The following is a 72089-nucleotide window of genomic DNA, read 5'->3' as shown; positions in this document are numbered from 1 at the left end:
ATGGCAAAATGTGGAGAGACAGACACAATAAATTGCATTAAGATGAAGAGAACTGTTGCTATTATTAATCTTAACATCAACCAGAAAGTCGCTAAATGTCACCAGCCAGGTATGGCCAAAAGTCGCTTAATTGGCCACACACAGTAACAGAGAAACTAACAAAAAAAAGATCATAAAGATAATAGTTGTACAACTGTGTGTACTTTTGTCTTCTTTCTAAATATTTTCCCAAAGGACACCAAAATGTTGCTATCTGCAGGCGGGAGCGTGCCTATGTTCCCCGGGTCCTATGTTCCCCGGGTCCTATGTTCCCCTGTTGTTCCTGGGTCTTTGTATGCGACCGGGGAACTTAGGACCCTTTTTCTAAAAAAGGGTCCTATGTTCCCTGCATTGTATCTGGCGAAATTGCGAAATTGTGCCCTGACCAAAACCATCCCTAAACCTAACCTGTCACAGGGCGTTGTGGAGCACTTTTTTTTGGCGAAATTGTGCCCTGACCAAAACTATCCCTAAACCTAACCTGTCACAGGGCGTTGTGGAGCACTTTTTTGGCGAAATTGTGCCCTGACCAAAACCATCCCTAAACCTAACCTGTCACAGGGCGTGCGGCAGCAGATAGAGCAACTCAAACGCGAACTTCCTTCCTTCGACAACTTAAACGCGTCTCTGTCATGCGTGTCTGCGTGCGTCTTACTTAGTCGCGCATTGGAAGCAGCGGGGAACATAGAACCCTTTTCTGGAAAAAGTGTTGTACGTTCCCCGCAGCGGGGAACATAGAACCCTTTTTTTTAAAAAGGGTCCTTAGTTCCCCGGTAGAGGGGAACATAGGACCCGGGTAACATAGGGACGGGGAACATAGGGATGACCCGCTGCAGGCAGCTTGCTAGCTATGATGGCAGCAACGATGTCTGCCAGACAGGAGAGAGTGGTCAGTGACGATCGAATCGAGAAAATGACAAAATGGGTCAAAGACCAAAAAGTTATTAACTGACAGCAGTGACAAATGTCAGACTGTAAACTTTCTCGAAAGAAAAGGACAAAATGGGAAGATGCTGATAATAACAGCAAAATGGAAAATATAAGAATTTCCAAGTAATGCTCAACTCAAGTGTGTGTGTGTGTGTGTGTGCGCGCGTTAAACTTCTTGTTGAATGATTTCAAATTATCTCTGAGTCTGAACTGAGGGAAAGGAAACCAAATTTTGAGCAGTCTCTCACGAGTTCAAAATACCAAATGAGGAGATTCTAAAAGAACAGACCGGTTTATGAAAGACTTGATGGGGGAGGGGCACAGCTAAGAATACTTGAGTGAGATTCTGTGATCCAAATTCGAGATAGAGCTTTTTGATAATGATAATTTGTCAGAGTAAGGTTGTGTAATCAAAATTTGAGAATGAGCTTTGTCAATCAATCAAGAATATTTGCATTAAGTTCTGTGATCAAAATTCAGAAACAACCTTTAATAATTGATAAAGAATATGTGAGTGAGGTTGTGTGATCCATCCAATTTGAGAATTAGCTTTGATAATAATGATTGAGAGCCTCTGGCCCTCTGTGGATCATGGCCGCGGGGCCAATTTTGCCTGGCCCCTTGGGGCCTCTGTGGGTCGTGGCCGCGGGGCCAAGTTGGCCTGGCCCCTTGGGGCCTCTGACCCTCTATGGATCGGGGCCAAGTTGGCCTGACCCCTCGGGGCCTCTGGCCCTCTATGGATCATGGCCGCGGGGCCAAGTTGGCCTGACCCCTTAGGACCTCAGGCCCTCTGTGGGTCGCGGCCGCGGGGCCAAGTTGACCTGGCCCCTTGGGGCCTCTTACCCTCTATGGATCGTGGCCGCGGGGCCAAGTTGACCTGGCCCCTTGGGGCCTCTGGCCTTCTGTGGCTCGCGGCCGCGGGGCCAAGTTGGCCTGGCCCTTTGGGGCCTCTGGCCTTCTGTGGGTCGTGGCCGCGGGGCCAAGTTGGCCTGGCCCCTTGGGGCCTCTGACCGTCTATGGATCGTGGCCGCGGGGCCAAGTTGACCTGGCCCCCTGGGGCCTCTGACCCTCTATGGATCGTGGCCGCGGGGCCATGTTGGCCTGGCCCCTTGGGGCCTCTGGCCCTCTGTGGGTCGCGGCCGCGGGGCCAAGTTGACCTGGCCCCTTGGGGCCTCTTACCCTCTATGGATCATGGCCGCGGGGCCAAGTTGGCCTGGCCCCTTGGGGCTTAAGATTATTATTTTTGCAAAAGTAGTTTTGCTTGGGTCGCGGCCGCGGGGCCAAGTTGGCCTGGCCCCTTGGGGCCTCTGGCCCCCTGGGCCTGGGCCCGGTAGGCCCGGTCATTAATCCACCTATGATGATTGGGTATAAAAGCAGCTTCCATGAAATGCTCAGTCATTCACAAACAAGGATGGGGCGAGGGTCACCACTTTGTGAACAAATGCATGAGCAAATTGTCAAACAGTTTAAGAACTACATTTCTCAACGAGCTATTGCAAGGAATTTAGGAGTTTCACCATCTACGGTCTGTAATGTCATCAAAAGGTTGAGAGAATCAGGATAAATCACTGCACATAAGCGATGATATTACGGATCTTTGATCCCTCAGGTGGTACTGCATCACAAAGCGACATCAGTTTGTAAAGGATATCACCACATGGGCACAGGAACACTTCAGAAAACCACTGTCAGTAACTACAGTTCGTCACTACATCTGTAAGTGCAAGTTAAAACTCTACTATGCAAGGCGAGAGCCATTTATCAACAACACCCAGAAACGCTGCTGGCTTCGCTGGGCCATCTAAGATGGACTGATGCAAAGTGGAAAAGGGTTCTGTGGTCTGACGAGTCCCCATTTCAAATTGTTTTTGGAAACTGTGACAATCTTCAGTGACAATCTACAATGTAAATAGTCATTAAAATAAAGAAAACGCATTGAATGAGAAAGTGTGTCCAAACTTTTGGCCTGTACTGTATATATATATATATACATATATATATATTCACATATATACATTCATATAGATATACATTTATATATATATTTATTTATTTATAACGGCTGTCAAAGTTAACGCGATAATATTGCTTTAACTATAAGTTCCTTTAACGCCGATCATTTTTTCAACGCGCCATTAACGCGCATGCGCCCTGACTCCTTTTTGAACCTCGACCATTCCGTAGTGTGGGGAAACGAGATGGCGTCAGTTGCTGTTGATACGTAAGCTTGAAAATAGCAAGCAGAAATGCACAAAGAAAAGGGGACACTATGGAAATATACGATCCATGGCGAGTCGTTTTCCCGATAAGAAAAGACCATTTAATCTTCCAACGCCATGAGACGACATCATTGGAACGAACGCCTGCTGACCCGCATTGTCGCTTCAGAGAGGATGAGCTTTACTTCCATGTTTTGATTACGGTTATGGTGCAGTGATAACATAAAAAGTAGATTGTTACTGTGACTGCTTTAGTAAGATGGCATAAAAGGTCAACATAAATGAAAGACGGTAAGCAGGAAGTCGAAAGTGGACCTTTTTATTGCAAAAAGTCTGTCTTCAACACATGTCAAGACACTTTCTCGAACCAATCACATTACAATTTATTAATAAATAGAGAAAGTTAGGACATTGTCATGCAGCAATATGAAGACTATTAACCTGTACAACATGTAATGTACGGAATATGAGAAGCATTATTTCGTTACAAATATCACAGATGACCAAACAGATTACCATCCATCTTGACGATCAAACCATAATCCTTACAATCCCTATTTTGTGTTATTAGTGCATAAATCTGAATGTAAGTGCTTCTGCAGCAGGAATACAAATTCTGTATTACGACAAGATACAAAATCTGGCAAGATACCAACGCACTGCAAGTATTTTTTGTATCCTCTTTAACAGCATGATCACTGTCAGGCTTGGGTGAATGAAGGGACTCAGATGCAGAGATGGGAGGTTCTAAATAAAGCTTTTATTTTGAAAAAACTCTTAACCTCCAGAGCAGAAAATATACAATCACTATGAGGTACTAAAACAGATAGCAAAAACGTTTCCAAAAAGGGAAAAACCGAAAATCACTCCAACGGAGGAAATGACAAAAATAAGACAAATTATAACTAGCAACAGATCTGCTATAAAAAACTTTAACAAAAAGCGCTCCAACAGGAGGAAGAAAATAAGGACTATCAAACTTACTACACTAAATCTTATTCTAATAAATATAAACAAAATTCACTCAAAAACTTTGAGGAAGGATAATCGTTAAGGAAAAAATTATAACTCACCACTGCGGTTCAAAAAGGCTAAATAACAAAAGTCGCTCTGAGGGAGGAAAAAGTTAACTCAAAATTACAGCTTGAAAAATGCTGGATAAACAGACGTAGTCGTGGGACGAGGTAAGGCAAGAACATGAACGTGAACGTGGACGTGGATGCAAGACAGGCACGAAAGCTCGAGACAATCTGGCACAGAACAAGGGGAGGGATGGGCTTATATGGAACATGAGGGTAATGGGAAACAGGTGGAAACAATCAAGGGTCAGGGATGACGTCAGACTGGTGACACAAGAGGAAGGGCCCGTGATCTGAAACAAGAGGAGTTGCTTTTCAAAATAAAACATGCAAATCACAAGACAGAAAAAACCAAGACAAGACTCTCCTCACCGCGGTGTGACAATCACATTCTTTTTGTGTTGATCTGTTTAAAAAAGCATAATGTTTAAATCACATTTCATTAAAGCAAACAGTCTTATCAAGGTGTTAAAAACTTGAAAAATATCTGTCTAGGATACACTTATTAATGATGATAAATTATACCTATCTGCTATTAATTTTGAGATAACTATGAACAATGCTATTAACCGGGGAATTAAATATTTTAATCGTTTGACAGCAATAATATATATATATGAATGTATATACATATATGTATATATTATTGCTACACACACATACATATATATACACACATATATATATGTATATATGTATACACACACACACATATATATATACACACATTACACACACATACATATACACATATATACACATACATACATATATATATATATATACAGTATATATATAGTTAGCATGGCGAATGTCACAGTGGACCCCGCGTAAGATCCGACCAGAACAGTCAGTTTTACTTGCTAGCATTAGCTTATAGGTAGAGATGGACATAACTTTGTTATTTTCAAGCATGGGTAGGACGGAAGTAAGTGTGAAGGACAGTGCTGAGATAAAGGAGTGGATGATGTTTATTAAATTAAAGCAAAAAATTATCAAAAACATGACCTAGCTAAGTTGGTGAAGCAGTTGGATACATATACATAGTTTGCACCATAGTGAAGCGGAATGAGTCAATAACGCCAGCCTCGAACGTTAAAATAATATCTAAAGGGCGGACATTTATCCATGAAAACACGGAGAAGCTGCTGATGGTGTGTTTGACAGAGAAGCAGCTGGAAGGCAAATATGTGGAAGGCAATATGTGTTCCAGAAGTGTTGTTTTTCTTTTTAAAAGGCGTGTTGCATGTTAAAATTGGGCAGTTTTGGGGTGCAAAGCACAAATTAAACTCATTTAGATTAATTTTAATGGGCGACACTGTTTCTGCAATAAGAAGTACCAACCTAGTTGAATTATCATCAAATGATTTGACAGTTATTTTAACTTTTACAGCCACACAAAAAACAAAATGAGACCAAAAAAGCGACTGGAAATCTCCCGGCAATTAAAGTTGTGGTTAAAAGTCAGTAGAGGAGGAAAATGGGAGGAGAAGATGGGCGGCCTGAGTTCGCAGACAAGTAACGGCGGCGCCACTGCTGTTTAACAATCAAAGATTGGAGGCGGGGGCTGGTGAGGAAGTCTCTCTGGGAAAATACAGGTGTTTGCTTCAATCAAAGTGCAAGAAATGAGTGGGTTTGAAGTTGAAAGAGGAGGCAGGATGACACAGGGGCCTTTGTGATGAGTGAGTGCCTGTCTGGAAGAAAAACCAAACACCTTAAGACAACTGTAGGCATGGCTGTCTTACCTCTAAATCATTAACAAGGATAAGAAAATGGATTACTTTACCTTTGATTTTAATGACGCTTAAGGCTTTAGCCTCGCTCTCTAAACGCTGACGTATTGTAAGGCGACATTAGGGGTGGTTCCCGTGTGACTTCAGTGTGTAAATCATCCAAACATTTGCATATATAAAGAAGAATGCAGGGGAGCACTTTGATACATTTTCGACAATAAAACTGCTAAAAGCAATCCAACGTAGGTCAATATACTGTATGCCAAGCTATCTGAACAAAACATCTTAGCTTTGTGTGTGCCGACAAGGAAAATTAATGTAATATTCATAACGCAGAACACGATCCATTTTTTGTGATGAAGTGAGTGTAAAATGTCACCTAATGAATAAATAAATGTCTTTTTATATAACACCCAAAACCAGTGAAGTTGGCAGCTTGTGTAAATCGTAAATGAAAACAGAATACAATGATTTGCAAATCCTTTTCAACTTATATTTCTTTTGAATAGACTGCAAAGACAAGATATTTAATGTTCGAACTGAGAGACTTCATTTATTTTTGCAAATAATCATTAACTTAGAATTTAATGGCAGCAACACATGGCAAAAAAGTGGGCACAGAGCCATTTTTACCACTGTGTTACATGGCCTTTCCTTTTAACAACACTCAGTAAACGTTTGGGAACTGAGGAGACCAATTTTTGAAGCTTTTCAGGTGGAATTATTTCCCATTCTTGCTTGATGTACAGCTTAAGTTGTTCGGGGTCTCCGTTGTCGTATTTTGCGCTTCATAATGCGCCACACATTTTCAATGCGAGACAGGTGTGGACTACAGGCAGGCCAGTCTAGTACCCGCACTCTTTTACTACAAAGCCACGCTGTTGTAACACGTGCAGAATGTGGCTTGGCATTGTCTTGCTGAAATAAGCAGGGGCGTCCATGATAAAGACGTTGCTTGGATGGCAACATATGTTGCTCCAAAACCTGTATGTACCTTTCAGCATTAATGGTGCCTTCACAGATGTGTAAGTTACCCATGCCTTGGGCAATAATACACCCCCATACCATCACAGATGCTGGCTTTTGAACTTTGCGCCTATAACAATCCGGATGGTTTTTTTCCTTTTTGTTCCGGAGGACACAACATCCACATGTTCCAAAAACAATTGGAAATGTGGACTCGTCAGACCACAGAACACTTTTCCACTTTGCATCAGTCCATCTTTGATGAGCTCGGGCCCAGCGAAGCCGGCGGCGTTTCTGGGTGTTGTTGATAAAATGACTTTCACTTTGCATAGTAGAGTTTTAACTTGCACTTACAGATGTAGCGACAAACTTTAGTTTTCTGAAGTGTTCCTGAGCCCATGTGGTGATATCCTTTACACACTGATGTCGGTTTTTGATGCAGTACCGCCTGAGGGATCAAAGGTCACGGGCACTGCCGTTACGTGCAGTGATTTCTCCAGATTCTCTGAACCTTTTGATGGTATTACGGACCGTAGATGGTGAAATCCCTAAATTCCTTGCAATAGCTCGTTGAGAAATGTTATTAAACTGTTCGACAATTTAGTCATTTGTCCTCGCCCCATCCTTGTTTGTGGAAGCTTTTATCATGACACCCACCTGTTCCCAATTAGCCTGTTCACCTGTGGGATGTTCCAAATAAGTGTTTGATGAGCATTCCTCAACTTTCTCAGTCTTTTTTTGCCACTTGTAGCAGCGTTTTTGAAACATGTTGCAGGCATCAAATTCCAAATGAGCTAACATTTGCAAAAAATACAGTTTTTCCAGTTCGAATGTTAAGTATCTTGTTTTTGCAGTGTATTCAATTGAATATAGGTTGAAAAGGATTTGCAAATCATTGTATTCTGTTTTTATTTACAATATACCCAACGTGCCTACTTCACTGGTTTTGGGTTTTGTAAGACGTTTTAAGGAACAAGTCATTACATTTTGGGAGATCCAGATCACTGTCGGGAGTCAGGATGTTTAAAAAGAATGATCTATAATTAGCTGTGCTTTTTTAGTTCTGTATACAATATGTTTTGTCAACAGTTTTGAGTGCCTGGAGTAGATTAATTGGATTTACAATATTTATTATGGGAAAAATTGCTTTGATTCTCATATGATTCGGTTTCCGTCAGAACCAACCGGGATACTAGTGTAAAACATGAACACAGTAGTCAGGAGAGTACCATGGTAGAAATTAACAGGACCAGCCCCAAAATGTTATCAGTTGTTCCTTATCCTGTTTCAGACAGTTCCTGAAAGTTTCACGAACATCCCCCCATTATGTTGCCTGCTAACTAACTAACCTACTAACTCGCTAATGAACCAACGTCAATTATTACGTAAACCCCTGGCAGAGGGAACAAACGAAAGAAAAGTGGAAAGGGCAACAAAACAGGAACTTTACAAACCTTACAAACTTTGCCTTAGGACCAAAGATCCTTTCTTTTTTTGCGGTCGACTTCTCAGCAGTTTTTTCATTCCCCCGTCAGTAAATAACAAAATGCATCTGTTTGCATTTTGAAAACCGTGTCAACAAAATAGAGTAGGTTAAAATCGTATTTATTATCACCCATATTTCTGATATGGCTATTGTATTAATAATAATAAATAATGTGGCGATAAATCCCCATAACACATAAGCGTAAGAAATTTAGTATGGAAATAGACCAAGGGACACAATGACTGGATCGACAGCAATTTTGAGGAACATTTAACATGTACTGAAGTAACATTATATTGTTGAGTTTGTTGCTCTAAAACCGAGACTAGCAAAAAGAAAAGTATGGTCTGGAGTGTCATGTGTCGGTGTAACGATAAAAGAAGGGATCCCGTTGTTTTCTCAATGAGTTGTTATATTCACGACCTTGCAGCTACTCCAAGTGCTAACTGCTAGCCTCAGGCGCGTACCCAGAATGTTGTAACATGAAGACGTGCATCAGCTTGCACATATCACAACACGAAGGGCACAGAACAGCTCCATTTCAAAAAGAGAGGTAAAACAAAAGTAGCGAACAGAAGGAAAACTTGAATAAATAACGTGACAACATCGGACACACAGTAAATGCACAGAGCCATGTTTGTTTACAGCGGAAATCACTGCTTCTTCATCTTCTACTTCCGTTTCCGGTATATGCTACACATGACAAAATAAAGTATTCCGATATATGTATGAAAATGCAATTCTTAATCGGATCAAAGTAACAATCTAATCCAAATTATGATCAGATTAAATGAATTCGGCCTTGTACACGAGGCTACTGTTGACTAATGGCCAACTGTTAATGGAACTTGTAAAAGGGTTAAGAAAATCCATGCATAGGTTTTAATCATTATCATACAAATCGCCTGGAGGTATATACCTGCACCCTTCACAATCTTCATCCACATACATTTGACAAATCATGACTATCATCAGGGTTCTTGAACTCTTATTTCAGATGTCAAAACACCATATCTGAGTCGTCGATCAGCATCTTGGTCAATGAAGCGTCCTTGTGTGGGAGACCCTTGGGGGCAGTGTCTTGCCCAAGGACACAACAAGAATGGAGTAATGGGATTTCGGGAATTTGAATACTGGACGGTCTGCTCTAACTCCTTAGCCAGAGTCACACCAACCCTAATAATAATCATAGAATTATTACTTACTATTATTGATTTCAATTATATAGATAATAGTACTAATATTACAAAAAGATTTGTTCAAGTACAAACTCCTGATTTTTTTTCATTCATTCATCCATTTTCTTCCGCGTATCGTGAGGGTAGCACGTAGCACTCTCATTTGTGAAGCCCAGACTTCATCGTCCCACTGGTTTACCTGTTCCAGGCGTTCCCAGGTCAGCTACGAGACATAATCCCACCAACATGTCCGAGGTCTACCTTGGGGCCTCCTTCCAGCTGGGCGTGTTTGGAAAACCTGACAAACAAGCAGGCATCTGGACAAGATATTAGAGCCACCTCAACTGCAAGCTCCCCTCTATGTGAAGCAGCAGCAGCTCTACTCTGAGCTTCTTCCGGATGACTGAGCACCTGACCCTGTTTTTTAGGGTGAGTCCAGCCACCCTACGGGGGAAACCAATTTTGGCAGCTTTTTTTCTGCAATCAAGCTCTTTGAAATCTTGTGACTGTAGATGAGAGTAGGACCTTAGTAGAACGTGAAGCGCTTCACCAGTATTACTGAAAACTCGCAATCCCTCACTCATGAACACAATCCCACCATACTTGAACTCTTCCACTTGGGGCAAAACCTCACTCTCAACCCAAAAGGTGCAATCTACCCTTATCCAGCTGCAGAACCATGATCTTAGATTTGAATGTGCTGGGCTTAATCCTAGAGTCTTCACACTCAGCTGTGAACCGTCCAAGTAAGACTACATCATCTACAAATGAGGTCCTAAGGCCCCGAAAATGGACACCCTTGATGCTTTGGTTGCTGCTAGGAATTCTGTCCATAAGAATTAGCAGCATAGCCTTGGCGGAAATGTTCAAAGCCTCGACTGGTAATGTAAACCAGGCACCATGTCCTGGTTTGCATTGCGTGCCAAAATCCTTGTAGTCTACTACAGAACACCTTCTACAGGATCGCAAGGATGAAATCGGCTCTCTTGGTTGCTTTGTTGGGTCTGCTCCTGTCTCTGGCCATGCTCACCCCACCCCAGTAGACGATGGCGTGAAACACCGCAGAGGCACCACAGTGAATATGTAGTGGAATTTCTGACCTTTCAACTATATTTCGTGTCTGTCAAGAATGTCTGCTCGTTTCATTCTTTTCTATTCTAAACCATTGAAGGACCAGATGTAGGTAAAGGATGAATATGGAGTCGCTCTGACCATTCTACAAAATGTTTTGATATTCTATTATGACTAAGGGACTCAAGGATGTTGCGGAACAAACAGGTCGAAAACAACAGGACCTTGAGGCATGGGGAAACAGATAAAATGGCCAAGTGACAAAGGCTATGGGGTTTTGCTTTCTTCTTGTGTCCTCCGGAGGACGTTTGTCTGTCTGCACGGGCAACTCAATCCAACTTTGTACTTTTTGACAATGGGTAAATAAATCTTTTGTACTAAACTCACTTTTGTTGCTGTTTAAGCTTCGGACAATCCACTACACAAAATTGGCGTCACGAACAGGATGGTCCAGAACGCTGCAGGTCGACATCCGCTCCCGGTCGACATCCGCTCCCGGTCTCTCTCTCTCAGGCAGACAAAGGTTGCACGCGCGCATCTAAAAGGTAAGCAATTTTGCTTAATGTGTAAAAGTTGTCTGTCTGGAGAGAACGGGATCGGTAAGACTAATTGCTGAACCTGTTTTTGATAAAAGATAGGTCTAGCCAGGTTCTCCAAAAACAACCTGGAATGGGTTAAATTATGGTTGGATTGAGTTGTTTATATGTGGTTATTTGTCTGTGTGTTTGTTTGAAAACTTGCGATTTCTTGTTTTAACAATAAGGGGATTGTTAATATAATTTTAGTGGTTTGGAGTGTTTGAAGCACAAACGATTCGAGGCAAATACTTTTTCTTAACCTCTCCCTCCTCTGTCGTTGTCGGCAGAGGGGGTTTCTTCTGCAAGTACATCAGATTAGCAAAAGTTGGATACAGCTAAATTTAAGGCAGGTTTAACTAAACTGGTGGTACATTTGACTATAAAAAATTGTTACGTTTGTGAATGTGCGGCACATCTGTCTGTGGAAACTGCAGCGGTCCCAAATCTTTGTGACTTAGCGGTGGAAAAAGCTTCATATTAGGTGACCGTTCAGTGACTCCGGTAAAGGAGATCAACTGAGCTGATATTTGTCACAACGTTCTGTTTAATTTGCTGCAGTATAGACAGGTGGGGATCGGGCTCCATGTGGTAGAGCTTTAGTGAAACTGTATGGAACTGACCAGACACGATGTCTGTAGGATTGTTGGGTGATTACCAGTGATTCTATGGGGCGCCAAGTCGGTTATCCGTGTTGGTCAGGGAGGGAACGTAGGGATAACTGGGCTGAACGGGTTGATCGCCGTTTAAGGGTAAGGGACCTACGTTCGTATTATAAGACGGCCGATTCCACAAAAAGCATGCATGCATAGTTGTTTATATTGGTCCGGACCTAGGGGTGGTTTTTGTGATTTGTAAATGTGTGTGTACAATGATGAATGTTGAGAAGTGTGTGTGTGTGGAGTGATTCAGTTGTTTTGGTACATTTATATATATGCGTATTTTAATAACATTTGTGTAGCACCTGCAGGTCTTATCTGTTTTATTTCTCTCCCTTGAAAGGCAAGCACTACTCCCACCCTCACGCAACCTCCCTTCACGCTTTTTTCACACCCCCGCTAATCTATAAAAAAGTGGAAAATTGTCCAAAATGTGTGTGTTTATGAGAAGATAGACAAAGTTTATGTACAGAAATCATACGAGTGAATGATCCATCCATCTAATTATCTTCTTCCGCTTATCGGAGGTCGGATCGTGGAGGCAGCAGCCTAAGCAGGGAAGTCCAGAATTCCCTCTCCCGAGCCATTTTGTTTAGCTCAAAGTGAATGATAAATGTTGTTTATTACTATTAAGGTTCTGATATAATACAGCTGTGCTTCTGGATGAGAAAAATAGTTGATTGTTGAGGTTGTTTTTTAACTGTGCTGGTGATTGTGACTGTGCGATATTATAGTTTGTAAGAAGGCTCTGAGATTTTGAGTACGGAAAAAGGCTCTCGCTCTTTGGTGATTTCTTTATTTTTTTTGTGCGTGTGTGACGCGGAGAAAAAAAAAGAGGCTCTGCTGGAAGACATTTTGAGTTAAGAGATGTGTCGGTGTGACGAGGGTGTGTGACGTGCTGCACGTTGGACGTGGGCCGGAGAGGTGTGTCACTGTCAGCATAGCATTGAGCTAGGTTAGCATTGAGCTAAGTTAGCAAGAATTAGCTTACTGAGGTCTAGTAAGGCTAGGTTAGCATTTAGCTTGGCATTAAAAAATATGAGTGGACAGCTGTACTCAATCTGAAGAGAGTGCTGATAGGTTGGTCTTGATAATAAGTAAAATAAAAGATATATGAATAAATAAACAATTAAATATCAATAAATACATTTGGATTGTGGGACATTGAAGCATTGTTTGATTCATTATTCATTATTTTTTATGTGTTAAGTATACTGTTTTGTACAGCCTTGATGCTCTGCAGTTCCATACAGTTCCTGTGTGGGAGTTAAGCAAACACACACATGCACACACATCATAGATTAGAAAACATTGTAGCTTTGAATTAATATTTATATAGCAAATATATTAAATAAAGTTAAATAAGTAAATTCAATATAATTGAATTAAATTTGATAAAGGTAAATTGATTATTTAAATATATTGACATTTTAATTATTCAAGAATAATCACGATAAAATAAAATTTAAACGTATATTCTAAAACATTTTTAGCTTTTATCTGTGCAACTGGTATTACTCGTAAATTGTAAACGTTAGAGTCACCCCTGTGTGAATCATGGAATCTGAAGAAGTACAGACAAAAGTCGCCACACTCAGCACTCCAGTCATAACAAAACGTAGAGCAGCGATAAAACTAATTCTAATCAGAGGACATACTAAGTTATGAGAACTTAAGTAAACAGACAGCAAGTAAACCAGAAATAATAATTGAAATAAATAACAAAGAAAGCACATTTCTATGTGACACTGAAGCATGTAGAATTACATGTAGAGGATAAAACTAAATGGAAATAAATGTCTGCAAGATAAGAAGTCTGTCCAGTGTTTACAAAGACGAGACGTCATGAACTGTGAACAATAGATAGCTAGATAGATAGAGTTGTACAGTCTAATGGCGTGTGGGACAAAGGAGTTTTGATAAATCATATCTAAAGTTCAAAATTCTAAAATGCAACTTATGAAGGAGGAATAATTGTTAAGAGATAAATAAAGACGCATGACATTAAATGGTTCTGGATTGCTGTTGACCCTGTTGTATTTTATAAGACTGATTTATTTTGGATTGTTGTGTTTTTATTGTGAAAGAGAGGGAGAGAGAGAGAGAGAGAGAGAGAGAGACAGCAGGTGAAGGAAGATTGAGGGTGAAGAGGATGGATTGAGAAAATATGGAAAATGGATGTTTATAACCTTACTTGAATGGTTTCTAGGAGAGGAGAACAGAAATTAGAAACATTGTGTGAAGTGTAAGGAAGAGATGGATACAGGATGTTGTTTGTAAAGGAAAACGAAAGTGAAGAAAAGATGAGAAAGTGACAAATGAAGGTATTCGTAAATGGTAGTCTGTTGGTTGTGGTTCGCTGCAAGTTTGTTTATTTGTTTGTTTGGTTGTTTGAGTGAAATAGGAAGAAATCAATAGGAATAATTAGATGCAAAATGGAATAAAACTATGAATGTGCGATAGATAATGAATGAATAAATGAAATAAGTCTATTTCGGTCATATAATCAACCATCAACCATTTTGTGTGACCAGTTTAACAGTACAGATTAGACATTTTAACAATCATACACATTTACACACAGAAAGAAAAGAAAAGAAAAAGAATGACCGATAAAGGAATAGGCTGAAGGCAAAGCTTATATTGGCCTATCCTATACATTCACTGAACATTAGATTGCCTGGAACATCAACGTTAAAAGATGAAAGTAATTGTTACTATATTTTATAATGTTCAATCATTTCACCTTTCAAGGTTTTCTTAAACCATAACAAAAAACTACATGTGTTCAGCTCATCACTGAGTTTGTTCCACCATTTAACTCCTAAAACTGAAATACATTTGTATTTTTTATTTTACTTGACCTATTTCAAAAATCAATATCCCCTGTAAATTATAGTTTTTTCCTCATAATATAAATAAGCTAAGAATACAATCTGGGAGGCTGTTGTTCTTTACTCAAAACATGATTGCCATTGTTTTAAAAATAGATTATCTGAACATTTTAACACATTATAACTTATAAATAATGGATTGGTATGTTCATAGTAGCACGCTTTGTGTATTATTCTAATGAGCCTTTTAAGTTTAAGTATTGGGTCTATATTTGTTCTATAAGCATTTCCCCAAACTTCAAAACAATATGTTAAATATGGAAAAATAAAGGAATAATATAACATATGCAGACATTTCTTATTCAGCATGTGTCTTACTCTATACAGAGTAGCAATGGATTTGGATATTTTTCCTTAATATATTCAATATGCGGCTTCCAACATATTTATGATCAATTATTATTCCCAAGAATTTAGTTCATATACTCTGTCAATTTCCACTTGATCCAATTTTAATTTTGTTTCACAATTTGTCTTTGCACCACTAATCACCACACATTTAGTTTTGTTATCATTTAATGATAACTTATTAATATCAAACCATTTTTTAGCTGAACCAACTCAACCTCGATTTTCCTCAACGCTTTCTTCGAGTCTTCTCCTGAACAATATACATTTGTATCATCTGCAAACATAATACATTTTAATTTATTAGATACTGAACAAATATCATTTAAATAAAGTATAGATAACTTAGGTCCCAATAACGAGGCTTGTGGAACCCCACAAGTTACTCTTTCTGGCTGTGATTTAGTCTTATTAATTTCCACATATTGAAATCTATTACTTAAATAACTACTTAACCACTGTTGTGAAACACCTATCCAATTTATGGGGGTATTGGAATAGGATTGAGGAAGATGTCTGCTGTGTTGGAGGTGAGTTTGGAAATTAATATAATAAAAGTAAGTTTTAAGTCGTTTAACTTTAAAGTGTAGTCTAACATTTTAGTTTGGAGTATTTTATTTTTATTTAGACATAGCATTGCACCATGCATCTGGGAGGTTAGCTAAGATAGGATAATGGCATAACATAGAATAAATAAAGGAGGCACACCAAAAATCAACAGCTTTCAGTTAGCTATAGACTTTTGATAGTATAATGCGAATAACTATAACCTTTACAACCGTTTGCTGTGAATAGTGGTGAATAAAAATTACAAATAAAAGCCTAGATTAATGACTATAATAAGAGATGATATGTGGAGTGTTCAAAGGAGGAGAAGTGTGGTTCGGCTTTTCGCTTAGCACACGGCCTTGTGGGTGTGTTTGTGCCGCACTATCAAAATAAATGATTTGGGTTGACAATCACAGTGGTTGGCGGAAGCAACCCCAACCTCAAAGGAGCATGCCAATTCGGTAATTAAATGTTTTGTGAATGATCTAATACCCCGACATGGTTTCCCCGAAAAGATTAGGTCAAACAACGGCACCCATTTTAAGAAAACAGGCTATTGTCTTCAGTCACAAGGTAAGGTTGAAAGGATGAACCAGAAAATCAAAACAAATTGGCTAAAATCTGCGCACAGACCAAATTGAATTTGATTGACATGTTGCCATTAGCGTTAATGATCATTCGAATGTTCCTGAATAAAACTGATTTTACGGCCTTTGAATTTTTCACCCTATGAACTGCATACAGATCAGTCCTTCCCAGGACCAGCAGCTTCCTAGGAAGGCGGAAAGACCATGAGACCAAAATGGTATGTTTACAAAATGCAGAATTTGTGTGCCAGTTCCTCTGTGCAGATTCGAGGATGACAGCCGCCACTCCAGATTCCCTTCCACCCGCCGAGAGGGGCACGGTCAAAGTCGGATCCCAGACCAACACCCGATACCTGACTGGAAGGAACCGAGAGGAGAGACAACACTTTGCCAGCAATGACGCGAACGACCAAGGTTGCCAGCCACGATGTGTCCGTCGGACCTCCATTAGCTGTGGAAGGAGGGGTCGGGAGTGCCGAAGTGGCGAGGAGGCCTTGAAGCAAGCAGAGGGCGTGGACCAAAGCCCCAACAGCCCCAACTCTACCTCAGCTTTCCCCAAAGCCCCAGCAGCTCCAACTCTACCTCAGCTTTCCCCATAGCGGCCAGCGCGCACATGCCACTGCACAGTCTGCCCAATGGACTGAGCCACACCCCAAAGAGAGACAGAGCCAGACTGTTTGAGTGGATCTCCTTCTTCACCAAGGCAGCCAAAAGCTCAACGAGGTGTCGGCAGGCCACCAGCCTGAGGCATCTACACGAGCACTAATCGAGCATGGACTCATACGAAATTCAGTTTTGTGTTCAAAATCAATTGGTAATCAACAATATTGGTAACTACATTCATTGCAAATGCCGGAAAAATAATTCTGCAAATGCCTTACATTCATAAATCTATATACATTTTAAAACAGATTTGTTTGTCTGATCATTTATGTGAAATACATCTGAATAAGCATATATATATATATATATATATATATATATATATATATATATATATATATATATATATATATATATATATATATATATATTCATCTAATTATGTTCAATGATGTTCATGATCAAAGTATTCTGTTATTCCTTTACTAAATCAAAGGGTAGGTCACTAATTGTGTTCTGTGATATGGTTTTACTGCAGGCTGGTATCAGCGATCGCTCCGTAGAAGGGTCATAGAGGAATTTCGCCTCGTATAAAAACATTGAGGTTTTTGCCTCTATCTGAGATTTTAAGTAAGTGGCCTACGTCAGAAATCGGTATGAGCCAGGGTTCTAGAACCCTGGAAGAGGGGTATGTAGTGGAATTTCTGTCCTTTGAACTATATTTCGTGTCTGTCAAGAATGTCTGCTTGTTTCATTCTTTTCTATTCTAAACCATTGAAGGACCAGATGTAGGTAAAGGATGAATATGGAGTCGCTCTGACCATTCTACAAAATGTTTTGATTGTCTATTATGACTAAGGGACTCAAGCATGTTGCGGAACAAACAGGCCGAAAACAAAGGACCTTGAGGCATGGGGAAGCAGATAAAATGGCCAAGTGACAAGGGCTATGGGGTTTTGCTTTCTTCTTGTGTCCTCCGGAGGACGTTTGTCTGTCTGCACGGGCAACTCAACTTTGTACTTTTAGACTATGGGTAAATAAACCTTTTGTACTAAACTCACTTTTGTTGCTGTTTAAGCTTCGGACAATCCACTACAATATGTTTTGGGTTTTTTGTTGTTTTACTTTTGTAGCTGTATGTAGAAATGGCTGGTAGCATCAGCTCTGCTCTTTTAATGTCTTTATTGTCCTTTGTCTTCATGGATGTTTGATGTTTCCCTCTTACACACATGCCTATGTGTGCTATGGCTATGAGTTTTGTTTCCATGGCCTCAGTCTGGACCCCCTCTCCAGGGGCCCAGGTTTAAACTGATTTTTTTTTCATCATCCCCATCGTTTACCTGTTTCTCACCTGTTTTGTAAGTGGCGGCGGAAGTTGGCAGACCCGTCAGCGATCCTGTTCTGTCTTCCTGTAATGTTTGTCTGCTTTTGAATGGAATTGTGCTGAAAATCTTAATTTCCCCTCTGGGATTATTAAAGTATTTCTGATTCTGATTCTCTGATGTTTGTTTGCTGCACTATATTATAAATAAAAGGACTCTGGCCTGCATGTCAACTCCTGTCTCCTGCATCTTGGGGCCACAATTACCGCAGCGATGCGTGTTCATGACTGTGATGCTGCTTATGCTTCAACGACGTCAGAAAACACTTTTTAAAAAAGTACATCTGTATACATGTTTTAAAATTCAATTTAATCATTAGCGTTTGTATTGGTTCCTATTTAAATATCTTGCTGTCATTTTTTGCTTAATAATGATCATTTTCACAATGGATACCCTTTTTTTCTGGATTGAGCACGTGAATTTAGCTTGATCGTGATTCATCACAGTAAATTATTTGTTTCCATAATTTAAATTAACCTAAACAAGACCAATATTTTGAAACAAATGCAATTTGCATACACAAATGTTATTAAATGTTTTACTTGAATGCACGTCATTTATTTGCTCAAATCTTGGTAACCGTTTTATCCAAAGTCCTGTCAGGGTTTATTTTGAAGTGACATTTTCCAGTGAGCACACAACACTCGGAGTCTCCTCACTCATCTTTGTACTGACCTGATCACTAACAACCAACATTTCAGGTGAACATCTGCGGTTAAGGTAAAGGACCATGTGGGCCCTATAATCAAAATAAATTGTGTGGTTAATTTACCACTGTATATGGTGATTATTTTGTGATTAACGCGTTAACTCTGTATTGTTGACACCCATAATTGATATATATTTATTTGTTTTTAATAATAAACAGCACAGACTGAAATAATTTGTTTTTAAATTAAAAAATGCATAACACTACAATATTTTTGTGTTTTCTAGATGCATATAAAGCTTTTGAATGAATCAATTATAGTAATTAATTACTACAAGAGCAAGGGGTCCATCCATATACAAAACCCAAAACCAGTGAAGTTGGCATGTTGTGTAGTTCGTAAATAAAAACAGAATATAATGATTTGCAAATCCTTTTCAACTTATATTCAATTCAATAGACTGCTAAGACAAGATATTTAATGTTCTAACAGGAAAACTTTATTTTTTGCAAAGATTAGTTTATTTGGAATTTGATGCAACGTGTTTCAAAAAAGACTGAGCAAGTTGAAGAATGCTCATCAAACACCACAGCTGAACAGGCTAATTGGGAACAGGTGGGTGCCATGATTGGGTATAAAAGCAGCTAACATGAAATGCTCAGTCATTCACAAACAAGGATGGGGCGAGGGTCACCACTTTGTGAACAAATGCGTGAGCAAATTGTCGAACAGTTTAAGAACAACATTTCTCGACGAGCTATTGCAAGGAATTTAGGGATTTCACCATCTACGGTACGTAATATCATTAAAAGGTTCAGAGAATCCCAAGAAATCATTGCACGTAAGCGACGATATTACAGACCTTCGATCCCTTAGGCGTTACTGCTTCAAAAAGCGACATCAGTGTGTAAAGGATATCACCACATGGGCTCAGGAACACTTCAGAAAACCACTGTCAGTAACTACAGTTGGTCGCTACATCTGTAAGTGCAAGTTAAAACTCTACTATGCAAAGCGAAAGCCATCTATCAACAACACCCAGAAACTCCGCCGGCTTCGCTGGGCCCGAGCTCATCTAAGATGGACTGATACAAAGTGGAAAACTGTTCTGTGGTCTGACGAGTCCACATTTCAAATTGATTTTGGAAACTGTGGACGTCGTGTCCTATGGACCAAAGAGGGAAAGAACCATCCGGATTGTTATAGGCGCAAAGTTCAAAAGCCAGCATCTGTGATGGTATGGGGGTGCATTAGTGCCCAATGCATGGGTAACTTACACATCTGTGAAGGCACCATTAATGCTCAAAGATACAGGTACATACAGGTTTTGGAGCAACATATCATGGACGCCCCTGCTTATTTCAGCAAGACAATGCCAAGCCACGTGTTACAACAGCGTGGCTTCATAGTAAAAGAGTGTGGGTACTAGATTGGCCTGCCTGTAGTCCAGACCCATTGAAAATGTAAAAAAAAACACCTCAACTATTCAGATAACAAAATAACATCAATCTAATCATGATTAAATGAAATAAATGAATTCAGAATAATTTAATTCAAGCACTAAATATAACAAAATGAGTTAACTGCATCCGCATTGTCTTCGTATCCTGACTTTTCAGTGGAAAAAGTAAGGTCACCCCTGACGTAAACATACACAATGTGACTTAAAGGCCTACTGAAATGAATTTTTTTTATTTAAACGGGGATAGCAGATCCATTCTATGTGTCATACTTGATCATTTCGCGATTTTGCCATATTTTTGCTGAAAGGATTTAGTAGAGAACAACGACAATAAAGATCGCAACTTTTGGTATCTGATAAAAAAAAAGCCTTGCCCCTACCGAAAGTAGCGTGACATAGTCAGTTGACAGGCTCCTCACATTTTCCTATTGTTTTCAATGCAGCTAGAGCGATTCGGACCAAGAAAGCGACGATTACCCCATTAATTTGAGCGAGGATGAAAGATTCGTGGATGAGGAACGTTAGAATGAAGGACTAGAATGCAGTGCAAGACATATCTTTTTTCGCTCTGACCGTAACTTAGGTACAAGCTGGCTCATTGGATTCCACACTCTCTCCTTTTTCTATTGTGGATCACGGATTTGTATTTTAAACCACCTCGGATACCAGTGACGTGCAGTCAGTAGAGGCAGGGGAGGCGGGGCCTCACCTGCCATCATGGAAAGAAAAAAAATGTAAAAAAGAAAAAAAAATGTATTAAATTGTTATATGTATCCAGTGATTATACTAAAGTTATTTTCCATTTAACTTCACCAGTTTTAGATTATTTTTATTTTTATTTTCACATTTGCTGTTCAAATACTGAGAAGAGACGGTGCGGTGATCAGCAGCCAGTTGAGGAACGTCACTCAATTGTGCCTCAACATGGATTGTGCGCAATGACTTGGCTAACTGCTGGCCTGCTGTGCAGTGAGACCGTATTGCTATATGAATTATATAATAAATGTCCATAGTTTAGTTAGCTGAGGTATATAATGTACAGTGTATTTTGTCAACAACTGTATGTGTGTCACGTATTTTTTGTGCTGAGCATTCATAAAACTGCTGCAAAAGACGTACTGGCTGAGGCTCGCAGTAATCCGGCCTCCTGGTGGTAGAGGGCGGTAGTGATCCCAGAGATCATTCCTCGGCCGCAAAAGAAAAAAAAAAGAAAAAAAGTTAGCAAGTCAAGTGCAGCGATTGTTTATTTCCTCTCGCCTGAACTTTTATTAAAAACATGGAGGACTACATATGTAAAATAAAACAGTTTTCTAAACTGGACTTTCAATCGAAGCAGGAGGTAATAAATAAAGGTAGACCAACGCCGGAGCTAAAAGGTTTGCTTTTGACTTCAGGACAGAAGACCCGTTCTTTTCAAATGGCGTGGTACACACGCAAAGGCTGGCTGTGTGGATGTCCAGCAAGAAAGGTAAGACCATAATAATGTTTTTTTTATTAAATGTGCTTTTTTGTGTGCTACAGTTTGTATGTGTAAAGAATGCTGGTATGAGCTTTTAAACATAACCCGTTAACTGCTGCCAATCAAATGGTGAATAAGATGCTATTTAGGGTTCATATGTTTGTAAATCTGACTGTGATGATGCAGTGCCTCACCAGACATTAACCTCACCGCACGTCACTGTCGGATACTATATCCGCTTGAAAATGAGAGTCGAGAACGCGAAATGGACATTCACAGTGACTTTTATCTCCACGACAATACATCGACGAAACACTTTAGCTACGGAGCTAACGTGATAGCATCGTGCTTAACTGTATATAGAAACAAAATAAATAAATCCCTGACTGGAAGGATAGACAGAAGATCAACAATACTATTAAACCATGGACATGTAAATACACGGTTAATGCTTTCCAGCCTGGCGAAGTTTAACAATGATGTTGCTAACGACGCCATTGAAGCTAACTTAGCAACTGGACCTCACAGAGCTATGCTAAAAACATTAGCTATCCACCTACGCCAGCCAGCCCTCATCTGCTCATCAACACCCGTGCTCACCTGCGTTCCAGCGATCAACGGTGCGACGAAGGACTTCAACCGATCACAGATGCGGTCGGCGAGACGGAGGAAGTTAAGGTGAGTTCGGCGGCTAACGCGTCTGCTATCCATCTCTGTCCTCCTGGCTGTGTTGCTGTAGTCTGCCGCTAATACACCGATCCCATCTACAACTTTCTTCATTGCAGTCTCCATTGTTCATTAAACAAATTGCAAAAGATTCACCAACACAGATGTCCAGAATACTGTGGAATTTTGAAATTAAAACAGAGCTTTTTTGTATTGTATTCAATGGGGTACCAATACTTCAGTGGCATGCAGTCACTAGAGGCAGGGGAGGCACGGCCTCACCTGCCATCATGGAAAGAAAAAAAAAAGTAAAAAGAAAAAAAATTAATTAAATTGTTATATGTATCCATTGATTATACTAAAGTTATTTTCCATTTAACTTCACCAGTTTTAGATTATTTTTATTTTTATTTTCACATTTGCCGTTCAAATACAGAGAAGAGACGGTGCGGTGATCAGCAGCCAGTTGAGGCACGTCACTGATTTGTGCCTCAACATGGATTGTGCGCAATGACTCGGCTAACTGCTGGCCTGCTGTGCAGTGAGACCGTATTGCTATATGAATTATATTATATATTTCCATAGTTTAGTTAGCTGAGGTATATAATGTACAGTGTATTTTGTCAACAACTGTATGTGTGTAACGTATTTATTGTGCTGAGCGATCATAAAACTGGAGGCTCGTCTCATAACCCCGCCTCCTGGTGCCAAGCACCTCCGCCGCACAATGCACCGCCCGACGGGAGCGCCACACCAACCAAAGCCCACACCCAAACCCTCCACGTGCAAGACCGAATCCACCCAAAAAAAAGTCACTTAACAAGAAGCCAAAAAGTGCAAAAACAACTCCTATACTGGATGGATGGAGGCTCTCAGACCCTCCCGGCCTGGGTATCCCTTGAAACGGCGGTCCCACACTCCTCACTGCATTCTTGCTTATGCTCATCACTCCCTTTCTCATTTAAACTTGAAGGCGCAAACACCATTGTATCGATCTCCATTAAAATATGGAACCAGCTACGTAAACACTTGGGTTTTCAGGGCCCATCTATATTGACCCAGCTACTTAAAAAACAATTATTTAAACCTTCCCGTACTGACCCCGCATTCATGACTTGGCACGATCATGGTATCACCACTGTGAAAGACCTCTATGCAGACGGAGTGTTCTCATCCTTGACTGAACTCTCTTCCAAATACGATTTGCCGAACTCCCACCTTTTTCGTTTTTTTCAGGCGAGGGACTTCGCAAAGAAACAGTTCCCACACTTTCCGAATCGTCCTCCGGAAACTCTTATAGATACATTGTTATCTTTGAGCCCTAATCATAAAAAATGTATCTCTGTGTTATATACCTCTTTAAGTTCAGTTGCTCCAAACTCTCTATCAGTGATAAGAGCCTCGTGGGAGAGCGATCTTAATACCAACATATCCGATCAACACTGGGACTCTGCCCTGAAACTGGTTCACTCCTCCTCAATATGTGCCCGCCATAGTCTCATCCAATGCAAAGTAATCCATAAAATTCATTACACTAACTCAAAACTATCCAAAATCTACCCCACTGTTAGCAATACCTGCAATAGATGCAAACAATCTCCGGCCGATCATGTCCATATGTTCTGGTCCTGCTCTAAACTATGTTCCTTTCGGGAGGATATTTTTGACACGATCGGAAAAGCATACGGTCAAAACTTTCCCCCCAACCCATTATCAGCCATTTTTGGCGTATGCTCCGATAACATGTGCCCGGTATCACTAAAACGCGCTGTTGCTTTTACGACCTTGCTGGCCAGGCGATTGATTTTGTTTAATTGGACGCTGGCTCGCCCCCCATCACACGGCCGTTGGATTAGAGAGGTTCTCTACAATCTAAAACTAGAAAAACTTAGGTTTTCGCTAAAAGGCTCGGCTCAAGCGTTTGAAAGCTCATGGAGTCCTTTCTTGCTGTATGTCAACTCTCTTGATTTATCCCCAGACGCAGATGAGGAATAGTCTCCCTTTTATTTATTATTATTATTTAATTTTAATTTTATTTTTATTTTATTTTTATTTTATTTTTATTTTATTTTTATTTTATTTTTATTTTATTTTTATTTTTATTTTATTTTTATTTTATTTTTATTTTACTTTTTCCCTTTCTCTCCTTTCAGCCTGTTTGTCTGTCCCTGGCCTCGTATGTGTGTGTGTATGTGAGGATGTCTGTCTTTGTCGTCTTACTTTTTATAAGATTGTGCCATATGTCCCTTGTTGGTGTGACCTGAGTGGGGTGGGAGGGTGGATGGGGATTTGGGTTTTAAGGGAAAGGGTGTGAAGAATTTTCTGACTTTAAAATTGTACTGTTTCGACTTGCACTTTTTTCTGTATTTGAAAATGCCAATAAAAAAAAGTTGGATTAAAAAGTGCAAAAACAACAATGCTCGCGCGGCGCGCCGGAGGGGCCGTGAACAGGGACACAACATTAGGCACACCTGCACTGCAGCGCGGATTTCATATTTCATTCATTCACAACTCTTCCAACACGAACACCACTGCTCCCGCACTTATAAGTTAAGGTAAGACCATAATCAATCAATCAATCAATCAATGTTTATTTATATAGCCCTAAATCACAAGTGTCTCAAAGGGCTGTACAAGCCACGACGACATCCTCGGTACAGAGCCCACATAATAACGTTTTTTTTTATTAAATATGCTTTTTTGTGTGCTACAGTTTGTAAGTGTAAAGTTAAAGTTAAGTATACCAATGATTGTCACACACATACTAGGTGTGGGGAAATTTGTCCTCTGCATTTGACCCATCCCCTTGTTCACCCCCTGGGAGGTGAGGGGAGCAGTGGGCAGCAGTGGGCAGCAGTGGCGCCGCGCCCGGGAATCATTTTTGGTGATTTAACCCCCAATTCCAACCCTTGATGCTGAGTGCCAAGCAGGGAATAATGCTGGTATGAGCTTTTAAACATAACCCGTTAACTGCTGCCAATCAAATGGTGAATAAGATACTCTTTAGGGTTCATATGTTTGTAAATCTGACTGTGATGAAGTCAGTGCCTCACCTGACATTAACCTCACCGCACGCCACTGCAATACTTCTATCAACCGTTTACGTCACGCACAAACGTCATCATAACTAGACGTTTTCAACCGGAAGTGTGGCGGGAAATTTAAAATTGCACTTTATAAGTTAACCCGGCCGTATTGGCATGTGTTGCAATGTTAAGATTTCATCATTGATATATAAACTATCAGACTGCGTGGTCGCTAGTAGTGGGTTTCAGTAGGCCTTTAAAATGCACTTTGTATTGATCATGCATTGATATAATGGATTTCATTTACACTACACAGTTAATCCACGTTTTATCTGTTCTTAAGTAAATAATGTGTTTAAATCAGGGGTGTCAAACTAATTTTAGCTCAGGGGCGGCATTGAGGAAAATCTCATCAATCAATGTTTATTTATATAGCCCTAAATCACAAGTGTCTCAAAGGGCTGCACAAGCCACGACGACATCCTCGGTTCAGATCCCACATAAGGGCAAGGAAAAACTCACAACCCAGTGGGATGTCAATGTGAATGACTATGAGAAACCTTGGAGAGGACCGCAGATGTGGGTGACCCCCACCCCTTCTCTAGGGTAGACCGGATGCAATGGGTATAGCATAATATTGTGAAAGTCCAGTCCATACTGGATCTAACACAGGGCCGGCCCGTGGCATAGGCCGTATAGGCAAATGCTAAGGGCGCCGTCCATCAGGGGGCGCCACGCCAGTGCCACAAGTGTTGGAGGGAAAAAAGAAAAAAAAAGTTGGTACTATTATTTCTAAATACATAAAATAATCCCACGTTAATTAAAATGCTGTTGAGTAAATGTGATCTCATTGTTATTAATGCTGTTTCTGTGTATTATGAGAAGAGAGGCTTGCCGTTGTTGTTATGCGCCTCCAATAGGTTGTACACGGTAGTGCCGGCTCATCCGCGCTATCGTCAGGTGATCTCTTCCGGTTCACTGCGCGCCAGGAAATGACGTCACACACACAGAAAAGTTCGATGGAGTTGTGTTCTTTTTCCCACAGTTACCGATGTTTTGTTTCCCGGTGCTGTGAGGCATTGTACTGAACCATTCTTAAAATAAACCATCATCTTTCATATATATACAACTGGAGTATTCATTGAAGATGAATGAAGAAGGAAGAAACCCAACAGGTTATGGGCCCAGACGTGCAACGGGAGGAAGATGGCAGCGCCTGATCTTCGATGGAGACGAGGACAACTACGAACTTTGGGAAGTAAAATTTCTTGGTCACATGAGACTTGAACGTTTAAAGGACACAATACTTTCCTCTGGTGAGGTGGACCCAGAGAAGAATGCAGAATGCTTTGCAGAGCTAATCCAATTCCTAGACGACAAAAGTCTGTCGTTGGTGATGAGAGACGCTGCTGACGATGGTCGCAAAGCACTACAAATTTTACGGCGCCATTATGCCAGTGATGGTAAGCCAAGAATTATTTCCCTGTACAACGAATTGTGTTCCCTGAAGAAAGACTCAGAAGAAACTATTACAGACTACATCATTAGAGCTGAAAAGATAGTGACTGCTTTAAGAAATACAAAGCAAGTAATATGCGATGAGTTGAGCATTGCTATGGTTCTGCGGGGCCTACCGGAACCATACAAACCATTCGTCATTCACATGACACAGAGCAACGATGAAGTGACTTTTGTGGGGTTCAAGAGCAAACTACGAAACTACGAAGAGACAGAGAAATTTGAACACAAACCAAAATCAGACAATGTAATGAAAGTGGACATAGCGTCAGCGACCTGTTATGGATGTGGGAATCGTGGACATTTTGCGAAAAATTGTCCCCACAAAACAACACCAAAGTGGTGCAACTACCACCGAAGCACAACGCATACAGACACGACGTGCAGAAGAAAAACCAAGCCTGACTCTGCTAAACAAACTATGGAGAAAGAAGAAGATTCAAAGGAAATTGGCACCTCCTTTGTGTTCCAAGCCAGTCATTTGGTGCTTCCAGACGGCATCAAACAAAATGGACTGATGGTGGACTGTGGGGCGACGTCACACATAATCACTGAGAAGAGCAAATTCACACGATTTGATGAGACTTTTAACCCAAACAAACACTACATGGAGTTGGCCGATGGAACAAGGAAAAGAACGACGTGGCGCTGAAGAGAGGCGATGCAGTGGTTCTTCTACGCAACACAGAGGGGAGAAGCGTCCCCGTCACACTGAAGAACGCCTTGTTCATCCCAACCTACCCACAAGACTTCATGTCGGTGAAAGCAGCCATGACTAATGGAGCTCAAGTGATCTTCGGAGAAGGACAAAACCGGCTCATCACGAAAGAAGGAAACACCTTCAAGATAGAAGTACACGAGAGACTGTACTACCTCAAAACGGTAAACCATCAAAAACTGTATGATGATTCTGTGCATGACATGATGTCAAAAGACAAAGTGAATCTATGTTGTGATGTGAAAACATGGCACGAGATCTTGGGGCACTGCAATGTGAATGATGTGTTGATGCTTCAAAATGTTGTGACAGGCATGACAGTTACAGGAGATGCAAAAATAGAATGTGACATTTGTACACAAGGAAAATTCACTAACACTAGGAACAAATTACCTGATGTCAAAGCTAGTGCACCCCTAGAGCTGGTGCACACTGACCTGGCCGGTCCCATTGACCCCATTGGATTAGATGGGCATAAATATTCAGTCTCATTTACTGATGATTATTCAGGGGCAGTATTTGTTTACTTCTTGAAAAATAAGAGTGAAACTACCCTTGCGACAGAGAAGTTCATTGCAGACGTTTCCCCATATGGCAACGTAAAATGTATGCGCTCAGATAATGGAACTGAGTTCACTGGAAACGTTTTTCAAACACTTTTGAGAGAGAAAGGTATCAGACATGAAACCTCATCACCTTATTCTCCTCATCAAAACGGTACAGCTGAAAGACAGTGGCGAACACTGTTTGAAATGGCAAGGTGTATGGGGGCTAAATTGTTATGGAAAATAATAATGTAACGTTAGGTAATTACAGTACTCCCTGGTGTACAGTAATTTGTAAGTCATTCTAGTTAATGCAATATTAAAAAGCACAAATAGAGAACTCTGTAGGATCCCCTTTTTTTGTAATATAGTTGTTAAAGTCATACTGGTTTGATATCTGTTTTGTGCAGTGCCTTATTTATATTGTATTTTTAATTTATTTTATGCAACTTGTTGACACGTTTTATTTTGTGTTTATGTATGTAAAAAATATTGTATTTCATATATTAATTTTTTATTTTTTGTATTCATTTATTTATCCATAATTTTTTTATCTTGTTAACTATTCTGATTGTTAATTTGCTTTCTTTAAGTAAAAAAAAAAGGTCAAAGACAAAGCTATTCGGTTTCTTGTGAGTATATACTCTTCACTGCCGATGTGGGGGGGCGCCACCTAAAATCTTGCCTAGGGCGCCAGATTGGTTAGGACCGGGCCTGATCTAACATAATAGTGAGAGTCCTGGCCATAGTGGGGCCTGCAGGAGACCATCCCGAGCGGAGACGGGTCAGCAGCGCAGAGATGTCCCCAACCGATGCACAGGCGAGCGGTCCACCCCGGGTCCCGACTTCATCCATGGCTACTGGACCTGTGCCCCCCTCCACAAGTGAGAGGGGGGCAGAGGAGAAAATTTTAAAAAAAGGCAGATCAACTGGTCTAAAAAGGGGGTCTATTTAAAGGCTAGAGTATACAAATGAGTTTTAAGAAACTTTAAAATCTATTCCCAAGTGGGTCGGAATGGTAAAATCATGGCATGATAACTTAAAAATAAAGACATCTTCAGGTTGTTTTCTTTGTTTTACTTTGGCCAAAAATAGAACAAGCACGTACAAAACGTACAAATCCCAAATAATCTTCTGGACAAAACACTTCAAATTTGTTGAAAATTCGGAGGAAACTGGTGCAGTTTAGACTTAGACTTAGACTTAGACAAACTTTAATGATCCACAAGGGAAATTGTTCAACACAGTAGCTCAGTTACAATGATGGAAAGTGTAAGGATGGAAAGGACAATGCAGGTATAAATAGACTAATATAGCGATAAAAAAAATCTAACATATATACGATTATATACATAATATGTGTACAGAATAATATATATACAAATATATTATATTATGTGTATAACATACAGTATATACAATATATACAATGACCATGTACAAACCCCGTTTCCATATGAGTTGGGAAATTGTGTTAGATGTAAATATAAACGGAATACAATGATTTGCAAATCCTTTTCAACCCATATTCAATTGAATGCACTACAAAGACAATATATTTGATGTTCAAACTCATAAACTTTATTTTTTTTTTGCAAATAATAATTACTTAGAATTTCATGCCTGCAACACGTGCCAAAGTAGTTGGGAAAGGGCATGTTCACCGCTGTGTTACATGGCCTTTCCTTTTAACAACACTCAGTAAACGTTTGGGAACTGAGGAGACACATTTTTTAAGCATTTTCTCAGGTGGAATTCTTTCCCATTCTTGCTTGATGTACAGCTTAAGTTGTTCAACAGTCCGGGGTCTCCGTTGTGGTATTTTAGGCTTCATAATGCGCCACACATTTTCAATGGCAGACAGGTCTGGACTACAGGCAGGCCAGTCTAGTACCCGCACTCTTTTACTATGAAGCCACTTTGATGTAACACGTGGCTTGGCATTGTCTTGCTGAAATAAGCAGGGGCGTCCATGGTAACGTTGCTTGGATGGCAACATACACTACCGTTCAAAAGTTTGGGGTCACATTGAAATGTCCTTATTTTTGAAGGAAAAGCACTGTACTTTTCAATGAAGATAACTTTAAACTAGTCTTAACTTTAAAGAAATACACTCTATACATTGTGGTAAATGACTATTCTAGCTGCAAATGTCTGGTTTTTGGTGCAATATCTACATAGGTGTATAGAGGCCCATTTCCAGCAACTATCACTCCAGTGTTCTAATGGTACAATGTGTTTGCTCATTGGCTCAGAAGGCTAATTGATGATTAGAAAACCCTTGTGCAATCATGTTCACACATCTGAAAACAGTTTAGCTCGTTACAGAAGCTACAAAACTGACCTTCCTTTGAGCAGATTGAGTTTCTGGAGCATCACATTTGTGGGGTCAATTAAACGCTCTAAATGCCCAGAAAAAGAGAACTTTCATCTGAAACTCGACAGTCTATTCTTGTTCTTAGAAATGAAGGCTATTCCACAAAATTGTTTGGGTGACCCCAAACTTTTGAACGGTAGTGTATGTTGCTCCAAAAGCTGTCTGTACCTTTCAGCATTAATGGCGCCTTCACAGATGTGTAAGTTACCCATTTCTTGGGCACTAATACACCCCCATACCATCACAGATGCTGGCTTTTCAACTTTGCGCCTATAACAATCCGAATGGTTTCCTCTTTGGTCCGGAGGACACGACGTCCACAGTTTTCAAACACAATTTGAAATGTGGACTCGTCAGACCACAGAACACTTTTCCACTTTGTATCAGTCCATCTTAGATAAGCTCAGGCCCAGCAAAGCCGACGGCGTTTCTGGGTGTTGTTGATAAACGGTTTTCGCCTTGCATAGGAGAGTTTTAACTTGCACTTACAGATGTACCGACCAACTGTAGTTACTGACAGTGGGTTTCTGAAGTGTTCCTGAGCCCATGTGGGGATATCCTTTACACACTGATGTCGCTTGTTGATGCAGTACAGCCTGAGGGATCGAAGGTCACGGGCTTAGCTGCTTACGTGCAGTGATTTCTCCAGATTCTCTGAACCCTTTGATGATATTACGGACCGTAGATGGTGAAATCCCTAAATTCCTTGCAATAGCTGGTTGAGAAAGGTTTTTCTTAAACTGTTCAATAATTTGCTCACGCATTTGTTCACAAAGTGGTGACCCTCGCCCCATCCTTGTTTGTGAATGACTGAGCATTTCATGGAATCTACTTTTATACCCAATGATGGCACCCACCTGTTCCCAATTTGCCTGTTCACCTGTGGGATGTTCCAAATAAGTGTTTGATGAGCATTCCTCAACTTTATCAGTATTTATTGCCACCTTTCCCAACTTCTTTGTCACACAAATCATTGTATTCCGTTTATATTTACATCTAACACAATTTCCCAACTCATATGGAAACGGGGTTTGTACAATATTACAGTATATACAGTATATGTGACAGCAGCAGCATAAAATAGAGAGTAGATCCAGAATGAAATAGAAAATAGACATTAAAAACAAAGAGAAGTAGCTAACATGTCAGGTGTCAGGTAATAGGCAGATGTCATTTATTGCTGTATGGCGAGTGATTATACAGTTGGATGGAGTGTGGAATGAAGGAGTTCTTGAATCGCAGGAAGGAAGCTGAAGGAGCCTGTTGGAGTAAACACAATGAGCTTAGACTTTGTCTCAGTGTATCTACAAAGCCAGGATTAAACTTTAAGTCACAGTCTTTCTGGGATTGAACAAAAACACATGTAAACTCTTCTAGGTATCAAATACCTCCTCTGTCATGTCCACGTATCAATCCAGTGCTAACTCAACAAACCGTAAGAAACGGAGGTAAAAACTATTCAAAAGGGTTAAGTTCACTTTTCTCGTGACAGATACATTTTGGGGCGACAAGGGGACCAAATGATGATGTGTTCGAAGCAGAAGATGTAAAACAGCAGGTTTTAAGTTTCATGTGGGTCGAGGAGGAGGAGCCACAGTCCCCCTTTACTGCGTACCTCTTGCTTGGCTATTGTGACACATTTAGAACAGCAGTTTTTTTCCTTCAAAAAAAAAATAAGCAGCTAATTTTTTATACTTGGAAAACTCATCACACGGGCCGGATAGAACCTGTTTGTGGGCTTGATCCGGCCCACGAGCCGTACGTTTGACACCCCTGGTTTAAATGATAGGCAATTGAGTTGAGTTGAGTTTGAGTTTATTTCGAACATGCAAGCATACAACATGATACATCACAATTTCCAGTTTCTCTTTTCAACATGTTCGAAAAGGAGTAGGAAGAAGCAGAGCGTATTTAATCCTACCCTTTTTCTTTTACATAACAGTTGCTAAAACTTTTGTTCACTTCCTGTTCTCAATTTATTCACAACATACTCCATAAGTAATCACAATAAAAATAAATAAATAAATAATAATTGGTGAAGTACGTTACATTTCATATGATGAGATAAGTAAGATTATTATGAGGGTGAAAGAATGGATGAATTAAATACATTCAGAATGTTTATCATGGTTCTTCTTCTTTGTACTTTGTAAACACTTTAAGTTTGAAGAGTTTCTTGAAGTGGATCATATTAGTACATTGCTTGATTGCTTTGCTTAATCCATTCCATAATTTAATCCCACATACTGATATACTGAAGGTCTTAAGTGTTGTACGTGCGTACAAACGTTTTAAATTACATTTCTCTCTAAGATTATATTTCTCCTCTTTTTTTGAGAAGAATTGTTGTATATTCTTGGGTAGCAGGTTATAGTTTGCTTTGTGTATAATTTTAGCTGTTTGCTAATTCACTATGTCGTGGAATTTCAGTACCTTCGATTCAATAAGTAAAGGATTTGTATGTTCTCTATATCCAACATTATGTATAATTCTAACTGATCTTTTTTGTAACACCGTTAATGAATGAAGTGTACTTTTGTAATTAATTTCCCATATTTCTACACAGTAACTCAGATATGGTAACACTAGTGAGCAGTAGAGAATATGAAGTGATTTTTTTTTTTTTTTTTTTTTAAGTTTTATTGAGGAAAATGTTACATGTTTATATCTATTGTGACTGATAAAATAAGCCAAGTTTGAGAAAGATAATGTGATGAGAAAATAGTTAAGATTAAAAAAAATGGAGCAACAAAACGTGATTCAGCACAACAAAAGAAGTGACTAAAAGGAATGAGCAAAAGGCATCCTTGCGGTGGTGGGTGACGTCAGGGGGGCGGGGCCTGGACTCACTCAAGACTCAAAGTCTCCAGCAAAGTTCGCCTCAGACGTGAAGACCGTGCACCAAGTGTGTCGTCATCAGCGCTCACGATGATGGAATGAAGAATCCTCTTCACATTACTCAAAAACATTCTTCTGTGGAGTTCTTGCTACCGATGGAAGACAAACACTGACGTTTATTCGGCTCAATGGGACGTTCGACGAAATAACACCGGCAAGGCGCGGCTTCAACGCGCAAACAGGTAACTCTTGAATTATGATTTTAATGAATGACATTTATCTTAAACTGTCGTATTTCATATTTATTAACTACTTTAATATGTTAACACGGAAGTCCACAATTACAACGTAAAGCTATTATTTATGCTTATACGTACAAAGTGCAGTCCGGTGGCCATTTGTTTGTAGTTTTTATTTTTGTTGGCCCGTACTCCGAACATTGAACGACTTCATTATTAATATACTGTTATTAGATGTTACACTCATTTTCTTAATCTCCTTCTTCATTATAATGATGTGTCCAAATTATGATTGCAGCTTTCAAGTTTGCCAAAGTATATTAGAATTATGCATTGTGATGCAAGTCTTAATTGCTGGATTGCAATTATTGTATGAATAAGTATAAGTCATTAACAATAAGTACTTTACTCACATTCTGAATATAGACTATATATTTGATTTATATGATTTATAAAATGTTCAACGTGCTTTACAAAGTTTCATCACATGTGTACGCTTGCACAATACAACATCTCGGGGAAAGAGTAGGAAGTAGTTTAATACCCATTCAACCTGTCAGATATTACATAAAGCTTTCCTATATTTTTGTGTTCAACAGAATACAAGAACATGATAAAGAATATTTAATAATGGGATTAGTGTATATCTTATTCAGTATTATAAACAATTAAATAAATCAGTGAGAGTTGGACAAAAAACATGTCATGGTGTAAAGTGCATGCTATATCAGGGGTGTCAAACGTACGGCCCGCGGGCCGGATCAGGCCCGCTAACAGGTTTTATCCGGCCCGCATGATGAAATGCCAAGTATAAAAATTAGCTGTTTTTTTTTTTTAACGGAAGAAACTGCTGTTCCAAACGTGTCCACTGGATGTCACAATAGCAATTCTGTTAGGCAAGGAAACGGTTTATACCGGGGCCAAGCAAGAGGTACGCAGTAAAGGGTGACTGTGGCTCCTCCTCCTCTACCCACATGAAACTTAAAACCTGCCGTGTTACGTCTTCTGCTTCGAACACATCGTCATTTGGCACCCTCGTTGCCCCAAAATGTTTCTGTCAAACACGAGAAAAGTGAAACTTAACTCTTTTGAATAGTTTTTACGTCCGTTTCTTACGGTTTGTTGAGTTAGCTCTGGATTGATATGTGGACATGACAAAGGAGGTATTTGATACCTAGAAGAGTTTACATGTTGTGTTTTTGTTCAATCCCAGAAAGACCGTGACTTAAAGTTTAATCCTGGCTTTAGAGATACACTGAGACGAAGTCTAAGATTATTGTGCTTTTGAAGCTGCACCAATTTCCTCAGAATTTTCAACAAATTTGAAGTGTTTTGTCCAGAGGATTATTTGTGATTTGTACGTTTTCAGAATGTGTTTGTTCTATTTTTGGCCGAAGTAAAACAAAGAAAACAACCTGAAGTTGTCTTTATTCTTAAATTATCATGCCATGATTTTACCATTACGGCACACTTGGGAATCGATTTTCCACCATGCGGCCCCTGAGCTAAAATGACTTTGACACCCCTGTGCTGTATGATAAGTAATTCCTTCAAATAATAATAATAAGTAATTAAATACTGAAAAATGATAAGCCCATCCATCCATCCATCTTCTTCCGCTTATCCGAGGTCGGGTCGCGGGGGCAGCAGCCTAAGCAGGGAAGCCCAGACTTCCCTCTCCCCAGCCACTTGGTCCAGCTCCTCCCGGGGGATCCCGAGGCGTTCCCAGGCCAGCCGGGAGAGATATTCTTCCCAACGTGTCCTGGGTCTTCCCCGTGGCCTCCTACCGGTCGGACGTGCCCGAAACACCTCCCTAGGGAGGCGTTCGGGTGGCATCCTGACCAGATGCCCGAACCACCTCATCTGGCTTCTCTCGATGTGGAGGAGCAGCGGCTTTACTTTGAGCTCCCCTCGGATGACAAAGCTTCTCACCCTATCTCTAAGGGAGAGCCCCGCCACCCGGTGGAAGAAACTCATTTTGGCCGCTTGTACCCGTGATCTTGTCCTTTCGGTCACGACCCAAAGCTCATGACCATAGGTGAGGATGGGAACGTAGATCGACCGGTAAATCGAGAGCTTTGCCTTCCGGCTCAGTTCCTTCTTCACCACAACGGATCGATACAGCGTTCGCATTACTGAAGACGCTGCACCGATCCGCCTGTCGATCTCACGATCCACTCTTCCCTCACTCGTGAACAAGACTCCGAGGTACTTGAACTCCTCCACTTGGGGCAAGATCTCCTCCCCAACCCGGAGATGGCACCCCACCCTTTTCCGGGCGAGAACCATGGACTCGGACTTGGAGGTGCTGATTCCCATCCCAGTCGCTTCACACTGGGATATTTATTGTTTTAGATTGTATCTAACAATGGGGCAAAAATAACTTGAACACACAATGAAATAGTATTTCAAAAAAGTGCATGTCGATAAACCATTATTTTCTATCAGTTCATTCTTGATGGCCAGGGGTGTCCATACAGGAAAATCGACGAATGACACACCAGTGAAATGTAGCACTGAATAAATGTATGTTTTAAAAAATAGACATAGAAATCTTACATGTTTAAAACTACAAAAAATATATATATATTTATTTGACAAATTACAGCCTCAAGTCTTTGTGAATACGATGGCACAAACTTGGCACACCTATATTTGGGCAGGCTCCATCAGGTTGGATGGGATTGTTGGTTTTCATCCAGGATGTCTCTGTACATTACTGCATTCATCTTAGTCTAGTCAGGGAGGTGACCAAAAACTTAATGGTCACTCTGTCAGAACTATAGCATTCCTCTGGAGAGAGAAGAGAACCTTCCAGAAGGACAACCATCTCTGCAGCAATCCACCAATCAGGCCAGACGGAATTCATTCCATACTAAAGCTTTGCCAACATGCACCTCCTGAAAGACTCTCTGACAATGAGGAACTAAATTCTTTGGTCTGATGAGAAAGAGAAAGATTGAAGGCTTTGGCATGAATGCCAGGCGTCATGTTTGGAGGAAACCAGTTCCTGCTCTCTACCAGGCCAATACTATTCCTACAGTGAAGCATGGTGGCTGTGAGGATGTTTTTTCAGCAGCAGGAACTGAGAGACTTGTCAGAATAGAGGGAAAGAGGAATGCAGTAATGTACAGAGACATCCTGGATGAAAACCAATGGGTCGCGTTCAACCTGCTGGAACTTGAGAGGTGCTGCAAAGAAGAATGGGCTAAACTGCCCAAAGATAGGTGTGCCAAACTTCTGGCATCATATTGAAAAAGACTCAAGGCTGTAATTGCTGCCATTGTTGCATCAACAAAGTGTTGAGAAAATGTATTTACATGTGATTTTTTAATTTTTAATAAATTAGCAAAATAAATACAAATATTTTCTGTAGAATTTTGAGGACAATGAACGTATTCCATTTTGGAATAAGGCTGTAACATAACAAAATGTGAAAAAAGTGAAGCGCTGTGATTACTTTCTGGATGCACTGTATATTAAACTTTTGTCGATTGTATGTATGTATGTATGTATAGGTGTCTGTATGCATGTATATATTTGTGTGTGTGTGTTAAGTTAAAGTACCAATGATTGTCACACACACCTTGTTCCCTGGGTACAGCACCTGCTGTTTTGGGTTGGGCTCTCTAGGTGGCTGGGTCTGTTCCTTGGCTCCCACACATACTGGGACACAAATACTGTATATCGGACATAAAACACACATACGCACATCCACACAGTTATTCTTACATATATACATTCATTCATTCATACAGACATACGCACACAAATAGGTACTTACGCACATACACAGGTACATACACTCGCATATACTTGCACAAATACGGTACATACGTCCACAAGCACATTCACTGTACAAACATACATACATACATATACACATACTGTATATACACAAGCACATATGCATACATACACTTATGCATATAATCACGTTTCATCGAACATATATTAACGTTGTTCCTTCTCAGGGGAAACCGTAAAAAACATGGCACACTGACAAAGCGTAACCTATTTTTACTATAACAATCTACAAGGTTATAGCAGATCTTCTCTTACCATCCATTTATCTACTTTCTTTTGTAATTCAAGTTTTCATTACATATATGTACTGTTGCATTGCTGATAATTGAGGTAACTTTTATTATTCATTATCAATAGTGTTATTTCTATTGGTATTTGTTATTGTTCCATTTGTAGTGCAATAATGTTCATTGTCATTTCTGTGTTATCACTATCTACTTTAGTAAATGGTTCTTTGCTATCATTTTTTATATCATATTTGTGCTCATCGTAGTTGCTGATGTTCTGTTTTTTGTTTTTGTTGCTGTTGTCTCTTTGTCTTATCCCCTTCTTTTCCCTGCAAATTCCCCTTCTGTCTTCCCTTTTTTCTTATTTCTATCCCCTCCTGCTTTGGTCCGTCTACGCCAAACATTCATATAAATCCATTTAATAAAGCCAAATACAAATAAGGCAACAAGGGAAGTATCCCACTCTTCTTTTGTAAAGTACAGCAAATATGGGCATCTACATCAACAATATGATTTGCCTGAGTAGCTGGACAGGACGGAAAAAAACAACAACAAAAAACTAACTTTTGCCCATTTAAAAGCAAAGACGGGCAAAGTGCTGACAAAAACATTGTTTGATATTAACAAAGGAAAGTCAAAATAGAAACAAGAAAACAATGCCAAATAGGATTTGTCTCTATTTTTGGAGCATAAAGAAGGCCAACAAAACAAAAATAAAAACTACAAACAAATGTCCCTTTATACACTACTAGTGAACGTAGAGCATACATAACAGCTTTACATTGTAAAGTGAAAATTAGTTTTCACTCATAAAATCGCAAACATGTTTTACTTCCTGTGGCACACACGCATGTTCGTTACCGTCCAGAAAAACAAGAGCGATGACGTCACTGACCGTTGACAAATGAACGTGTCGGTGACAGATTTTATGGTCAGTTTTTGTCAACAAATCCCTAATAGAAAGATACAGAGCAACATATTTTATGCTAACTTTTTCTTGTGACTTCTTATATTCTCTGTGTTTTTTTCCAACACTTCTTTATAATGTCTTAAAGTAAGCTCTAAGTCTTTAACTATATCAGTGGTTCTTAACCTGGGTTCGATCGAACCCTAGGGGTTCGGTGAGTCGGCCTCAGGGGTTCGGCGGAGCCTCTGCCGCGGAGGTCAAGACACACCCAACTCATCGTGAAAATAAAAACTTCTCCTTATCGGCATATTATGGATACCCCCAAATAATGTTCCCTCTAATTTCCATCTGATTTGCAGGTGTGTAATTTGTTGTGAGTTCATGCACTGTGTTGTTTGGTGATCCTCATGCACGGTTAATTTTGTGCACCAGTAAAAAAAACATAAATTTGTCTTGAATTTGAAAAGAAAAAACATTTTATTTTTCACTAAAGAAGGGTTCGGTGAATGCGCATTTGAAACTGGTGGGGTTCGGTACCTCCAACAAGGTTAAGAACCACTGAACTATATATTATCCTGGCATTTCAAAATATGGGACATTTCCCAGGAAAATGGGTGATAATGAGGGATTTTCATTTTGACTACAAATCACTGTTAAATCAGTAATAAAATAAATTCTACCCAAGACGGGGTTCCCCTGCATCATAAGAGAGTGTAACTATAAACAACTATGCAATCCACTCTGACACTCAGAGTGGGTAACAAAATGGAAAGACGCTGGTAAAGAAGGACAAAAACAGGATTTCTCTGCAAAAACGAGAATGCTGAGACGGTTTGCTGTATATCTTTGAATATGGGGGAAAAAAACAAGACCATAAATGGCCGCTGGGCCGCGTTTTGGACGCCGCTGCTTTAAGCACACGTGAGCGTGTAAGAGCGGCCAATAAATCAACAAAGAGTTCTGGTGATATCATCTGTCTCACAGGCAGGTGAGAAGAATAAAAACAGGCCATACAAGTCCTGTCATGACTACTCATAAACATTTCATCACATGGATGCTAAATCACTGAAGATGTCATCCAAACTCCTGGATTCTCACAATTTTTGATACTTATTCAATACTACGATACATTTTTTTCAAAAGGAGCCCACGTACTTTAAATTTACTATTTTATTTAAAAGTAATTCAACGTTTTAAGAATAGAGCTTGAAAGTGTGACGTAGTAAACACAATGCAGTGTGGGTCTGAAAAGCTTATTTACCCGGCTGAATGCAAGACTCCGTACTAGAGTTATACAATATACCGGTACTAATAAAGTATAGCGGTACTAATCAATTATAATCGGTACTATACCACCTTTGAAAAGTACCGGTACCACTGTTTCATCTGAGTGCTGCTTTGCGGCGGTGACTACAGAGCCGAGGTGCATGATGTTGACTTGCCCACTCACTCACCCCACATACTGACATTCTTAAAAGGAGCACACACACACACACACATACGCTACTCTCACAACAGCTGTTTCAAAACACGCCTCGCCAAATGTGGCGATTAGTATTAGAACCTTTGCTTCAAACTTAGGTAAACATTTAAATAAGCATTCAGATCTGCACAAGGAGTTATAAAGAGTGACAGGTAATAATGTAGTTGTTACACCTGTCCTGCTGTTCGGTCCGGTGCAGACTGTAGTCGAGGTGCACAGGGAAGACGTTCCCTTCAGGGTCGATGCCATTTAAATGCCTTTTAATTTATATTTTAACCTTGTAAAATTGTTCTTTGACTGAGTGTTTAATGTAGTGTAAGATTTTCTGTTAAAATAAAGCCAAAATTGAAATGTTTCATAGTTCCCTTTATTTGGAAAAGTATCGATATACATTTTGATACCGGTACTAAATTATTGGCATCGGGACAACCCTACTCCGTCCTGAAGTTTGTTCTTTTCTTTAATGAGTTCAAGACATGGCTCCGAACGTGCGACATCATTAACTGCCACAATCGTCACAATCACTTCAGGGGAAATTTTAAAAAAAAAGATTTGGTAAGATTTTTGTAATTTCCAGCACGAAAGCAAAGCCAACATTTTTTGCAGAGGATTTAAATTGAAGTATCAGCTGCCAAGAGGTAACTGTAACGACCGGGTCGCATCGTGGTGCGAGGTGTTCTCCCAAGGATGCAGACGGGCTCGGACACAGCTTGCAGGTAGGAAAAATGATTTATTTAAGACATACTCAGACAGAGAAAAACAAAAACGACTAGCATGGGAGCTAGTAAGCAAAATAATCTAGCATGAGAGCTAACAGGAAACAAGGTGGTCGTTAGTTGTTGCATGAAAGCAAATTAGGAAGCCAGGCAGAGTGCTGCCCGGGCGAAGACTAAATAGCCCTCTGATTAGCGCTCGGGCAACAGGTGCGCGTCCCGAAACGCTAACCAGAGGCAGGTGAGCAAAATCTGCCGTCATGGCAACAGAAACAAAACACACGTGACACTAAACTGTAAACAAACTGTGATCCGAGCAGCGGATCCTAACAGTACCCCCCCCTAAAAGGACAGATTCCAGATGTCCCTTGAAAACAAAAAAAACAACTGGAACCCCAAAAAAAAAGCAATAGTTCACGAGTCAAGGGCGGGCGGGGGGGTGACTTGGTGGTGGGTCGCCAGGCCACGTGTCCCCGAATCCACCGGGGAAGGGTCAGGTGGCGGCGGCGAATGGAACGCCGCCACCGCTGGCGAGGCGGGCGACCACGGTAAGGCCACATTCGTGGCCGCCGAGAAGGTGGGCGTGAGTGGCGCCAGAATCTCAGCAGCCTCTGAGTCCTCGAGGGCTGCATGCGGGGACCTGCTTTCCGCTTGCGCCGCCGGACCACTCGAGGTCGCTGAGATGTCGCCGTGGGAGTCGCTGTCGTGGCAGCAGGAGTCGCTGTCGTGGCAGCCGGAGTCGCTGTCGTGGCAGCCGGAGTCGCTGTCGTGGCAGCCGGAGTCGCTGTCGTGGCAGCCGGAGTCGCTGTCGTGGCAGCCGGAGTCGCTGTCGTGGCAGCCGGAGTCGCTGGTGCGAGAACCAGTCGTGGTACAGGTGCTGGTGCGAGAACCAGCCGTGGTGCAGGTACTGGTGCGAGAACCAGCCGTGGTGCAGGTACTGGTGCGAGAACCAGCCGTGGTGCAGGTACTGGTGCGAGAACCAGCCGTGGTGCAGGTACTGGTGCGAGAACCAGCCGTGGTGCAGGTACTGGTGCGAGAACCAGCCGTGGTGCAGGTACTGGTGCGGGAACCAGCCGAGGTGCAGGTACTGGTGCGGGAACCAGCCGAGGTGCAGGTACTGGTGTGGGAACCAGCCGAGGTGCAGGTACTGGTGTGGGAACCAGCCGAGGTGCAGGTACTGGTGTGAGAACCAGGCGAGGTGCAGGTACTGGTGTGGGAACCAGCCGAGGTGCAGGTACTGGTCTGGGAACCAGCCGAGGTGCAGGTACTGGTGTGGGAACCAGCCGAGGTGCAGGTACTGGTGTGGGAACCAGCCGAGGTGCAGGTACTGGTGTGGGAACCAGCCGAGGTGCAGGTACTGGAACCTGTGGTGGAGCTGGTGCTAGCCTTAGCCTTGGCGCTAGCTTAGGTGCAGGTGGCCTAGCTGGCGGTTGCGGCTTAGCAGGCCGAAGGACAGGTGGCGGTGGCCGAGCAGGAGGTTGCGGCTTAGCACGCCGTTGTGCCACCCCACTCGCACAGCTCCCAGTACTAGCCCCCCCCTCAAAAAGCGGATCCCAGACGCGCTCCTTGCGGATTGGAACCGTCTTCAAGGGTGGGTGGTGGGAGGTCCGGGGGAGGGCTGAATCCTCTCCTCTAAATTGTCCAAAATGTCTTTTCTTACTCCCCACTTGAGACTGGGTGGGAGCACAGGGGGAAAAAATATGTGCAGTGGGCGGAGCAATAGTCACTGGGGGTGGAGCTAGAAAGTCAGGTGACCGGGACTGACTAGATTTACATTTCACAAAAATGTCCTGATAATGTCTTATCTTAGAATTCAAGTCCTTAGGAGGTGGCTGATAAAAAGGAGCAGAAGAATTTTAAAAAAATTCTTCGTCTCTGACGTCATCCACAGTGGGCGGGATGACGTCATCTGTGTGGGTCTCCAGCTGACTGACAGCCCAATCGGTGAAATGTTTGGCAAAGTGGTCGATAGGGTTGCCAAACATCTGAGGAGGGGAATCTTGGGCTGAATGTTGCTTACTGTGTACCGGTGGAGGAGTCTGTGGGAGTGGCGCGTCTTGGCAGCGAAGTGAAGACCTCTTTGGTGGCTTCCGTCTTCGCTGACGCGTCCGGTGGTGCGGAGGTGTGGCGATGTCCTCGGGCCAAACGGAGTGGATTGGGACCAACCTTCCGTTAGGACCCCATATCAGGTCCTGGCGCTCCGAAGGGGAATAGCGGAGAGTCTCCGCCTCCATTGCTCGCAACACCATCCACGCACCTTCGTCCATCTCCTCCGACGTGCTCGTTGCGGGAGAACTTCTTGCTGCTGGCTTCCTACTGTAACGACCGGGTCGCATCGTGGTGCGAGGTGTTCTCCCAAGGATGCAGACGGGCTCGGACACAGCTTGCAGGTAGGAAAAATGATTTATTTAAGACATACTCAGACAGAGAAAAACAAAAACGACTAGCATGGGAGCTAGTAAGCAAAATAATCTAGCATGAGAGCTAACAGGAAACAAGGTGGTCGTTAGTTGTTGCATGAAAGCAAATTAGGAAGCCAGGCAGAGTGCTGCCCGGGCGAAGACTAAATAGCCCTCTGATTAGCGCTCGGGCAACAGGTGCGCGTCCCGAAACGCTAACCAGAGGCAGGTGAGCAAAATCTGCCGTCATGGCAACAGAAACAAAACACACGTGACACTAAACTGTAAACAAACTGTGATCCGAGCAGCGGATCCTAACAGTAACTTTACATTCAAATAAAAAAGCAATGTTCTATAACCTATCTGAAACAATGCTGTGCTTAAAAATATATGGTCTAAATAATAACAATCGTCAACTATTTAAATTGTTTTGAAAAAAAAAAGAACAGCAGTGACGTGGAGGCTTAAAGTATCGTATTTTCCGAACTATAAAGCGCACTTAAAATCATTTTTTTCCCCTCAAAACTCGACTGTCCGCCTTATAACCCGGTGCGCCTAATGTATGGAATAATTCTGGTTTTGCTTACCGATCTCAAAGCTATTTTATTTGGTAAATGGTGAAATGATAAGTGTGACCAGCAGATGGCAGTCAAACATAAGAGATTTGTGTAGACTGCAATATGGCAGTCACACGCAAGAGATGATCTGTAAAACAATCTATGCAACATTTTGACCAAAGAACCCCCATTACATGTTATGTAGACCACAAGGTAGTGTTTTCAATTTAGACAAAAAAAATATGACTCCTTTAATGCGCCTTATAATTAGGGCTGGGCGATATATCGATATACTCGATATATCGCGGGTTTGTCTCTGTGCGATATAGAAAATGACTATATCGTGATATTCAAGTATACGTTCTCACGCAGTTGCTTTTAGCTGCTGGCATTACACTACACACTACAGGCTCTTCCCACTCTTTCTTGTCTCTCCTTTTCACAGACAGCAAGCGCACCTTCTTACACACGTCACATACTGTCACGTCATACGTCACATACGTATACGCCTTCGCGGAGCAGAGAGGTAGCAGCATGGGTAACGTTAGCTGTGGTGCGAGTGGTAATACGAGAGAAAGAAGGTGCGAATCTGCTAACAAATGAAGGAAGAATTAATTCCCAAGAAAAACAACAGGGGGTCCATCGTCTGGCGGTGGTTTGGCTTCAAGTGGGAATATGTCGAACAGACAACCGTAATTTGTCAAATGTGGGGCAAAAGTGTTGCTACAAAAAGTAGCATTACTGCTAATATGTAGCATCATTTGAAAAGTCCCCTGCTAGAGAATGAAGAGTGCTTACTCCGCATGTCAACATCTCCGTTCGGTGCCACACCAACAAAATGCCGAGGCAACCATTTCCATATCAACACCAGTGTTTCCCACACATTAATTTATTTGTGGCGGCCCGCCACGAAATAATTACGTCCGCCACAAATAAAATAAAATAAAAAATATATATATATATTTTTTTTTTTGTCCTATCTGTTATGATCCGCTGCCCGGATCATATTTCTGTTTACGTTTTCTAGTCACTTGTGTTTTTTCTGTTAGTCGTGATCTCTTTCTAGTTCCTGTTTAAGCACTTCTCAGTTTGGTTACCATAGTTACTGATTATTTTCACCTGCCGCGGGTGTTCCCGACGCGCACCTGTTTTTCATGATTGACATTATTATTTAAAGCTTGCCTCCCCGACCAGTCGGTCTGGCTTCGTAGTTTGTTTTCACAACGGATGACGACGTATGTTTCCTGTGCTTTAGCTGCTAGTTTTTACGCTAGGCTAATTTTGCTTGCTAGTTCCCACACTAGCCCTTTTGTTTTTGCCTTATGTGCCATGTGCACGTCTTTGTTTTTTCCTGCATGTTTAGTTCCTGAATAAATAATTTTCCTACCTGCAAGCTGTGTCCGAGCCCGTCTGCATTCCTGGGAGAACACCTCGCACCACGATGCGACCCCGTCGTCACACTATCCAGCTTCTCAGGCAAATCATATAGTTGATGTAGATGCCCATATAGGCTGTTCAGATTTACTTTACAAAAGAGAAGTGTAGGATACTTCTCTTGTTGCCTTATTTGTATTTGACCACTACTGTTTTCTGTTTATTTGTTACTGACTGTGGCAGGACACCTCTGCCTCTGTTTCACTTTATGTTGCTGGTAAATAATATGGTTGTAGTAGTAGGCTAAAGTTAAATTATTTAGTATGCACTAATTAAAAGGGCAGAGCTTTAAGAGACATTTTAGCTTTTATATTTTATAAGATATATTTTTTGTAAGAACCACAATGAATAAATATATTTTAGTGAATAACTTATTGTTCAAATCTTTATATAAATATGTACATAAAGTGTTGTAATTATATTGTAAAATGGATGGATGGATGGACGTTTAAAACAAAACTGTTATTATTAATTAGTAAGTATACATTTTTTGAGCCTTTTTAGAGAAAATCATATCATTGTAGTAAATTATGCAAATTACTCGATGATGTCATTGTGACCACGCCCATAGTCACGCCCCCACCGCCACAGGTATCTTGGCAGTTTATGGGAAACACTGAACACCGTATGAAAAAAATAGTCAACAACAGAAGGAGATAACGCCCGCCAGAACCTACCATATAGCGAATTTCCGATTTCCTATTATGCAGCTCATTTTTTGTGTGACATCATGCACAAAAGTGCACTTTATTTGTTTTAAACTATTGTAGTGGCGTTCTGTACAAAAAGTGCACTTTAATGTAGTGTTGTTTTGATATGTCATCTTAGTGACATCATGCACAAAAGTGCACTAATAGCTTGTTTTAAAATGTCTCTGACAATCTTGCACTTTCTGTTTTGGAAATGACATGAATGTTTGTGCCACTGCTTAATAACTGTTCAATAAATACAGTTTTGGTCAATTGATTTAGTTGTGATTTCCCTCTCGGCATGAAAGTTTAAAGTAGCATACTGTATATTAATGCAGTATGAAGAAGAATGTTTTAATGTAGACACATAGAATCATCCTACTGGTGTGATTATATGCATCAAGTGTTCATTCAAGGCTAAGGCAAAATATCGAGATATATATCGTGTATCGCGATATGGCCTAAAAATATTGAGATATTAAAAAAAGGCTATATCGCCCAGCCCTACTTATAATCCAGTGCGCCCTATGGTCCGGAAAATACGGTTAAAAAAACAAACAATATTGTTATTAATATTTTTTTAATATGGTTGTTAAGTTCCACTCTTCTACTCCAAAAGGACCCACGGACAACTCATGATTTCCAATTGATCAACGTTTTATTTTCCAACTTGAAGCATTGTTGGTTTCATTTCAGTTGATCTTCAATTAATCATTGGGTTGTAAATCTTCAAACCACAGAAACAGATGTTAACAATTTAATTACACAGGTATTTTCAAACAATGTTTTACAAATGCTTTTAAACCTCTGAATAATGTTTTAAACTTTCTACATAATGTTTTGACTTTTAGCAAGAGTTAAACATGAATTTATCCTTTAACTTTGCATTAATCCATAAGCTTTGACTTTAAACCTTTTAACTTATATTTTAACTTAAGCTTAAACCATTTAACATTTTAACTTAAGCTTTAAACTTTTACATGTGCTTTAAACTTTAAACAACATGCTTTTAACTGGTCAAACACAGTATGCAATCAAAGCTCAAACTAAAAAGCAGTAATGCAGTAAGTTCAACTTGAACCCAGCAGTTCAAACAAACAAATTAAGATAGTTGAGTAAGCAAATTAAGAAACTTGCAGGTACAAGTTAAGCATATCAAACAAAGCATTTTGATCGTCATCAAACGAACAAGCATTTTCACCGACCATTGGTGTGTTTGGAGAAACTTGTAGAGTAGATCTTGCGGTTGGGGCTGCTTGCTGTTCTTCCTTATATGCCTGACGTAAGATATACCTATCTTTCACTATTAGCGTATTTTGCGGACCATAGGGCGCACCGGATTATAAGGCACACTGCCGATGAGCGGGTCTAGTCAGGTTTATTTTCATACAAAAGGCGCACCGGATTATAAGGTGCATTAAAGGGGTCATATTTGTTTGTTTTTTTTCTAAATTGAAAACACTTCCTTGTGGTCTACATAACATGTAATGGTGGTTCTTTGGTCAAAATGTTGCATAGATTATGTTTTACAGATCATCTTCAAGCCGCTCTCTGACAGTCGCTTCAGGATGCCGTCTTATTTACGTGGCTCACCTTCGGCAGCGTCTTTTCTCCGTCATCTTTGTTGTAGCAATGTAGTGTGCAAGGACGGGAGTGGAAGAAGTGTCAAAAGATGGAGCTAACTGTTTTAATGACATTCAGACTTTACTTAATTTAATAACGGAGCAGCATCTCCTCATCTGTGGCTCACTAGTGCAATAGCGCCGGAAATGTGTCCCGTGAAAAACCGTCCGACCAGAACTCTTTAACAACTAAAGTTCCTTAGGTGAATAATGTAAACTCACTATACCGGTATGTTTTAGCACTTCAATAGCGAGATATAAGTTAGAACTTTACGCTACTTTATATTAGAAATGGCAACAGCGGAGGATGAATGTCCCATCACAAGAAGATAGAGAAAAAGAAGAAGCTTATTGACTACAAAGGCGGATGTGCGCAAATTTTCAGGACTTATGCAGATCCCAAAAACAGATCAGCAGGTACCAGAAAGTAAGAAAAGTTGCTTTTGCATAATATTGCGAAACAAAATGCCAGATAATATGTCTTACCTTATACACACACCATAATAATACTCGTATCATACCAAAGACTATAAAAATGGGACCCATAACCTCCCTGCTTGGCACTCAGCAACAAAGGGTTGGAGTTGGGGGTTAAATCACCAAAATGATTCCCGGGCGCGGCGCCGCTGCTGCCCACTGCTCCCCAAGGGGATGGGACAAATGCAGAGGACAAATTTCACCACATCTAGTGTGTGTGTGACAATCATTAGTACTTTAATCTTAATCTTAATCTTAAGTATGTTGGAGCACAGTACAATCCATCAAGCGGTGCGGCTTCATAGCTTACCAAAGTCGTACTAAAACATTTTAATAGATTTCTGAGCGCCGTGTGTAATGTTCTATATATTCAATGGAACATATAACATTTTGGTGTTCTTTACTTGAGTCATATTGCAGTCTACACGTATCTCTTACGTGTGACTGCTATCATATTGCAGTCTACACGTATCTCTTATGTGTGACTGCCATCTACTGGTCACACTTATCATTTCACCATGTACCAAATAAAATAGCTTCAAGGTCGGTAACCACAACCAATATTATTCCGTACATTAAAGGCCTACTGAAACCCACTACTACCAACCACGCAGTCTGATAGTTTATATATCAATGATGAAATCTTAACATTGCAACACATGCCAATACAGCCGGGTTAACTTATAAAGTGCAATTTTAAAATTCCAGCCACACTTCCGGTTGAAAAACTCCTTTGGATATGATTTATGCGCGTGACGTCACAAAAGCAACGGAAGTGGTTGGACCCCATCGGACCCGATAGAAAAGCCTCTTGTTTTCTTCGACAAAATTCCACAGTATTCTGGACATCTGTGTTGGTGAATCTTTTGCAATTTGTTTAATGAACAATGGAGGCTGCAAAGAAGAACGTTGTAGGTGGGATCGATCGGTGTCTTAGCGGCTAAGTACAATACTTACAGCAACACAACAAGGACAACTTACCCTGATAGCAGACGCCTAGCCGATGCTTGCCGCCAAACCCACGGATGAAGTCCTTCGTCGCGCCGTTGATCGCTGGAATGCAGGTGAGCACGGCTGTTGATGGGAAGATGAGGGCTGGTTGGCGTAGGTGGAGCGCTAATGTTTTATCATAGTTCTGTGAGGTCCGGTTGCTAAGTTGCTAAATTAGCCTTAGCGTCGTTAGCAACAGCATTTTTAAGCCTTACCAGGCTGAGAATTTTTAACCGTGTAGTTACATGTACATGGTTTAATAGTATTGTTGGTCTTCTGTCTATCCTTCCAGTCAGGGGTTTATTTATTTTGTTTCTATCTTCATTTGAGAACGATGCTATCACGTTAGCTCAGTAGCTAAGTGTGTCACCGATGTATTGTCTTGGGGATAAAAGTCACTTTAAATGTCCATTTCGCGTGCTCGACTCTCATTTTCAAGAGGATATAGTATCCGAGGTGGTTTAAAATACAAATCCGTGATCCACAATAGAAAAAGGAGAGTGTGGAATCCAATGAGCCAGCTTGTACCTAAGTTACGGTCAGAGCGAAAAAAGATACGTCCATCACTACCTCTCAAGTCCTTCACTGTAACGTTCCTCATCTACGAATCTTTCATCCTTGCTCAAATTAATGGGGTAATCGTCACTTTCTCGGTCCGAATCTCTCTCGCTCCATTGTAAACAACGGGGAATTGTGAGGAATCCTAGCTCCTGTGACGTCACGCTACTTCCGGTACAGGCAAGGCTTTTTTTTATCAGTGAGCAAAAGTTGCGAACTTTATCGTCGATTTTCTCTACTAAATCCTTTCAGCAAAAATATGACTATCGCGAAATGATCAAGTATGACACATAGAATGGATCTGCTATTCCCGTTTAAATTTTTTAAAAAATCATTTCAGTAGGCCTTTAAGCGCACTGGGTTATAAGGCGCACTGTCGAGTTTTGAGAAAATGAAAGGATTTTAAGTGCGCCTTATAGTCCGAAAAATAGGCTAAATATATGGAAAGAGGATCATATTGTTAAAAGACATCAGTCTTCTTCAGCGCTGGCTTAGTGCTCACACATCGAGAATTTAAATGGCTCGCCCAGGAAAAATGGTTGTACAGTATTAAGTCCTGGCGATACTAAATAAAGCAGGTATCATTGTATTTTTTGAGTGGTGGTATCAACTTTGTATCTACACTACCGTTCAAAAGTTTGGGGTCACCCAAACAATTTTGTGGAATAGCCTTCATTTCTGAGAACAAGAATAGACTGTCGAGTTTCAGAGGAAAGTTCTCTTTTTCTGGCCATTTTGAGCGTTTAATTGACCCCACAAATGTGATGCTCCAGAAACTCAATCTGCTCAAAGGAAGGTCAGTTTTGTAGCTTCTGTAACGAGCTAAACTGTTTTCAGATGTGTGAACATGATTGCACAAGGGTTTTATAATCATCAATTAGCGATCTGAGCCAATGAGCAAACACATTGTACCATTAGAACACTGGAGTGAAAGTTGCTGGAAATGGGCCTCTATACACCTACGTAGATATTGCACCAAAAACCAGACATTTGCAGCTATAATAGTCATTTACCACATTAGCAATGTATAGAGTGTATTTCTTTAAAGTTAAGACTAGTTTAAAGTTATCTTCATTGAAAAGTACAGTGCTTTTCCTTCAAAAATAAGGACATTTCAATGTGACCCCAAACTTTTGAACGGTAGTGTAAGTATCGATACTTTCGACAACCTTATAGTTAAACTCTACCCTCCTTGTGCTTAAAACTAACTACTTGTGAATGTCTTTAGAGTGGGAATATTTCATTGCACTAAGTTCCTCCTCCCCTCCAGGGGACGACCGTGCTGCATGGGTCTTGACCAGGCAGGTTTTATGGTCCCAGCTCTGTCATTGCGTTGCTCCATCCTCTTCTTCCCAGACCCCCCCAACCCTATCAACACCAACCCGTCTCCTCTGCCAGCTGTTTCCCTCAGCGCTCCCAGCGCTTTGCAGAATGGAGGAGTACACGGTTGTTTACAATCAGGGACAGAAGGCGTACAAGGCCACTACTTCTAGTCACATTCCCAAAAAATTACAGAGCAGCCGCTTTGGCTCCAGGCCGACATGAAATAAATCTGCTCGACCTTAAACAGCGCACCTTATATTAGGGAATTCCAAACTAATTGTTTGACGTTTCATTGTGTGTACAATACATTAACTTGTTTACGTATGCAGTACCAATGGGGTATATGGCTACTGCACTGTATGTGGACTTTGATAAAAACGGCTGCTTTTTATTTTTTTATTTTTTTTTTAAAATGTTTTTTTCCTTTCCAGCTTTTCAGGCAAATCATATAGTTGATGTAGATGCCCATACCGGCTGTTCAGGTTTACTTTACAAAAGAGAAGTGTAGGATACTTCTCTTGTTGCCTTATTTGTATTTGACTTTTTTAAATGTATTTATATTATTATTTGGTGCAGCCGGGCCGGAGCGGGAGGGGATAGAAAGAGAAAAAAAGGAAGACAGAGGGGGAAATTGTGGGGACAAGAGGGGGATTAGACAGAGAGACAAAAACAACAACAACAGCAAACACAACAACAACAACAACAACAATAGAGCAACATCTATCGATTGTTTTATTTATTGTGATTAATCAACTAATCTGTACATTAAACACATTTTGTGAACAAATCCCTCAAAATTACACCAACAATTTTCTGATTAGGTATTTATGCTGCCAGTTCCAATACCGATCATCCATAAGTGAGATCAGTGGATACGATCACATGTATTAACCCCAAATGTATTCATGCTGAGAGCTGTTGACTATATGATCTAAAAAGGGGAACCATAAAATCACCTTACCTTTTGGGAAGTTAACTAGTAGTAGCTGTAGTGATGCGGGACACCACTGATTTTCTTACCCATCCGATACCGATACCTTGTGCAAATATACTTAACGTGTCTGCTAAAATTTTAAAAGTTGTGAATTTTCAAATAATAACATATCAATCTAAAAAATGAATGTACATGTACGAAAAAAGAGCAAAACATCGAAAGGCAATGAGAAAAAGCAGATTCTTTTTTAAACTAATAATTGATAACAATATACTTAGTCACTATAACACAAAGATGTGTTGTTAAATATATATATATATATATATATATATATATATATATATATACATATATATATATATATATATATATATATATATATATATATATATATAATATATATATATATATATATATATATATATATATATATATATATATATATATATATATATATATATCCATCCATCCATCCATCTTCTTCCGCTTATCCGAGGTCGGGTCGCGGGGGCAGCAGCCTAAGCAGGGAAGCCCAGACTTCCCTCTCCCCAGCCACTTTGTCTAGCTCTTCCCGGGGGATCCCGAGGCGTTCCCAGGCCAGCCGGGAGACATAGTCTTCCCAACGTGTCCTGGGTCTTCCCCGTGGCCTCCTACCGGTCGGACGTGCCCTAAACACCTCCCTAGGGAGGCGTTCGGGTGGCATCCTGACCAGATGCCCGAACCACCTCATCTGGCTCCTCTCGATGTGGAGGAGCAGTGGCTTTACTTTGAGCTCCCCCCGGATGGCAGAGCTTCTCACCCTATCTCTAAGGGAGAGCCCCGCCACCCGGCGGAGGAAACTCATTTCGGCCGCTTGTACCCGTGATCTTGTCCTTTCGGTCATAACCCAAAGCTCATGACCATAGGTGAGGATGGGAACGTAGATCGACCGGTAAATTGAGAGCTTTGCCTTGCGGCTCAGCTCCTTCTTCACCACAACGGACCGATACAGCGCCCGCATTACTGAAGACGCCGCACCAATCCGCCTGTCGATCTCACGATCCACTCTTCCCTCACTCGTGAAAAAGACTCCGAGGTACTTGAACTCCTCCACTTGGGGCAAGTTCTCCTCCCCAACCCGGAGATGGCACTCCACCCTTTTCCGGGCGAGAACCATGGACTCGGACTTGGAGGTGCTGATTCTCATCCCAGTCGCTTCACACTCAGCTGCGAACCGATCCAGTGAGAGCTGAAGATCCTGGCCAGATGAAGCCATCAGGACCACATCATCTGCAAAAAGCAGAGACCTAATCCCGCAGCCACCAAACCGGATCCCCTCAACGCCTTGACTGCGCCTAGAAATTCTGTCCATAAAAGTTATGAACAGAATCGGTGACAAAGGGCAGCCTTGGCGGAGTCCAACCCTCACTGGAAACGTGTCCGACTTACTGCCGGCAATGCGGACCAAGCTCTGACACTGATCATACATCGAGCGGACCGCCACAATCAGACAGTCTGATACCCCATACTCTCTGAGCACTCCCCACAGGACTTCCCGAGGGACACGGTCGAATGCCTTTTCCAAGTCCACAAAGCACATGTAGACTGGTTGGGCAAACTCCCATGCACCCTCAAGGACCCTGCGTTGAGTATAGAGCTGGTCCACAGTTCCACGACCAGGACGAAAACCACACTGTTCCTCCTGAATCCGAGGTTCGACTATCCGGCGTAGCCTCCTCTCCAGTACACCTGAATAGACCTTACCGGGAAGGCTGAGGAGTGTGATCCCCCGATAGTTAGAACACACCCTCCGGTTCCCCTTTTTAAAGAGAGGAACCACCACCCCGATCTGCCAATCCAGAGGTACCGCCCCTGATATCCACGCAATGCTGCAGAGTCTTGTCAACCAAGACAGCCCCACAGCATCCAGAGCCTTAAGGAACTCCGGGCGGATCTCATCCACCCCCGGGGCCCTGCCACCGAGGAGCTTTTTAACTACCTCAGCAACCTCAGCCCCAGAAATAGGAGAGCCCACCACAGATTCCCCAGGCACTGCTTCCTCATAGGAAGACGTGTTGGTGGGATTGAGGAGGTCTTCGAAGTATTCCCTCCACCGATCCACAACATCCGCAGTCGAGGTCAGCAGAACACCATCCTCACCATACACGGTGTTGATAGTGCACTGCTTCCCCTTCCTGAGGCGGCGGATGGTGGTCCAGAATCGCTTCGAAGCCGTCCGGAAGTCGTTTTCCATGGCTTCCCCGAACTCCTCCCATGTCCGAGTTTTTGCCTCCGCGACCGCTGAAGCCGCACACCGCTTGGCCTGTCGGTACCTGTCCGCTGCCTCAGGAGTCCTATGAGCCAAAAGAACCCGATAGGACTCCTTCTTCAGCTTGACGGCATCCCTCACCGCCGGTGTCCACCAACGGGTTCTAGGATTACTGCCACGACAGGCACCAACTACTTTGCGGCCACAGCTCCAATCAGCCGCCTCGACAATAGAGGTGCGGAACATGGTCCACTCGGACTCAATGTCCAGCACCTCCCTCGTGACATGTTCAAAGTTCTTCCGGAGGTGGGAATTGAAACTCTCTCTGACAGGAGACTCTGCCAGACGTTCCCAGCAAACCCTCACAATGCGTTTGGGCCTGCCAGGTCTGTCCGGCATCCTCCCCCACCATCGCAGCCAACTCACCACCAGGTGGTGATCGGTAGAAAGCTCTGCCCCTCTCTTCACCCGAGTGTCCAAAACATGAGGCCGCAAATCCGATGACACAACTACAAAGTCAATCATAGAACTGCGGCCCAGGGTGTCCTGGTGCCAAGTGCACATATGGACACCCTTATGCTTGAACATGGTGTTCGTTATGGACAATCCGTGACGGGCACAAAAGTCCAATAACAACACACCACTCGGGTTCAGATCCGGGCGGCCATTCTTACCAATCACGCCTCTCCAGGTTTCACTGTCGTTGCCAATATGAGCGTTGAAGTCCCCCAGTAGAACGAGGGAATCACCCGGGGGAGCACCCTCAAGTACTCCCTCGAGTGAATCCAAAAAGGGTGGGTACTCTGAGCTGCTGTTTGGCGCGTAAGCGCAAACAACAGTCAGGACCCGTCCCCCCACCCGAAGGCGGAGGGAAGCTACCCTCTCGTCCACCGGGTTGAACTCCAACATGCAGGTTCTGAGCCGGGGGGCAACAAGAATTGCCACCCCAGCCCGTCGCCTCTCACTGCCGGCAACGCCAGAGTGGAAGAGAGTCCATCCCCTCTCGAGAGAACTGGTTCCAGAGCCCTTGCTGTGCGTCGAAGTGAGTCCGACAATGTCTAGCCGGAACTTCTCCACCTCGCGCACTAGCTCAGGCTCCTTCCCCCCCAGCGAGGTGACGTTCCACGTCCCAAGAGCTAGCTTCTGTAGCCGAGGATCGGACCGCCAAGTGCCCTGCCTTCGGCTTCCGCCCAGCTCACATTGCACCCGACCTCTATGGCCCCTGCTATGGGTGGTGAGCCCATTGGAGGGGGGACCCACGTTGCCTCTTCGGGCTGTGCCCGGCCGGGCCCCATGGGGACAGACCCGGCCACCAGGCGCTCGCCGTCGTGCCCCAACTCCGGGCCTGGCTCCAGAGGGGGGCCCCGGTGACCCGCGTCCGGGCGAGGGAAATCTGAGTCTCGGTTCTTGTATTTCCATAGAAGTCTTCGAGCTGCTCTTTGTCTGATCCCTCACCTAGGACCTGTTTGTCTTGGGAGACCCTACCAGGGGGCATGGAAGCCCCCGGACAACATAGCTCCTAGGATCATTGAGATACGCAAACTCCTCTACCACGGTAAGGTGGCAGCTCAGAAAGGAGATATATACACAGTACAGGTCAAAATTATGGACACACCTTCTCATTTCAATGTGTTTTCTTTATTTTCATGACTATTTACATTGTAGATTGTCACTGAAGGCATCAAAACGCAAATGCGCTACAGGTGCATCAGAGCCAGAACAAACAGGCTCAGTGACAGCTTCTTTCCCAGAGCTGTCACCATCTTGAACTCTTAACTTATAATAATAATTCACCCCTAGTGGTTAGACTGTCCGCCCTGAGATCGGTAGGTTGGAGTTCAAATCCCAGCCGAGTCATACCAAAGACTATAAAAATGGGACCCATTACCTCCCTGCTTGGCACTCAGCATCAAGGGTTGGAATTGGGGGTTAAATCACCAAAATGATTCCCGGGCGCGGCGCCGCTGCTGCCCACTGCTCCCCAAGGGGATGGGTCAAATGCAGAGGACAAATTTCACCACACCTAGTGTGTGTGTGACAATCATTGGTACTTTAACTTTAACTTTAACTTTAACTTTAACTATACAATATCCTACCCTAATAACTTACTGTGCAATATTACCCTTCGAGTGCAATACTTCCGACACTGATTGTTATTTATTACTGCGGTACTCTTGTATTGTTCTGTATATTGTATAGTATTTTGTATTTCTACAGTGTTTTGTATATTGTACAGGATTGTTTATTATTTTTATTGGATAGTAGTCTGTTTATTTCAATTGTTAGTTTTTTTTCTTTATTACCTCTTGTGTAATTTACGTTTACCCCGTATTTGTTCCCACTACCGCACCTTAAATTGGAGTCCTTAATCTCGTTATATGCAAATATAATGACAATAAAGTCCATTCTATTCTATTCTATTCTATTCTATTCTACCTCTTGAAGCCCATCAAGAGAATGCCAAGAGTGTGCAAAACAATAATCAGAGCAAAGGGTGGCTATTTTGAAGAAACTAGAATATAAAACATGTTTTCAGTTATTTCACCTTTTTTTGTTAAATACGTAACTCCACATGTGTTCATTCATAGTTTTGATGCCTTCAGTGACACCCTACAATATAAATAGTCATGAAAATAAAGAAAACGCATTGAATGAGAAGGTGTGTCCAAACTTTTTGCCTGTACTGTATAAATATATATACATATACTTACATTTGTTTTTTTGTTTTTTGTTTTTTTTAATATAAAAAAAATATCCAGGCATTAATTGTTCAAACTAACAATGAATAGTAATTATACTTAGTCACCAATAATACAAAGCTGAAACAATATTTGTTTTTAGTATTTTTCAAATAAAAAAAATATCAATTTGGCCCCTGCATACTTCAAATTGCGGCCCTTTGGTGGAAAAAGTTTGGAGACCCCTGAACTAAAATATCAAAAATATAGATATTTTTTGTTTGAGGATCGATAATGGAGCATAAAGTTCTGGTAACGATATTTCAGTATCGATCCGCACATCACTAGTAGTGGTACTGATACCAATGCGTTTTATTTTTAAATATTTAAAATAACAAAATGATGGAGCTTTATAATTTGTAATCACAATTATAATCAGCAGAAAAACACCAGAAGGCATTGTAACAGTATCAACAAAGTATTTAAATTAGTTCATTATTGTCTTTTATTTCATGCAATAGTCCTCGTGTGTCCAAGGACTTGTTCCCTGAATTTTATAACATCAACAAAAAAAACTGATTTTGTGAAAAATCAACAGATTGCCTGGCACACGACAGACACAACAACGGAGCACAGCAGTTGCATCTGATGTTGTGATATTATCCTCTCTCTACACACTTACTAATCTCCTTGTTCATTTCCTGGTAATGTCTTCAACTAAGCATGTTGCCTTGTCGTCTGCAGCTCTCTTGCTCCATGTATTGCATGTTCAGCCTTTTTCTCCAATTCCACAGTGGTAATAAAACTCGTAATAAATGGAGATTATTTGCGGTGATATGGACATACGCAAACAGTTAGCAATAGTAGTAGCCTTCCCTGTCAACAAAAGGACCAAGCTACAAGGTATGAGCCACAAGTGATAATTTTTTGTGATCAGAACTGAAAGACATTGATTGGGCTCTGACGATTACAATTTTAAAATCTATTGGCATCTTTTTCTCCGTGCTCGGCCATCTTTTCTCTGCGCATCGACGCAAGGTACATGACGTCATCAATTTAAAGGGGCGGCGTGCGAAGTTGGTAGAGTGGGTCGTGCCAGCAATCGGAGGGTTGCTGGTTACTGGGGTTCAATCCCCACCTTCTACCATCCGAGTCACGTCCGTTGTGTCCTTGGGCAAGACACTTCACCCTTGCTCCTGATGGGCTGCTGGTTAGCGCCTTGCATGGTAGCTCCCGCCATCAGTGTGTGAATGGGTGAATGTGGAAATACTGTCAAAGAGCTTTGAGTACCTGGAAGGGTAGAAAAGCGCTATACAAGTATAACCCATTTGTCATTAATCATTTATCAATTAGTCGACGAATAGTCCCCAGCCCTGTTCCTCACAGTAAAGGTTTCATTAAAACGTTTTAAGTTATTTTGCTGACTAACTAACCCGAGGCAACTACAAAACACAAAACCAGTGAAGTTGGCATGTTGTGTAATTTCGTAATAAAAACAGAATACAATGATTTGCAAATACTTTTCAACTTATATGCAATTGAATAAACTGCAAAGACAATATATGTAATGTTCAAATTGTGAAACTTAACAGAACACTTTTCCACTTTGCATCAGTCCATCTTGGATAAACTCGGGCCCAGCGAAGCCGGTGTTGTTTCTGGGTGTTGTTGATGAATGCTTTCGCTTTGCATAGTAGAGTTTTAACTTGCACTTACTGATGTAGCGACGGACTGTAGTTACGGACAGTGGTTTTCTGAAGTGTTCCTGAGCCCATGTGGTGATATCCTTTACACACTGATGTCCGTTTTTGATGCAGTACCCGCCTGAGGGATCGAAGGTCACGGGCATTCAATGTTGGTTTTCAGCCTTGCTGCTTACGTGCAGTGATTTCTCCAGATTCTCTGAACCTTTTGATGATATTACGGACAGTACATGGTGAAATCCTTAAATTCCTCGCAAGAGCTGGTTGAGAAATGTTGTTCTTAAACAATTTGCTCACACATTTTTTCACAATGTGGTGACCCTCGCCCCATTCTCGTTTGTGAATGACTGAGCATTTCATGGAAGCTGATTTTATACCCAATCATGGCACCCACATGTTACTAATTATCCTGTTCACCTGTGGGATGTTCCAAATAAGTGTTTGATGAGCATTTCTCAACATTCTCAGTCTTTTTGCCACTTGTTCCAGCTTTTTTGAAACATGTTGCAGGCATCAAATTCCAAATGAGCTAATATTTGCAAAAAATAACATTTTCCAGTTCGAAACGTTAAGTATCTTGTCTTTGTAGTCTATTAAATTGTATATAAGTGGAAAAGGATTTGCAAATCATTGTATTCTGTTTTTATTTACCATTAACACAACGTGTCAACTTCACTGGTTTTGGGTTTTGGTATTACAGAACGTCCTGGCGGAGGTAAAAAAAAAAAACGCTTCAATGAGGCAAGATTACCCGTTAGGGTGAACGAATCAAGCGCTCCTATTCTCCGACTTGCTGTCGTAAACCTCCCTTGAGCTCATTGTAAACAAACATGACATCTATTCTTCACTGTTTCGGGGGAAGACATTTTTATGTGCTATTTGTACCAAAAGCTCTGCAAATGTTCCGGAAGGGAGAAAAACATTGAGCGTCAATGCATCAAACCTTATCAGCCACCTTAAAACACGGGTGTCGCTATGACAGTGTTATGAAAGCCTATTGAAGACTCTTGCTGCTTTAAAAGCTGCCTCAAAAGCCAGCTGCAGAGAAGGGTTTGTTCTTATCGGTACAGCGTTGAATGACCAGCCCTTTAACATCGTTATCGATACTGGCTTTTGTCAGGACAATTCTACACGTACACTTTGTCAAACCATCTTTGTTTCACTCTTTCTTACCTCCAAGTTTGTTCAAACTACACATACATCTACATTTAAATAATAATAGATATGAATAAGTTATCAGTATCAGACTTAAGAAGTATCGGCTTGAAAAAAAAAGATTGTGTATCGCTAATTTCTAAACATCTATGTATATACAGTGTTTCCCCCAGAAATGTATTAAGTTAAGTTAAAGTTAAAGTACCAAGTGATTGTCACACACACACACTAGGTGTGGTGAAATGTGTCCTCTGCATTTGACCCATCCCCTTGTTCACCCCCTGGGAGGTGAGGGGAGCAGTAAGCAGCAGTGGTGGCCGCGCCCGGGAATCATTTTGGTGATTTAACCCCCAATTCCAACCCTTAATGCAGAGTGCCAAGCAGGGAGGTAATGGGTCCCACTTTTATAGTCTTTGGTATGACTTGGCCGGGGTTTGAACTCACAACCTACCGATCTCAGGTGAACACCCTAACCACAAGGCCACTGAGCAGTTAAGGTGGTGTCCCTCCAGGGGACAGGCAGACGGGGTGGGTGGGTGTAAGGAACAGTGTCGCCTGTCGCCATCACCATCACGTCTCCACCTCATCGCTGCCACCACAGCCTGGGGGGGGAAATAGACTACAGACTGTGGTGAAGTAGGCCGGCTTCGTCACGTGAAGACGCCTAAAATTTTTGGTTGTGTTTTCCGCTCCATTTGCTGAATGGCGATATATATCGATATTTTTTCCGTAAAGTAAAAACAAAACACAAAACAGTCCTACTTACCTGAGATACTAAGTGTAGAGGCAGGGATTTGTTTCTCACTTGTCACCTGGGATTGTGTGTGTGTGGGGGGGGGGGGGGGGGGGGCTGAATGACTGCTGAATGAATAACACCTGCACCTGCCTGTGAAGCCTTTGTCTTGTATAGAGAGAGAGTGAGGTAGGGTGGCGTTACTTCTGTTGACCACGACAGGCTATCTTTTTCCATCATAGTCCTGCAAATCCATCTGCATGTAATGTATTGTTTTTTACTCAAGGGGAAAATAAATCACCCTCAAAACTGCAATAATGACTTCATGTTGCATCCTTGGACCCAGCGTGTCAGACAGAGCCCTGCTTTCTACCCTCAATGACTAATTTGTTCTGATAGTCACACAACACTAAGTATGTCATTATTATGACTTAGTAAGTCAATATTTGACTTAGTAAATTACTATGTCAAAATATTGGACTTACTAAGTCAAAATAATGACTTACTAAGTCAACTTAATAAGTGTTTGAAAAAAAAGAGTTAAAAGTGGGGCCATGCTGACATATGCTCAACTCATCATGCTTAATTTATTACAGCATTTGGGAAGCCTGTAGTTGATTTTATCAACATGTGATAGCAGGGACCCTGCCATTCAAAACTAGGCTGCTACATTACTAATGATTAATGTAACTGTAGCTGAAAAACTATTACAATAGCAATAGGAGAGACTATAAATCCCTGAACACCATGGAGTTCATGTAGGCTTTATGATGCAGTTACATTATTATATCAACTATCAGAGACAGCTTCAGGAAACTCTTCATTTAACATAATGTCGTTTTTGCTGCTTCACACAGAAAAAGGTCCAAAGGTTGGAATAACTTAGTTGTTAACTATAGGTCAATAATGCTTGTCTTTCTCTCAGACAGAGAGGACTTTGCTGTCCGTAACACGCACGCACGCACACTGCACAGTGAGCTAACGTTACGCTAAAAGCTAATTAGCCTTCACCTCAAGGACTGCGAGCGAGCTGAGCTGCCGCTTATGTTTCTAGAACGTCAACGGCTCATAGTGATGTTACTAGTAGTTGACTAGGGAGAGGTGTTTATTATAATTTGGGGGGAGTCCCCTGCCTTATGCTTACCTGCTAAGTCTAAACACCTTTCTGCTCACCACACCGCAGGAGCCCTGCTGATTGGCTGTTACATGCGCTCTGAATACGCACTGCTGATTGGTTACACGCAGAGCGGTAACAGCCAATCAGATGGTTCTGTGGGTGGGACAATGCTGGGGGCTGAAGAGACGTACTGACAGAGGCAGAACTAAGCTGAGCAGTTTGTTAAGACTTTAGTTTAGGCGGTGGCTCTTTGTTGTTAAGGCGGGCCGCCTTAACAACAAAGCGCTGCGGGAGACCCTGTAATATACTGTGTGTGTATATATATATATATATATATATATATATATATATATATAATATAATATATATATATATATTATATATAATATATATATATATATATATATATATATATATTTATAGTGCCCTTCACAACTACAAAACCCAAAACCAGTAAAGTTGGCACGCTGTGTAAATCTTAAATAAAAACAGAATACAATGATTTTATGATCCTTTTCAACCTATATTCAATTGAATAGACTGAAAAGACAAAATACTTAACGTTTGAATTGGGAAAACTTAACTTAAGTTCCAAAAGCTCATTTGGAATTTGATGCCTGCAACATGTTTCAAAAAACGGGCAGAAGTAGCAAAAAAGACTGAGAAAGTTGAGGAATGCTCATCAAACACTTATTTGGAACATCCCACAGGTGAACAGGCTAATTGGGAACAGGTGGGTGCCATGATTTGGTATAAAAGCAGCTTCCATGAAATGCTCAGTCATTCACAAACAAGGATGGGGCGAGGGTCACCGTTTATGAACAAATGTGTGAGCAAATTGTCGAACAGTTTCAGAACAACATTTCTCAACGAGCTATTGCAAGGAATTTAAGGATTTCACCATCTACGATCCTTAATATCATCAAAAGGTTCAGAGAATCTGGAGAAATCACTGCACGTAAGCGATGATAGTACGGACATTCGATCCCTCAGGCGGTACTGCATCAAAAAAGTGACATCAGTGTGTAAAGGATATCACCACATGGGCTCAGGAACCCTTCAGAAAACACTGTCAGTAACTAAAGTTGGTCGCTATATCGGTAAGTGCAAGTTAAAACTCTACTATGCAAAGCGAAAGCCATTTATCAACAACACCCAGAAATACCGCCGGCTTCGCTGGGCCCGAGCTCATCTAAAATGGACCAAAGTGGAAAAGTGTTCTGTGGTCTGACGAGTCCCATTTCAATTGTTTTTGGAAACTGGTGGATGTTGTGTCCTCCAGAACAAAGACGAAAATAACCATCCGGATTGTTATAGGCGCAAAGTTGAAAAGCCAGCATCTGTGATGGTATGGGGGTGTATTAGTGCCCAAGACATGGGTAACTTACACATCTGTGAAGGCACCATTAATGCTGAAAGGTACATACAGGTTTTGGAGCAACATATGTTGCCATTGCAAGCAACGTTATCATGGGACGCTCCTGCTTATTTCAGCAAGACAATGCCAAGCCACGTGTTACAACAGCGTGGCTTCATAGTAAAAGAGTGCAGGTACTAGACTGGCCTGCCTGTAGTCCAGACCTGTCTCCATTGAAAATGTGTGGCGCATTATGAAGCCTAAAATACGACAATGGAGACCCCGGACTGTTGAACAACTTAAGCTGTACATCAAGCAAGAATGGGAAAGAATTCCACCTGAAAAGCTTCAAAATTGCTCTCCCAGTTCCAAACATTTACTGAGTGTTGTTAAAAGGAAAGGCCATGTAACACAGTGGTAAAAATGCCCCTGTGCCAACTTTTTTGCAATGTGTTGCTGCCATTAAATTCTAAGTTAATGATTATTTGCAAAAAAAAATGAAGTTTCTCAGTTCGAATATTAAATATCTTGTCTTTGCAGTCTATTCAATTGAATATAAGGTTGAACAGGATTTGCAAATCATTGTATTCTGTTTTTATTTACGAATTACACAACGTGCCAACTTCACTGGTTTTGGGTTTTGTGCATCTGCACATGCGTCATTGCCGAAATATTCACAATACCCAGTGATTTACATCCAATCACCAGTCAGGATACATTCACGGCCTCACAGACAGTAAAAAATTATAGAAGTATTTTCAAAAATGCACATTTCCTCCCGAGCCGCAGGTTGTCGACCTCTAGACTCAGCCTTCAGGAGGGAAGTGTAATCCTTTATTTTTGTCCCTGTTGAACGAAACAAATTGAGAAGTTGAGGGAATAATAGCCGTGTCAGTCAACTTGACGTGCTCCTCATGTCAGATATGCTATCACTTAATACTATCTTCAGACCGACATACTTACCTTGTGAAGCTGCAGACTCTTTTACTGTTTCCTGCTGTAAAGATAATTGCACATCTCGAAAGGAATGGGAACACGATGGTTTGGGGCAAGACTTTATTGTTTGGAGTCATGCACACGCCAACACGTTCTAACAACCTTTAGAAATCAGAGCTTGCCCTCCTGCAGCTGATTGACATGTTATGCAGCGTACACGCCACCGTATTAACTGTACATCGACGGAATGCTGCTGTCCGGGTCAGGGAGAAGTTTCCAAGGAATAGAGTTGCGTAGAGTAGTAGGGAACTGTTACATTCATTTTCAGTCAAGTTCTGAGTAATGTTATTAGGTGCTATTTTTTAATGGTACTTGCACTACAACTGTAGTTAGTGCGCGCTTCTGTGTGTCTGTGTATGTGTGTGCGTGTGCATGTGTGTGCGTGTGTTTGTGTGTGTGTGAGAGAAACAGAGAGACCATACGATCGTACACGAAAAATTTACAATTTTACTGTCACTTATGATGTTTTAACAGGGCTAATGTTAGAATATATGCAGCTAAACATGTTTTCTCAAGTTGCAAGGGGACTTTTTGTAGGCTGGAAATGTGAACATTTCTACTGACACAGACGATGATGATATAAATTATCTTTTTTTTATACTTTGTAAACAATTGACATTGCCTCGTCTGACGTCTTGTCACTTTTTACAGTGTGTAGTTGAGTGTGGTCATGTGACTGCCGGGCTCCGCTTGATTTGAGAAATGGAGTCAAATCTTCCAACAACTCACGTTTCGACTCTGATTGTGGTGACGATTCGATCAGAATCGATTTTCATTTCAACAAAGTTCTAAATTCAAACTGATTCCTGCAATATGCTATTTGGTATCAAAAGGACAATAAAATTTCAAAGCAAGTTACAGGTACAAAAGCTTCTTTTGGCTGCTGACGAATGACATACTATATTCACACAGCATAAATAGACACACATGTAAATAAATGAATGCATAAATATATATATATATATATAAATATATATTTATGCATTCATTCATTCACATATGCGGTCCTCTCCCAAGGTTCTCATAGTCATTCACATTGACGTCCCACTGGGGTGAGATTTCCTTGCCCGTATGTGGGCTCTGTACCGAGCACATTGACGTCCCACTGGGGTGAGTTTTCCTTGCCCGTATGTGGGCTCTGTACCGAGGATGTCGTTGTGGCTTGTACAGCCCTTTGAGACACTTGTGATTTAGGGCTATATAAATAAACATTGATTGATTGATATATATATATATATATATATATATATATATATATATATATATATATATATATATATATATATATATATATTTATATATATACATATATATAGACATTAGATTAGACAAATTAGACAAACTTTATTGATCCACAAGGGAAATTGTTCCATACCATACCATACCAACTTTATTTATAAAGCCCTTTAAAAACAACCACAGTTGAAGAACAAAGGGCTGTACACCACAAAGAAATACAGGCAAAGGACAGACTAAAAAATAACATTTAAAACAAAGGTAAAATACACACTGAAAAAGCAAATACAAATTATCTTAAGAACAATTTGTTAGATAAGAAGCAGTTAAAAAGTTAAAAACAGTTCCACACAGTAGCTCAGTTACAAAGGATGGAAAGGGTATTTTTTATTTATTTAATTATTTTTATTATTATTATTATTAAATCAACATAAAAAACACAAGATACACTTACAATTAGTTGGAAAGGGTAAGGATGGAAAGGATAATGCAGGTATAAAGTAGACTAAAAATTTACCATAGTAGCAATGTAACATATATGTAATATGTACATTATATACAGTTTATAATATATACTGATATATTATATTATTTTATTATATTATATTTTTATAAAATATATAACAAATCCCAATTACCATGTACAATATTACAGTATATGTAACAGCTGCAGCAAAAATAAAATTACATTAAATAAAAATAAAATATTTATAAATATATATATATATATATATATATATATATACATATATATATTTGTTTTTTGGTTGTTTTTTAAAATATATTTATATATATATATATATATATATATATATATATATATATATATATATATATATATATATATATATATATATATATATATACATATATATATTTGTTTTTTAAAATATATTTATATAGATACAGTTATATATATATATATATATATATATATATATATATATATATATATATATATATATATATATATATATATATATATATATATATATATATATATATATATACACTACCGTTCAAAAGTTTGGGGTCACATTGAAATGTCCTTATTTTTTAAGGAAAAGCACTGTACTTTTCAATGAAGATAACTTTAAACTAGTCTTAACTTTAAAGAAATACACTCTATACGTTGCTAATGTGGTAAATGACTATTCTAGCTGCAAATGTCTGGTTTTTGGTGCAATATCTACATAGGTATATAGAGGCCCATTTCCAGCAACTATCACTCTAGTGTTGTAATGGTACAATGTGTTTGCTCATTGGCTCAGAAGGCTAATTGATGATTAGAAAACCCTTGTGCAATCATGTTCACACATCTGAAAACAGTTTAGCTCGTTACAGAAGCTACAAAACTGACCTTCCTTTGAGCAGATTGAGTTTCTGGAGCATCACATTTGTGGGGTCAATTAAACGCTCAAAATGGCCAGAAAAAAAGAACTTTCATCTGAAACTCGACAGTCTATTCTTGTTCTTAGAAATGAAGGCTATTCCACAAAATTGTTTGGGTGACCCCAAACTTTTGAACGGTAGTGTATATATACAGTACAGGCCAAAAGTTTGGACACACCTTTTTATTTCAATGCGTTTTCTTTATTTACATGACTATTTACATTGTAGATTGTCACTGAAGACATCAAAACTATGACACCTGTGAAGTGAAAACCATTTCAGGTGACTACCTCTTGAAGCTCATCGAGAGAATGCCGGGAGTGTGCGAAAAAGTAATCAGAGCAGAGGGTGGCTATTTTGAAAATACTAGAATATAAAACATGTTTTCAGTTATTTCACCTTTTTTTGTTAAGTACATAACTCCACATGTGTTCATTTATAGTGTTGATGCCTTCAGTGACAATCTCCACGAAAATAAAGAAAACCCATTGAATGAGAAGGTATGTCCAAACTTTTGGCCTGTACTGTATATATTTTTCTAATTTTTTTATTTATTATTAATCGGTATAAATAAGAATCACAATTCCCATTAGGATATTTATATTTGACTGATGGAACAGAATCATGTGAAGCAGAATAATGTGACTGTGCCAGCTGAAAGAAGTCTCTAACAAGCCAACACAATTATGCAAGCAGTAATTAATAGGTCATAAATAAATATAATGATGATATAAATAAATGAAGTGATCGGAATTAAACTCAAAAGTAACGGAGTAATAGAAGCCTTTCATCCTCACAAATATATTAGTTTAGTTTAGTTTATTATTTCTTCAGTCAATGGTCAACAATGTAAACAAACATTTTTACATAAACAAACAGATGTACATTCATAAACAAACAGTTGTACTTTCATAAATTAAAACAAAAAAAAATATTGCAGTCCGAAAGGGTTTAGGCTGAACACTTATTGCGCCTAACCCTATAAACAAAGTCAAGTAAGAGATGAGCTTCCAAAAAATATGACATTTCCTTTTCACAACATATTATAAATACACATTGTACACAACATAAATACTGTTCAATTATATACACCAGGATGTCCAAAGTGCGGCCCGGGGGCCATTTGCGGCCCGCAGATAATTGTTTACCGGCCCGCCACACATTCTGGAAATGCTATTGCAAAAAATAGAAATGAACATTAAAAAAAGTGGAATGAGGTGAAATCTAACGAGAAAAAGTTGCAATGTTGACACAAAGCTGCCATGCAGGCTGTTTATTTTTCTTTTGTCTTTCTTTCTTTTTCTTTTTTTGCCACTGCTCAAAAAAATATATAATGACAAAAATATCCATGTTATAATTAATTATTTTCAAAGCTCCAATTAGTTCAAATTTTTCACTTTAAAATGTTTTATGTGGTAAATATTGCATATATTGTGTAGTTGCCATATAAAAACAAAGTTTTCTTTGACAAAAGAGCATAAAACAAACGAAATAATAGTTCAAACATAAAATCGTCAGATATCTCTGAAGTTGATCTCGTAACTTAAGTGATGAAAGTTTTTTTTTTTTAAACTAATAAAAATGTATCACTTTATAAGTGGGGCACCTTTTTGGATCCCAAATATATTTAGTGGTATTTTATTTATCTTTTCACTGTGATGACTCAAAAATATTAAATAATTAAAATCAATGGTGTCCTGCATTATTTATATTTTAGGGCTCTAATTACTAAATACTGCATATTTCAGTTTTACTATAAAAAACAAAGTTGTTTTTGACAGAAAAGCCATAAAACCTTTTTTTTTTAAGTTGATATAGAGATTTACTGTAAGCGTTAAATAAAAAATAATACAAATTAGACTTATTTTTAACATTTTAATAACTGAGACCCTTTATGGTACTCCGACCCGTTAAGGTAAAATAAATACAAAAAATCCATATATTTTGTTATGGTTTGAAAATGAAAAATATCAAAATGGCCCCCACATGCTTTAATTTTTCCGTTTGCGGCCCTCAGTGGAAAAACTTTGGACGCCCCTGATATACACAGTAAAGGCATGTGAAATATCCTTGTACACATGTTAAACATTTGCACCAATTATATACTATATACAAACAATTATACTTCCATTATATTTATATCCCACATTTAGTTTTTAATTAACATTGATCATAGTATTAACTACTGTGTTGATTCAAGAGTGATATATTTTTTCAAGACATTGGTCTTAAAGTTTTTTTTAAATGTGTGAATGGAACTTGAACATTTTAAGGAATCATCCAAGCTGTTCCACAGTTGAACTGTGGAACATTTACTGTTCAAGTAAATGTGATAAGAATGTTGCATTAAACTACTTTGACAAGTACAGTTTATACAAAAAGTGACTTGATTCTTGTAAACGGGTAAATGTAGCGAGTTACTTCCCGCCCTTGCGAAGGCAATGTCGTCATGCAGTCGAGTGACTCTCATTCTCAGACTGCAACCGGTGCCTCCGGTGTGTTTAAGGCCAAGTGTTTTACGGGGCTTCTTTCGCCTGAAGCTTGCTGTCGTAAATCAAGTGTGATTCACGAAAACAGGTTCTGCTGTCTGCCAGGTTTCATCTCATCTCGACAAGCCGCAGAGACGTACAAATAGACTTTGGCCCGCAGCCATACCTCCCTGCTATTTCTTCCTCTACCAACTGCAACCCTGTCAACAGCTACGCTCCCTCCCCAACATTTATCTCCACTGCCTCTGAGGATGTTGTTGTCTCTAAGCTGGTCTTTGACTGTCCTCCATGGGAAGTACCTGGCAGCGGATGCACCAACAGGCCTCTGTCTGGACACGTCTACCCCTTCTCTTCTGTCTGCACACTGGGAGAGTTGTCATATCCGTGGTAGGGAAGGGGGTAGGGGGCGTGGGGGGTTGTTATACAAATGTGTTTAAAGAGGATTTGGTGCGCATGGTTGGGAAATGATCTCATTGCACATGGTCTTGTGAAGTCACTGCATGTAACAAAGAAAGAATGATTTGTCTTGTTTGCTGTCTGCAGGATTTTATAGCTTCCTCCCTGCCGTGTGGTAATCATCGGGACATTGCAGAAGATACTCAACAACAACTTGAGAACGTTACACCTGCAAGCTCAGATGGCCCATCACTATGAGTCCTGGTTACGGACAGCACCATCTAGTGGCAACTCAGAAGACATCAACAACATCCCTTCCTGGTGGGATCTCCAGAGGGAGGTTCACTCAGGGAACTGGATTGATCTCCACACAGGGCAAGGTTTCGGTTTGCCTTCCGTGAGTCCAGGGAGCTCCATGGGTCTGCAGTCCTCTTTAGCATCCTACGGTTCCGACCCGCAGCTCTGCACCTTGCCTCTGACTCAGCATGTACCGCCATCGCACTCGCCTCACTTCTTCCCTCAGGACGGCTTCAAGATGGAGCCTCTGCCTGCTGAAATCCTGCAACAGGAGCCGCTCCCCCTGGAGGAGCCACAGGAGAATGTCGGGTTGGCCCGCCCAAAGTCCCAGCGACGCGCTTCCAGAGGCGGCGGCACGGCGGCCTGTCGCTGCCCTAACTGCGTTCACGCGGAGCAACTGGGTCAGAGCGCCGACGACAGCCGGAGGAAGCACATGCACAACTGCCACATCCCCGGCTGTGGCAAAGCCTACGCCAAGACCTCCCATCTGAAGGCTCACCTACGCTGGCACAGCGGGGACAGGCCGTTTGTCTGCAACTGGCTCTTTTGCGGCAAGCGGTTCACGCGTTCCGATGAACTGCAGCGCCACCTGCAGACGCACACCGGCGCCAAGAAGTTCAGCTGCACGCTGTGCCCTCGAGTGTTCATGCGCAACGATCACCTGGCCAAGCACATGCGCACGCACGATTCCACGGCCGGGCGCGGTGAGGAGAGGGTGAACGGAGAGGAAAAGGTCTTTGATTCCTCCAAACCTCCTCAGTCATCTTCAAACATGTCCATGCCTGACACCTCAGAGTCTTCCCTCAAGTTGAAGTGTAAGACAGAGTCCTCGGTCTCCAGTGGAACTGGATAGTGAACATCATTTCATAACCACCGTCAAGATTTTAAAAGGTTTCTGTCTGTTGCACTTTGTGTCATAAGACTTGTACAATGGAGTGTTTTAGGTTAAAAAAAGCTACTTGGAACAGAATGTGCTCTGCAAAATGATTGACATTGAGCGAACCACAAAGTGATAAACCAGAAAGGCTCTCAGTAGAGCACAGACCTCTGCTGAGGTGAGTTTTTATGTTGGTCCACCTGTATGTTAGCAGGCCTGCTTTATAGAGGGTGATGTAAGTGTCAGAACCGTAGGGGAGTTTTTATCATGATGCTCTGAAAAATTCAGAATTTCTCTTGTCAATGAGGAATAACGTACAAGGATGGGATTTGCATGATAGTAGGTCTCCGCTATTTTTTATATGTGTTCCAAGAACTCCCGACAAAGGCAAATAAAACTGCTAATAACTATGAAAAAGCTCTAGAGAGCCTCTTGTTTATACATGAAACCAGGGGTCTCCAACAGGCAGCAGATTTTGAGTACTTGCCAAAACTCTTTGCTATTTTTAAACGTGCTCTGTTCAGTCTATTTGATGACAAAACTAGTGTTGTCAGATGAATAATTTTTTTATGTATAATTAATTTGTTTTTAATCTCACCTAAAAATTGATGGGATGGTCGATCAAAAGATTGACGTGTATGACAAAAAAGGTGGCTTGTAAACTCATTTAAGTGTGACTTGAAAGTACCGTATTTTTCAGACTATAAGGCGCACTTAAAATCCTTTCATTTTCTCAAAACTCGACAGTGCGCCTTATAACCCGGTACGCCTAATGTATGGCATCATTCTGGTTGTGCTTACCGACCTCGAAGCAATTTTATTTGGTACATGGTAAAATGATAAGTGTGACCAGTAGATGGCAGTCATACATAGGAGATACGTGTAGACTGCAAGATGACGCCAGTAACCAACACCAAAACTTTAAATGTTCCATTGAGAATATAGAACATTACACACGGCGCTCAAAAATCTGTCAACATTTTTTTAGTACAACTTCAGTAAGCTGTGAAGCCACACCGCTTGATGGATTGTACAGTGCGTCAACATACGAGTATTATTATGGTGTGTGTATAAGGACCGCAAAATAGCACCTATTAGCAAACATATTACCTGGCGTTCTGTTTTGCAATATTACCTTCTGGTACCTGCTGATGTGTATTTGGGATCTGCATAATTCCTGAAAATGCGCACGCGTCCACCATTGTAGTCCGTGGCGACGCCGTAGTCATAAGTGTCTTCTTTTTCTCTCTCTTCTTATGTGGCATTCATCCTCCGCTGTTGCCATTTCTAATATAAAGTAGCGTAAAGTTCTTACTTATATCTGTCAGTAGACTAGCTATCAAAGCGCTAAAAACTGTAGTGGGTTTACATAATTCACCCACGGAACTTTAGTTATGAGAGGCTTCCGGTCGGACGGTTTTTCACCGGACATATTTCCGGGGTTGATGTTGCATTATTTAGCCACGGATGAGATGATCCATTTATCCATTTTGCTGCTC

The 72089-nt window shown here is 40.9% G+C and overlaps 1 protein-coding gene across 1 annotated transcript; it reads left to right on the top strand.

The window, feature by feature from the left end:
• Positions 1–33612: 33612 nt before the first annotated feature.
• On the top strand, positions 33613–71858 carry LOC133633527 (transcription factor Sp6-like). The gene is made up of 2 exons (XM_062026077.1): positions 33613–33799; positions 69564–71858. The coding sequence occupies exon 2, from the start codon at positions 69658–69660 to the stop codon at positions 70564–70566; it is 909 nt and encodes a 302-aa protein (XP_061882061.1). The 5' UTR covers positions 33613–33799; positions 69564–69657; the 3' UTR covers positions 70567–71858.
• Positions 71859–72089: the final 231 nt, after the last annotated feature.

The sequence above is a fragment of the Entelurus aequoreus genome, linkage group LG18 (assembly GCF_033978785.1).
Source record: "Entelurus aequoreus isolate RoL-2023_Sb linkage group LG18, RoL_Eaeq_v1.1, whole genome shotgun sequence".
Taxonomy (NCBI): Eukaryota; Metazoa; Chordata; class Actinopteri; order Syngnathiformes; family Syngnathidae; genus Entelurus; species Entelurus aequoreus.
The sequence above is the reverse complement of the archived record's forward strand: the minus strand, read 5'-3'. Positions and strand labels throughout refer to the sequence as shown.

Bases quoted from the DNA above. Each gene is read 5' to 3' on its own strand.
- LOC133633527 (XM_062026077.1), top strand. From the start codon at position 69,658: ATGGCCCATCACTATGAGTCCTGGTTACGGACAGCACCATCTAGTGGC.